Here is a 72,089-nt window from a genome sequence, read left to right as displayed (position 1 = left end):
CACCAGTAAATCCATTCTGTTTTGGATCCTGTAAGTTGTTTGATTTAAGATATTCCGCAACTCTTTATTTTAATAGTTTTTCCATTACTTTCCCTACTACTGATGTAAGGCTTACTGGTCTGTAGTTACTTGCTTCTTCATTGCTTCCACTTGCAGTGGAACTACATTTGCTCTTTTCCAGTCCTCTGGAATAGCACCTGTATTTAGTGACTGGTTAAATAATTCTGTTAAAGGTATAACCAGCACATCTTTTAGCTCTTTGAGTATCCTTGGGTGTATCCCATCTGGTCCCATTGATTTATCCACTTTTAATTTTGAAAGTTCTGTTAGGACCTTCTCCTCTGTAAATGTACTTTCATCTACCTTATTGTTATGAATGTCCTTGCAACTTAACTGTGGTCCCATCCTTTCTTTTGTAGTAAATACTGAGCAAAAATAATTACTTAGGTGATCTGTTATTGCCTTGTCTCCCTCCACCAAATGCTCACTCTCTGTCTTAAGTCTTATTATTCCTCCATTTGATTTTCTCCTTTCACTTATATACTTTGAAAAAGTTTTACCCCCTTTATCTACTGACTGGGCCATTTTCTCTTCAGCTTCTGCCTTTGCATGTCTAATCACTTTCTTAGCATCCTTCCGTCTGTCAAGATGCACCTCTTTGTCGTTATTATTTTGAGTCTGTTTGTATTTCCTTAAAGCCATCTTTTTTTGCTTTCACACTAGCTGATACTTCTTTTGTGAACCACACTGGCTTCCTTTTCCTGGTGCTTTTCCTAACCCTTTTGATACAAAGGTCAGTTGCACTTAGTATTGCACTTTTCAGTTTTTCTCACCTCTCCTGCACTTCTTCCAAGTTCCTCCAGTCCACCAAAGAATCACTTAAACATCTCCCCATTTTTTCAAAGTCAGCATTTCTAAAATCCAACACCTTTGTTTTTGTGTGACAGGAGTTGGATCCTGTCTTTATACTAAACCATACTCACTGGATCCCAGGTGCTCACCCACATATATGTCGGATATCCTATCACCATTTGTAAGAATTAAATCTAATATTGAGTCTTTGCGAGTGGGCTCCCTCACCAATTGCTTGAGAGATGCTCCCTGTAAGGAATGTAGAAAATTTGGCACCCCTCCCAACTTACATCAGGTAAATTAAAGTCTCCCATGATTATGACTTCTCCCTTTAAAGCCATTTTAGTGATGTCCAACAAAGGTTCCTGTCCAAATCCTGCCCCTGGCCTGGTGGTCTATAGATCACCCCAATTCAAATAATGTCCTTCTCCCTGGTTTCTATGGTGACCCAAAGGGCCTCAGTTTTGTCTTCAATATTTTGTATTAAAGTAGCATTTATGCTTTTTTTTCACATACATTGCTACCCCTCCTCCGATTCTTCCTATTCTATCCTTTCTAAATAAATTGTATCCTGGTATAGTTATGTCCCAGTCATGATTCTCATTGCACCATGACTCCATAATTGCCACAAAATCCAGGTTATCCCTTGTCATTATCACAATTAGCTCTGGAATTTTGTCTCCTAAGCTCCTAGCATTTGCACACATAGCTTTAAGAATTTTGTCTGTGCATTTGTTATTAGTAGCCATGTCTAGACCGTACAACATAAATGACAAGTTTAAAGTTGAAATTACCTGTTTGGGGATGTTGCTCAGTGTTTTTTTTACTAATCAGGAATCACACTCTGCCCTCTACAACACGAATACACCTCACTAACTGTAAAGATATAGTACACCTGACCACAATGGCCAAATGATCAAAGGAGGTAAACACCAGAGAGCATGCAATAATAAACTATGTTTCACTGTGCAACTTCCCCACACATGCAATGCCAATTACAAGCCAATCATGACATCAAAAAGCATACATGAGTTTGCATAAGAGAGAGCTGTAGTGAGCAGATTGGGGATGTCTTTTCATAGTTTAAATAGACAGATAATATTGGTGTAGGTGAGAATTCAGATGTTTTTGGTAAGCTATAGACAAAATTTTGAGTAGTTGGGGATGAAGTGGAAAGGTCTTGCAGCGTTCCTATCACAGATTTAAATTATAAGTGTATGGGTTACTCAGCCTGGAGTAGTTTGATATGTAGAGGAATTGGACTCACATTTGTTTGAAAGCTGTCCATTAGTGGTCCTGATTGTGGATTGATTGTTGTCCTTCTGTTTTCCTTCAGTTTAACGTCGGTGTAACGTCAAAATTATGTTTAAACTTGTAGTTATCCTTTGAATAATCTCCTTTGAAGTAATGGCCAACAAGCCTACGGCCCAAGCCTCCTTAATGCTCTTTAAGTAATGGACCAAGCATGTGAATACACTGATTACACCCAACTCCAATGATCCCTCCCCCAGCAATGGCTAGTAATAAAACAGTTTAAAGAAAATAAACTAACATACCAACCACTGAGATTTATCAGAGTCATGCCCTCATGCCTATACTCAGGAGATAACATTCCAAATTATCAATAGCAACCCATCATGTACATAAGCAATCTAATAAAAAAGCAGATTCCTTATGCCTATAGCAATGCTATCATTCTTAACACCCAATTTGCTAATTAGTAATTCAGTGCAATCAGTAGTGATAATCTGCAGCTCTCATTGTCAATAGACCTAGATAAGTATATAGTCACAAGCAGTCATTTGTGTAACCTGTGCTGAGCGCATGTCGACCTTATCCAAGTCGACCTAATGACCGTGTTGACCTATTGCATGTGTCGACTTAGTCACTGTCGACCAATAGTGGTCGACCTAATGACTGTCGACTTAGTTACTGTCGACCCAACGATCAACGCCCATGTGAGAGGATGATAGGGGAGGTTGGATCATCCATGTGGCCAGTGCCGTTTCTTGCGGCGGGCAAGCCGTGCAACCGCACGGGGCGCCTGCTGCGGCACTTTGCTGGTCCCTGTTTCCCCCTCCTCCCTCTTCCTGAGTACTCCTGCTCGGGGGGCGGAGTTTCAGGGAATGACACGGTTGAGTCATGACATCACTACGCAATTGCGTCACTCCGCGAAACTCTGCCCCCCGAGCAGGAGTACTCGGGAAGAGGAGGGGGAGCCAAGCTGGAAGGAGGAGGCGGCCGGCGCGAGGAAGGAGAGGCGGCCCGACCCGAAGAGCGGGAATAACATCTTCAAATGTAAGTTGTCTCTCTCTCCCCCACTCCCTCTCCCTTCCTTCCCCCCCACCACTTGACACTTGCCTGCTGTACTGTGTAAATTGGGGACACTTGCCTGCCGTACTGTGTAAAATGGGGACATGTGCCTGCCGTACTGTGTAAAATGGGGACATAGGCATGCGCAGCACATTTTATTAGGGGGTGCACTGTTGCAGGGGTGTGTCTAGCATCGCCTTTGGACGTTTCTAGCACCATCTATTGACGGTCAATGCAATATAAAATATCCACCCTTGTACCAATCCTAATAATGCAGATGCATTGTCAGATGTTGTGGTGTGCACCAAACAAACACTGCTGATGGCACTCACTGCAATTACACTACTCCTCCTCAGCCTGGTCTGGCTCCCCCTCTCTTTCCCCTGCAAGCTGACACTGACAGTCGCAGACAAGTACTGCTGATGCTGGAGAAACGCATGACATGTCAATGCTGTTGCCGACCGCCTGCCAGTATTGAACGCTGGCTGCATGCTGTTCCTCATCAGTGGCTGGCATTGGCATAGAATAGAAGGAGAGAGGTGGGCGTGTGGCGGGTGTGACGGGTGGGCATGCGAGCAGCATGACATCATCACGTCACATCACGCTGTTTTTGTACATGGAGGTGGAGCCGGGAGTTTGAAAGCCGGTGGCAGTAGCACCCTTGATTAACCCAGCCATCCGGTCAGTAATGCATTCCTGACAGGGTGCCTGCTCAGTGATCGCTGCATCAGGCATGTGAGATCGGGGTGCCGGACATTAGGGGGTGCCTGGGCGCACCAGGCACCCCCCCTGTGCACGCCTATGAATGGGGACACGTGTTTGCTGCAATGTGTAAAATGGGGACACGTGCCTGCCGTACTGTGTAAAATGGGGACACTTGCCTGCCATACTGTGTAAAATGGGGATACTTGCCTGCCGTACTGTGTAAAATGGGGACTTTCTTTTTTCCCTGTGGTGGCCGTGATCATGTTATCAGATGAGGCCACACCCATTTTAATGAGACCACGCCCATTTAAATGAGGCCACGCTTCCTTGTCGGGAGCGCGCGCCTGTTTTTTTTTTAAATATGTGGGGGCGCGCATTTTTTTTATGTCAATGGGGGGGGGCGCATTTTGAAATCTCGCACTGGGAGCCAAATTGGCTAGAAACAGCCCTGCATGTGGCACCTGTTGAACGCTTAGCGGCTGGAGACGGGCTCATCTTGATCACTGGTCTTAATAAGTGCACTACCGACAGCAACGGCTGCAACACTAATCCTAAATGTCTTGCTTATAGTCAGAATTATAGAGCTAAAAGTATACAGACGGGCCTAGTCCAGTGCAAGTCAGCCGCACTTAGCGTCTTTTTCACTGTAAATGTGACTAATTTGCATAATTATAACAAATAGAAGCAACAAAGCTGCATTGCTAGTGTACAACGACAACTGTGCTTGTGGCATTTGTACAACAGTGTGCTACTGAGTCTGAATCTCATAAAAGTGTCCGTAGCTTTTCCTCTCGCCAAGTTCCGCTGTTAATGCCCTTTTCTACCACTCCCAAACCCATACACCTGCACCTTCTACTTCACTGACAAACATGCAGCAGCATAGAGAGCCATGTGATGAATGGGTGGGTGGCCTATAAAGTGACGTGCCCACGTACCCTATAAATAATAACATTTTAGATTTCATTTCGGGGCCGCTTTGCGCTCCACTTGGGTGCCATTCTAATCCAGGCGAAACAGGGAAAGGGGGGTTTTGGGGGAGGGCACCTGCATCCTACATTGCTTGTAGGAAGTTGGGCCCACCTCCTCAGCCAGCGCCATCTTCCCAGTGATTTTTGGGAAGATGGTGCATGTGCACTAGAGAGCAAAGACTCTGGCACAGTGCCAGAGTCTTTGCCTTCAACGTGCAGGCACCATTTTCCTGAAGATACTACTGGGAAGATGGTTCAGGCCTTAAGTATAGATATACTTGCGGGTGGGTCAGTGGACCCGGGTTCCCACTGTGCCCTTCCAGCCACCCCCGGGCCTGGGAAATTAGTGACCGCTCCCCCTCTGTCAGCACCACAGCCAACTTGCTATTTGAGCTTAACCTCCTTTGTCATTTATGCTACTGATTTGTGGTGGGCAAGAGTGGCAGGGGCTCTCATGGGCCAACCCCGTGTGGGTAAGGATACATCAGATCTCTGTGGAAATTGTGGCTTGATCATGATGTAAGCACTGTAACCATAAACCATGAGTATAACCAGGGGCGGATTGGGAACAAAAAGCGGCCCTGGAAAAAATTGGTACTAGTGGCCCCACTTGGGCAGCACCAGAGGTGTAAGGTCTAGCCATGGGCCATGGCAGCAGCACCCTTCCCCGCAAGACTTTCCAGATAGTGGACATGTCCAGCATCAAGGGGAAGTTAAAAGGAAATAAAATTAAATGTTATGAGCACATTATATGATACACCTTTAGAATTTAGGAAACTATATAATTCTTTAGAAAGATATATTTTCTTGCTTATTACACCAACCGTATCCCAATCACTATTCACTCAATCTTATATGTCAGCCAAGCAGGCAGACAGAGCATACACTAGATCATCTGCAATCACAGGCTAAGTGGCAAAGTCATTTTCATATATGCAAATTGTTTGGCATCTTATTCATTATGTCTATAAATTAGGACCACATGTCCTCAAACAAAACAGGCCCCACGGGTGCGTCGGCCCACCGGGAATCTTCCCTGTAGACCCTATGGCCAATCCGCCTCTGAGTATAACTGTAATTCAGATTTCACATCCCAGGAACATACATGTCATGGGACTACTATTATTCAACAAAGCAATTATAATCTACAGCAAAACAAGGTAGAAAGGGAGCAAACTGCTAGAGTAGTTATAATTAACAGCAGGGGAGGATGTGACCAATACAGTTACTACAGCTGAAATTGTGGTAGAACCACTTTCCGTCACGTTTCATGTCCACTCTAGCCTGTATCTGCTATTGCAAGTACAAATTGCAAATATTCCTTTTTTTTTCAACTTCCATTGCCCATCGCGGCCAATTAAAATGACTGGTAAAGCTTCTTAGTAATAGTCAGCTGCTCTGTAGTATGTAATGTGAAAATCGTTCTGCTTGGCTAGAGTTGTTTTTAAGTACAGTAAATTCAGTGACCCAGTAAATACCTGTTTGTCACTAGATTGATCTTTTTACAGACACCTAGTAGCTGCACTTTCCAGCCATTCTTTACATTTAACACTCTTGTGGCTGAGGTATGCTGAAGACTCAGGAATTTCCCATAACCATGATTTTCCATTGAAAGTGAAGTATACTATAGATATAATAAAGGAACAGAGCTGTAACTAGACTTTTTGCTGCCCTGTGCCAGAGAGAGAATTGGCACCCCCCCCCCCCTTAATTTTTCCAACAGGGACATAAGGCGCATGCCTTGTGGGCAAGGGGCATGGCAAGATTGATCCCAGACAAAGCCCATGCTATGATGCCCCTTCCCACATTTTATATATTATAAATGTGGTCTATAAATTTCTTCATACATTTATAGACCACAGCAAGAAAATGGATTTGGACACACATCCTTTTATCCCACATTCATGCACTTAACTTGCGAGCTTATTGTTATTCAGTTACAATGCCCTTTATTAAATAACATATTTCAATATACTGCCATGCACAGGATTCAAACCTATAACCTGTTGAATTCTAATCAAACACCCTACTCATTGATCTATTTGATCCTGCATAAAAACTATGAACAGTATATGAAGCTACTGGTACTTTGTAAAAAAAATAATCAGCATTGCAGTTGAGCAGATCTACAGTATGTAATGTGCAGCCACACATCAAATCCCTTACAGTCACACACCACATAGATCTGCTCAGCTGCAATGCTGATCATTTTTTCACAAAGTACAAGGTAAGCTTCAAATAGATAGAATTCTCTATCTTAGAATTATCTACCTTTCTAGGCAAGGGCAGATACAGTAGCTCAATGAATAGATGATCTGACTGCAATGCCACAGGCAATGGGTTGAATCCTGGGTATGTCAGCATCTTGAAATGTAATAAAGGACAGTGTGACTGAATAACAAAGAGCTCTCAAGTTGAGTTCATGAATGTTAAATAGGTATTAGTGACAGAAGGGTTCAGGGTAGGAGACAGCAGCAGTCAGGAGATACTGGGCTTCAAAAAGGGGGGAAGCTGCAAGTGAAAGTAATTAAAACAGATAATTGATAAGTGCTGCCAACAGCGCCCCCTACCCTGCAGCGCTATGTGCGGTGCCCCTTCCGCACACACCTAGTTATGGCCCTGCTGTGGGGCACTGTATCTGGCACTGTGGGGCACTGTGGGACTATGTATCTGTCACTGTGGATCTGACACTGTGGGGCAATATGTATCTGGCACTGTGGGGTAATGTGTATCTGGCACTGTGGGGCAATTGTGTATCTGGCACTGTGGGGCAATTGTGTATCTGGCACTGTGGATCTGACACTGAGGCAATATGTATCTGGCACTGTGGAGCACTGTATCTGTCACTGTGGATCTGGCACTGTGGGGCAATATGTATCTGGCACTGTGTAAAAAGGGGACTCTGCATGTGTACTGTGCAAAAATTTAATGAAGGTGTGCTGAGAGGCTACACAGGGGGTAGGTAATAGTCATGTTGGCACGCCCCATTTTCAGTGGCCACACCCCTTCTGGTGCATGGCAACGCCCATTTTTTTTGTACATACTTCTTTTTGTGTGTGTGTTTGTTTTTGTTTTTTTTTGGGGCGGGGGGGGGGTTTCCACTCTTCACTCTTCATCTTGCCCTGGGCTCCAAAAACCCTAGTTACGCCTCTGCCCCACAGTGCCAGATACAGTGCCCCACAGTGCCAGATACACAGTGTCCCACAGACAGATACAAGATCAATGTTGTTTAAAAAAAAAACCACAGGAGGAGATATACTGTACTAAGCATTGGAGAAAGATAAAGAGGAAAGAGATAAAGAACCAGCCAATTAGCTCTTGTCATGTTGCAGGCTGTATTTGAAAAATGACAGGAGCTGGTTGGTTGGTACTTTGGGGTCTATTTACGAAGCCTCGGGTGGAGATAAAGTGGATGGAGATAAAGTGCCAGCCAATTGGCTCCTAACTGTCATTTTTCAAACCCAGCCTATAACATGACAGTTCGGAGATGATTGGATGATACTTTATCTCCGTCCACTTTATCTCCATCTAAGGCTTAGTAAATAGATCCCAAAGTATTTCTCTCCACTTTATCACTTTTCAAGGCTTAGTACATCTGCTTCACAGTCTCCAGTCTTAAAAAATATTCCCTCAGAAACCTATTCTGTCCCATTTATATTTCACAACACTTTTAGGTGCAAATATATTCATTTCACAATACTAGCAACATGGTTTTATGAAAGAAAAAAAAAATCTGAACACCTGGCCCATCTAGGAGTGGCACTGCAGTGTCAGGCAGGATGGCACTTCAAAAAATAGTTCCCAAACAGCACATGATGAAAAGAAAAAAAGAGGCGCACCAAGGTCGCTGGATGGCTAAGCTAAGCGACCCAAGTGGCCGACACAAACTCCTGGCCCATCTAGGAGTGGCACTGCAGTGTCAGGCAGGATGGCACTTCAAAAAATAGTCCCCAAACAGCACATGATGCAAAGAAAAAAAGAGGTGCACCAAGGTCGCTGGATGGCTAAGCTAAGCGACCCAAGTGGCCGACACAAACACCTGGCCCATCTAGGAGTGGCACTGCAGTGTCAGACAGGATGGCACTTCAAAAACTAGTCCCCAAACAGCACATGATGCAAAGAAAAAAAGAGGTGCACCAAGGTCGCTGGATGGCTAAGCTAAGCGACCCAAGTGGCCGACACAAACACCTGGCCCATCTAGGAGTGGCACTGCAGTGTCAGACAGGATGGCACTTCAAAAAATAGTCCCCAAGCAGCACATGATGCAAAGAAAAAAGAGGTGCACCAAGGTCGCTGGATGGCTAAGCTAAGCGACCCAAGTGGCCGACACAAACACCTGGCCCATCTAGGAGTGGCACTGCAGTGTCAGACAGGATGGCACTTGAAGAAATAGTCCCCAAACAGCACATGATGCAAAGAGAAATGAAAGAAAAAAGAGGTGCAAGATGGAATTATCCTTGGGCCCTCCTACCCACCCTAATGTTGCATAAACAGGACATGCACACTTTAACAAACCCATCATTTCAGCGACAGGGTCTGCCACACGACTGCGACTGAAATGACTGGTTGGTTTGGGCCCCCACCAAAAAAGAAGCACTCAATCTCTCCTTGCACAAACTGGCTCTACAGAGGCAAGATGTCCACCTCCTCCTCATCGTCTGATTCCTCACCCCTTTCACTGTGTACATCCCCCTCCTCACAGATTATTAATTCGTCCCCACTGGAATCCACCATCTCAGGTCCCTGTGTACTTTCTGGAGGCAATTGCTGGTGAATGCCTCCACGGAGGAATTGATTATAATTCATTTTGATGAACATCATCTTCTACACATTTTCTGGAAGTAACCTCGTACGCCGATTGCTGACAAGGTGAGCGGCTGCACTAAACACTCTTTCGGAGAACACACTCGAGGGGGGGCAACTTAGGTAGAACAAAGCCAGTTTCTGCAAGGGCCTCCAAATTGCCTCTTTTTCCTGCCAGTATACGTACGGACTGTCTGACGTGCCTACTTGGATGCAGTCACTCATATAATCCTCCACCATTCTTTCAATGGTGACAGAATCATATGCAGTGACAGTAGACGACATGTCAGTAATCGTTGGCAGGTCCTTCAGTCCGGACCAGATGTCAGCACTCGCTCCAGACTGCCCTGCATCACCGCCAGCGGATGGGCTCAGAATTCTTAGCCTTTTCCTCGCAGCCCCAGTTGCGGGAGAATGTGAAGGAGGAGCTGTTGACGGGTCACGTTCCGCTTGACTTGACAAGTGTCTCACCAGCAGGTCTTTGAACCTTTGCAAACTTGTGTCTGTCGGAAAGAGAGATCCAATGTAGGCTTTAAACCTAGGATCGAGCACGGTGGCCAAAATGTAGTGCTCTGATTTCAACAGATTGACCACCCGTGAATCCTGGTTAAACGAATTAAGGGCTCCATCCACAAGTCCCACATGCCTAGCGGAATCGCACCGTTTTAGCTCCTCCTTCAATCCCTCCAGCTTCTTCTGCAAAAGCCTGATGAGGGGAATGACCTGACTCAGGCTGGCAGTGTCTGAACTGACTTCACGTTTGGCAAGTTCAAAGGGTTGCAGAACCTTGCACAACATTGAAATCATTCTCCACTGCACTTGAGTCAGGTGCATTCCCCCTCCTTTGCCTATATCGTAGGTAGCTGTATAGGCTTGAATGGCCTTTTGCTGCTCCTCCATCCTCTGAAGCATATAGAGGGTTGAATTCCACCTTGTTACCACCTCTTGCTTCAGATGATGGCGGGGCAGGTTCAGGAGTGTTTGCTGGTACTCCAGTCTTCGTCACGCGGTGTCTGAATGCCGAAAGTGGCCCGCAATTCTTCGGGCCATCCACAGCATCTCTTGCACGCCCCTGTCATTTTTTAAATAATTCTGCACCACCAATTTCAATGTATGTGCAAAACATGGAACGTGCTGGAATTTGCCCACATGTAATGCACGCACAATTTTGGTGGCGTTGTCCGATGTCACAAATCCCCAGGAGAGTCCAATTGGGGTAAGCCATTCTGCGATGATGTTCCTCAGTTTCCGTAAGAGGTTGTCAGCTGTGTGCCTCTTCTGAAAAGCGGTGATACAAAGCGTAGCCTGCCTAGAAAACGAGTTGGCGTTTGCGAGATGCTATTACTGGTGCTGCCGCTGCTGTTCTTGCAGCGGGAGGCAATACATCTACCCAGTGGGCTGTCACAGTCATATAGTCCTGAGTCTGCCCTGGTCCACTGTCCACTTGTCCGTGGTTAAGTGGACATTTGGTACAACTGCATTTTTTAGGACACTGGTGACTCTTTTTCTGAGGTCTGTGTACATTCTCGGTATCGCCTGCCTAGAGAAGTGGAACCTAGATGGTATTTGGTACCGGGAACACAGTACCTCAAGCAATACTCTAGTTCCCTGTGAATTAACGGTGGATACCGGAAACTCGTATAACACCGCCAAGGCTGCCAAGGCCTGAGTTATCCGCTTTGCAGCAGGATGACTGCTGTGATATTTCATCTTCCTCGCAAAGGACTGTTGGACAGTCAATTGCTTACTGGAAGTAGTACAGGTGGTCTTCCTACTTCCCCTCTGGGATGATGATCGACTCCAAGCTGCAACAACAGCAGCGCCAACAGCAGTAGGCATTACACTTAAGGATGCATAGGAGGAATCCCAGGCAGGAGAGGACTCGTCAGACTTGACAGTGACATGGCCTGCAGGACTATTGGCGTTCCTGTCTAAGGAGGAAATTGACACTGAGGGAGTTGGTGGTGTGGTTTGCAGGAGCTTGGTTACAAGAGGAAGGGATTTAGTTGTCAGTGGACTGCTTCCGCTGTCACCCAAAGTTTTTGAACTTGTCAATGACTTCTGATAAATGCGCTCCTGGTGACGTATAAAGGAGGATGTTCCTATGTGGTTAACGTCCTTACCCCTACTTATTACAGCTTGACAAAGGCAACACATGGTTTGACAAATGTTGTCCGCATTTCTGTTAAAATAATTACACACCGACAAGGTGATTTTTTTTCTAATTTGACCAGGCATGTCAATGGCCATATTCGTCCCACGGACAACAAGTGTCTCCCCGGGTGCCTGACTTAAACAAACCACCTCACCATCAGAATCCTCCTTGTCAATTTCCTCCTCAGCGCTAGCAACACCCATATCCTCATCCTTGTGTACTTCAACAGTGACAACTTCAATTTGACTATCAGAAACTGGACTGCGGGTGCTCCTTCCAGCACTTGAAGGGGGCGTGCAAATGGCGGAAGGCGCCACCTCTTCCCGTCCAGTGTTGGGAAGGTTAGGCATTGCAACCGACACAATTGGACTCTCCTTGGGGATTTGTGATTTAGAAGAACGCACAGTTCTTTGCTGTGCTTTTGCCAGCTTAAGTCTTTTCATTTTTCTAGTGGGAGGATGAGTGCTTCCATCCTCATGTGAAGCTGACCCACTAGTCATGAGTAACATAGGAGAGGGCCTCAGACGTTCCTTGCCACTCCGTGCCGTAAATGGCATATTGGCAAGTTTACGCTTCTCCTCAGACGCTTTTAATTTTGATTTTTGGGTCATTTTAATGATCTTTTGTTTTTTGGATTTTACATGCTCTCTACTATGACATTGGGCATCGGCCTTGGCAGACGACGTTGATGGCATTTCATCGTCTCTGCCATGACTAGTGGCAGCAGCTTCAGCACGAGGTGGAAGTGGATCTTGATCTTTCCCTATTTTACCCTCCACATTTTTATTCTCCATTTTTTAATGTGTGGAATTATATGCCAGTAATATATCAATAGCAATGGCCTACTGTACTGTACTGCTATATATTATATACTGGTTGTCAGCAAAATTATGCACTGTCCTCCTACTATATATACTGCGCACAACAACTAAAATGCACCACAGGTATGGATGGATAGTACACTTGACGACACAGAGGTAGGTAGAGCAGTGGCCTATTGTTCCGTACTGCTATACATTATATACTGGTGGTCAGAAAAATTCTGCACTGTCCTTCTACTATATATTCTGCACACAACAACTAAAATGCACTACAGGTATGGATGGATAGTATACTTGACGACACAGAGGTAGGTAGAGCAGTGGCCTACTGTACCGTACTGCTATATATTATATACTGGTGGTCAGCAAAATTATGCACTGTCCTCCTACTATATATACTGTGCACAACAACTAAAATGCACCACAGGTATGGATGGATAGTATACTTGACGACACAGAGGTAGGTAGAGCAGTGGCCTACTGTACCGTACTGCTATATATTATATACTGGTGGTCAGCAAAATTATGCACTGTCCTCCTACTATATATACTGCGCACAACAACTAAAATGCACCACAGGTATGGATGGATAGTATACTTGACGACACAGAGGTAGGTAGAGCAGTGGCCTACTGTACCGTACTGCTATATATTATATACTGGTGGTCAGCAAAATTATGCACTGTCCTCCTACTGTATATACTGCGCACAACAACTAAAATGCACCACAGGTATGGATGGATAGTATACTTGACGACACAGAGGTAGGTAGAGTAGTGGCCTACTGTACCATACTGCTATATATTATATACTGGTGGTCAGCAAAATTATGCACTGTCCTCCTACTATATATACTGCGCAAAGCAACTAAAATACACCACAGGTATGGATGGAAAGTATACTTGACGACACAGAGGTAGGTAGAGCAGTGGACTACTGTACCGTACTGATATGGTACTGGTGGTCACTGGTCAGCAAAATTCTGCACTGTCCTCCTACTATATACTACAATGCAGCACAGATATGGAGCGTTTTTCAGGCAGAGAACGTATAATACTGGTGGTCACTGGTCAGCAAAACTCTGCACTGTCCTCCTACTATATAATACTGGTGGTCCCCAGTCCCCACAATAAAGCACACTGAGCACAGATATTTGCAGCACACTGAGCACAGATATGGAGCGTTTTTCAGGCAGAGAACGTAGATATTTTCAGCACACTGAGCACAGATATTTGCAAGCACACTGAGCACAGATATTTGCAGCACACTGAGCACAGATATTTTCAGCACACTGAACACAACTGAGAGAACGCTGCACGTCCTCTCCCTATCATCTCCAATGCACGAGTGAAAATGGCGGCGACGCGCGGCTCCTTATATAGAATACGAATCTCGCGAGAATACGACAGCGGGATGATGACGTTCGGGCGCACTCGGGTTAACCGAGCAAGGCGGGAGGATCCGAGTCTGCCTCGGAAACGTGTAAAATGGGTGAAGTTCGGTGGGGTTCGGATTCCGAGGAACCGAACCCGCTCATCACTACTAAATATACATTTTGCAATATCTTTTATTTCTGATATTTATATAATGGCATGTTTAAATTACTAAGTCCCCATTATGACAGCTGTCTTTTACTAACACAATAATAAATGATAGTACATGTATATAAATAATACCTTACTATTCAAAATGATAAGCTTCAAAATATATTTTCCGGTTCAGGTAATGATATTTATAATACTCCCACCATTAAGTGGTGTCAGAAGCCACCATTACACTAATCTTTTATGAAAGTGTCTCATTGATGTTCACTACTGGCATTTAGCTGTTCATGAAATGCAATCCAATATATCTCCTAGACTGGTTTATAATTTGCCTAGTCTACCAGAAGAAAACCTTTTGGATGCTTGTCATTTTCTCTTTCAGACGATATTAATGTTAAACTATCACAAAGTTAAACATTTCTTCACAGATAGTATAATAAGTGGTATGATAAAGCAGGTGTTGTGTTCAAAGACAAGACCATGGGAATTTTGGATGTGTATAAACTCACTTCCAGACACTGTTGAAATACCATATCTGCAAACACAGTATTTATCAGGTGCATGAAATGAAGAGACACAGCAAACAGAAAACAGAATGTGTGTGTGTGTGTGTGTGTGTGTGTGTGTGTGTGTGTGTGTGTGTGTGTGTGTGTGTGTGTGTGTGGTGGGGGGGTGGGGGGGGGGTGCTTCCCCCCACCCCGAAATCCCCCTGCACACTAGATAGTACTTGCAACAATACTTAAAATCTGTATAGTAATAGAAATTGAGAGATATTTGTTGCATATATTTGCAAATACATGTTAAGCTGCTGAGCCCCTTCACGGCTTTTATGATTATCACCAGTACCTACACTACATGATAACAGTACCCACTTGCGGCCATGTAAGTGTCTATTGTAAGAGCCTCATGATAAAGGCCCATACAGAAATACATCTAAATTGAGGGTTAGCTTACCTAGGAGCCACCCCCGGGATTCTCCAAGTAGCACTACAGGAACCATGATGCCTTCCAAATGCTGATCCCCTACAGTACCTCACACAGCTGCAAAAACATTGATACAGTAGCTGCTCAATCAGTCTGGCAGCACTTATCTGGTGCATGGAAGGGAGAGGTCACAGCAAACAGAAAACAAAAATGGGGGTGCCTTTCACCCCTGGTACTCCCCTGCATACTAAATAGTACAGGTACTTCAAACAATACTTGAAAACTATATGGTAGTTATTTGTTGCATGTATTTGCAAATACATGATAAGTTGCCAAGCTCCTTCATGGCTTCTCTGATTATAGGCAGTACCTACACTGCATTATAACAGTACAGTACCCACTTGGGGCCATGTCTATTGTAAGGCCTCATGATAAAGGCGATAGATAGATAGATAGATAGATAGATAGATAGATAGATAGATAGATAGATAGATAGATAGATAGATAGATAGATAAAAACTGGCTTTCACGCAGCTTCCTGCCACACAACCACAAGATAACCCTGTGTAACCATTGCACATCTTTCCTTTGTTTCATAAAAAAAATGTAAACAATTAAAATCTAGTTCTGAAAAAAAAAGCATTATTTACTACTATGGTAATTTAAGGACTAAAATATTTAAATTCATTGTCATAAGACTATTGCTCACGTAACTTAATAAATAGCGCATTCACTACCAAGGCCATAGCTACGTGTGTGCAAGGTGGGCTTGGCACACAGCGCAGTTGCCCTGAGGGCGCAACATCCAGCGGCATGTAATGAGTCAAAGTGACTCATTACATGCCGCCTCTGGCTGCTGTGTGCGCCGTGCGCCGCGCTGGAGGGAGAAGAGACCAGCGCCGGGCAGCGTTCAAGGAGGAGGAGGGAGGGGGAGCAGGGAGCCGCAGCAGCGCTATTTGATTAGTAGTAAGTGCCGCTGCAGCATCCCCCTCTCCTTCTGTATTGGCTGCCCGGCGCTGCTATGGATGCTGGGATGCGGTTCCTTCATCCCAGCATCCACAGCAGCGCCAGGCAACCAATACGGAAGGAGAGGGGGATGCTGCAGCGGCGCTTACTACCAATCAAATAGCGCTGCTGCGGCTCCCTGCTCCCCCTCCCTCCTCCTCCTTCTCACCTCACTGCCTGCACCGAGAGGGAGATGACAGCATGAGGAGCCTGTCAGCGGGGAGAAGGTGAGTATATCCCTCTCTCTCTCTCTCTCTCTCTCTCAGGGGGACACCGTCTGCCGCAATGTGTAAAAAGGGGGCCTGGCTGCCGCAATGTGTAAAAAGGGGTCTGGATGCCGCAATGTATAAAAAGTAGTGATGTGCACCGGAAATTTTTCGGGTTTTGTGTTTTGGTTTTGGGTTCGGTTCCGCGGCCGTGTTTTGGGTTCGAACGCGTTTTGGCAAAACCTCACCGAATTTTTTTTGTCGGATTCGGTTGTGTTTTGGATTCGGGTGTTTTTTTCAAAAAACCCTAAAAAAACAGCCTAAATCATAGAATATGGGGGTCATTTTGATCCCATAGTATTATTAACCTCAATAACCATAATTTACACTCATTTCCAGTCTATTCTGAACACCTCACACCTCACAATATTATTTTTAGTCCTAAAATTTGCACCGAGGTCGCTGGATGGCTAAGCTAAGCGACACAAGTGGCCGACACAAACACCTGGCCCATCTAGGAGTGGCACTGCGGTGTCACGCAGGATGGCCCTTCAAAAAAATACTCCCCAAACAGCACATGACGCAAAGAAAAAAAGAGGCGCAATGAGGTAGCTGTGTGACGACTAAGCTAAGCGACCCTAGTGGCCGACACAAACACCTGGCCCATCTAGGAGTGGCACTGCAGTGTCACGCAGGATGGCCCTTCCAAAAAATACTCCCCAAACAGCACATGACGCAAAGAAAAAAAGAGGCGCAATGAGGTAGCTGTGTGACGACTAAGCTAAGCGACCCTAGTGGCCGACACAAACACCTGGCCCATCTAGGAGTGGCACTGCAGTGTCAGGCAGGATGGCCCTTCCAAAAAATACTCCCCAAACAGCACATGACGCAAAGAAAAATGAAAGAAAAAAGAGGAGCAAGTGTACTTTCTGGAGGCAATTGCTGCTGGTGAATGTCTCCATGGAGGAATTGTTTATAATTCATTTTAATGAACATCATCTTCTCCACATTTTCTGGAAGTAACCTCGTACGCCGATTGCTGACAAGGTGAGCGGCGGCACTAAACACTCTTTCGGAGTACACACTGGAGGGAGGGCAACTTAGGTAGAATAAAGCCAGTTTGTGCAAGGGCCTCCAAATTGCCTCTTTTTCCTGCCAGTATACGTACGGACAGTCTGACGTGCCTACTTGGATGCGGTCACTCATATAATCCTCCACCATTCTTTCAATGGTGAGAGAATCATATGCAGTGACAGTAGACGACATGTCCGTAATCGTTGGCAGGTCCTTCAGTCCGGACCAGATGTCAGCATCAGCAGTCGCTCCAGACTGCCCTGCATCACCGCCAGCGGGTGGGCTCGGAATTCGTAGCCTTTTCCTCGCACCCCCAGTTGCGGGAGAATGTGAAGGAGGAGATGTTGACGGGTCGCGTTCCGCTTGACTTGACAATTTTCTCACCAGCAGTTCTTTGAACCTCTGCAGACTTGTGCCTGCCAGAAAGAGAGATCCAACGTAGGTTTTAAATCTAGGATCGAGCACGGTGGCCAAAATGTAGTGCTCTGATTTCAACAGATTGACCACACGTGAATCCTGGTTAAGCGAATGAAGGGCTCCATCCACAAGTCCCACATGCCTAGCGGAATCGCTCTGTTTTAGCTCCTCCTTCAATGCCTCCAGCTTCTTCTGCAAAAGCCTGATGAGGGGAATGACCTGACTCAGGCTGGCAGTGTCTGAACTGACTTCACGTGTTGCAAGTTCAAAAGGTTGCAGAACCTTGCACAACGTTGAAATAATTCTCCACTGCGCTTGAGACAGGTGCATTCCACCTCCGTTGCCTATATCGTGGCCAGATGTATAGGCTTGAATGGCCTTTTGCTGCTCCTCCATCCTCTGAAGCATATAGAGGGTTAAATTCCACCTCGTTACCACCTCTTGCTTCAGATGATGGCAGGGCAGGTACAGGTGTTTTTGGTGGTGCTCCAGTCTTCTGTACGCGGTGCCTGTACGCTGAAAGTGGCCCGCAATTCTTCTGGCCACCGACAGCATCTCTTGCACGCCCCTGTCGTTTTTTAAATAATTCTGCACCACCAAATTCAAGGTATGTGCAAAACATGGGACGTGCTGGAATTTGCCCACATGTAATGCACACACAATATTGCTGGCGTTGTCCAATGCCACAAATCCCCAGGAGAGTCCAATTGGGGTAAGCCATTCTGCGATGATCTTCCTCAGTTGCCGTAAGAGGTTTTCAGCTGTGTGCGTATTCTGGAAAGCGGTGATACAAAGCGTAGCCTGCCTAGGAACGAGTTGGCGTTTGCGAGATGCTGCTACTGGTGCCGCTGCTGCTGTTCTTGCAGCGGGAGGCAATACATCTACCCAGTGGGCTGTCACAGTCATGTAGTCCTGAGTCTGCCCTGCTCCACTTGTCCACATGTCTGTGGTTAAGTGGACATTGGGTACAACTGCATTTTTTAGGACACTGGTGAGTCTTTTTCTGATGTCCGTGTACATTCTCGGTATCGCCTGCCTAGAGAAGTGGAACCTACATGGTATTTGGTAACGGGGGCACACTACCTCAAGCAATTGTCTAGTTCCCTGTGAACTAACGGCGGAAACTGGACGCACCTCTAATACCAACATAGTTGTCAAGGCCTCAGTTATCCACTTTGCAACAGGATGACTGCTGTGATATTTCATCTTCCTCGCAAAGGACTGTTGGACAGTCAATTGCTTACTGGAAGTAGTACAAGTGGTCTTCCGACTTCCCTTCTGGGATGCCGATCAACTCCCAGCAGCAACAACAGCAGCGCCAGCAGTAGTAGGCGTTACACTCAAGGATGCATCGGAGGAATCCCAGGCAGGAGAGGACTCGTCAGACTTGCCAGTGACATGGCCTGCAGGACTATTGGCTTTCCTGGGAAAGGAGGAAATTGACACTGAGGGAGTTGGTGGTGTGGTTTGCGCGAGCTTGGTTACAAGAGGAAGGGATTTACTGGTCAGTGGACTGCTTCCGCTGTCGCCCAAAGTTTTTGAACTTGTCACTGACTTATTATGAATGCGCTGCAGGTGACGTATAATGGAGGATGTTCCGAGGTGGTTAACGTCCTTACCCCTACTTATTACAGCTTGACAAAGGCAACACACGGCTTGACACCAGTTGTCCGCATTTCTGTTGAAATAATTCCACACTGAAGAGCTGATTTTTTTTGTATTTTGACCGGGCATGTCAATGGCCATATTCGTCCCACGGACAACAGGTGTCTCCCCGGGTGCCTGACTTAAACAAACCACCTCACCATCAGAATCCTCCTTGTCAATTTCCTCCCCAGCGCCAGCAACACCCATATCCTCATCCTGGTGTACTTCAACACTGACATCTTCAATCTGACTATCAGGAACTGGACTGCGGGTGCTCCTTCCAGCACTTGCAGGGGGCGTGCAAATGGTGGAAGGCGCAAGCTCTTCCCGTCCAGTGTTGGGAAGGTCAGGCATCGCAACCGACACAATTGGACTCTCCTTTGGGATTTGGGATTTCGAAGAACGCACAGTTCTTTGCTGTGCTTTTGCCGCAAGCAGAGCCGGCCCTAACCAATATGATGCCCTAGGCAAGATTTTGGCTGGTGCCCCCTAGCACCACCGCTAGTTCCGCCTCTGACCCTGCACCCCTTTCCCAGCACCATCACCCCCCACCCATAGCAGTCCTTTTTTTTGTTTTCCTACCCCCTGTAATTTAAATAAGAACAGTGTGCACATTTGTCCTTACACATATGCCGCACATTATTAGTGCCCTTATACACATAATGACACACATAGTGCCCCTTACACATATGTTACACATTATTAATGCCCTTATACACATAATGACACATGTAGTTCCCAGCGTGAGTCAACTGGCAGCTCTGCTAACGTCGGGTGCCTATTTTTTATGAAAATGCATCTTATTTGCATTGCTATGTGGCTAGGATACACAAGCAGCTTCTGCTGATTAAAATGATATGTGGCATGCCTATATACTGTGTGCGACTGTGGCTGTATCTGCGTACAAAATGCTACACACAGAATATAGGCATGCCGCATATCATTTTAATCAGCAGAAGCTGCTGATGCCCCTAGGCATACCAGATGCCCCAGGCAATTGCCTAGTTTGCCTATACCTAGGGCCGGCTCTGGCCGCAAGTCTTTTCTTTTTTCTAGCGAGAGGATGAGTGCTTCCATCCTCATGTGAAGCTGAACCACTAGCCATGAACATAGGCATGGGCCTCAGCCGTTCCTTGCCACTCCGTGTCGTAAATGGCATATTGGCAAGTTTACGCTTCTCCTCAGACGCTTTTAATTTTGATTTTTGGGTCATTTTTTTACTGATCTTTTGTGTTTTGGATTTTACATGCTCTGTACTATGACATTGGGCATCGGCCTTGGCAGACGACGTTGATGGCATTTCATCGTCTCGGCCATGACTAGTGGCAGCAGCTTCAGCACGAGGTGGAAGTGGATCTTGATCTTTCCCTATTTTTTTAACCTCCACATTTTTGTTCTCCATATTTTGCGCACAACTAAAAGCCACCACAGGTATACAATGTAGATGGATGAATAGTATAGTATTATATTACTTATGGACGACGAGTGTACTGACGACACAGAGGTAGGTACAGCCGTGGCCTACCGTACTGCTTATATATATATAATATACTGTATATAACAGACCTGGTGGACACTGTCAGCAGACTGCTAAACTAGTATGAAGAAAAAAAAACCACCACAGGTATACAATGTAGATGGATGGATAGTATAGTATTATATTACTTATGGACGACGAGTGCACTGATGACACAGAGGTAGGTACAGCCGTGGCCTACCGTACTGCTTATATATATATATATATATATATATATAATAAACTGTATATAACGGACCTGGTGGACATTGTCAGCAGACTGCTAAACTAGTATGAAGGAAAAAAAAAGCCACCACAGGTATACAATGTAGATGTATGGATAGTATAGTATTATATTACTTATGGACGACGAGTGCACTGACGACACAGAGGTAGGTACAGCCGTGGCCTACCGTACTGCTTATATATATAATATACTGTATATAACAGACCTGGTGGACACTGTCAGCAGACTGCTAAACTAGTATGAAGAAAAAAAAACCACCACAGGTATACAATGTAGATGGATGGATAGTATAGTATTATATTACTTATGGACGAAGAGTGCACTGATGACACAGAGGTAGGTACAGCCGTGGCCTACCGTACTGCTTATATATATATATATATATATATAAAATAAACTGTATATAACGGACCTGGTGGACATTGTCAGCAGACTGCTAAACTAGTATGAAGAAAAAAAAAAGCCACCACAGGTATACAATGTAGATGTATGGATAGTATAGTATTATATTACTTATGGACGACGAGTGCACTGACGACACAGAGGTAGGTACAGCCGTGGCCTACCGTACTGTTTATATATATAATATACTGTATATAACGGACCTGGTGGACACTGTCAGCAGACTGCTAAACTAGTATGAAAAAAAAAAAGCCACCACAGGTATACAATGTAGATGGATGGATAGTATAGTATTATATTACTTATGGACGACGAGAGCACTGACGACACAGAGGTAGGTACAGCCGTGGCCTACCGTACTGCTTATATATATAATATACTGTATATAACGGACCTGGTGGACACTGTCAGCAGATTGCTAAACTAGTATGAAGAAAAAAAAAAGCCACCACAGGTATACAATGTAGATGGATGGATAGTATAGTATTATATTACTTATGGACGACGAGTGCACTGACGACACAGAGGTAGGTACAGCCGTGGCCTACCGTACTGTTTATATATATATAATATACTGTATATAACGGACCTGGTGGACACTGTCAGCAGACTGCTAAACTAGTATGAAAAAAAAAAAACACCACAGGTATACAATGTAGATGGATGGATAGTATAGTATTATATTACTTATGGACGACGAGTGCACTGACGACACAGAGGTAGGTACAGCCGTGGCCTACCGTACTGCTTATATATATAATATACTGTATATAACGGACCTGGTGGACACTGTCAGCAGATTGCTAAACTAGTATGAAGAAAAAAAAAAGCCACCACAGGTATACAATGTAGATGGATGGATAGTATAGTATTATAATACTTATGGACGACGAGTGCACTGATGACACAGAGGTAGGTACAGCTGTGTCCTACCGTACTGCTTATATATATATATAATATACTGTATATAACGGACCTGGTGGACACTGTCAGCAGACTGCTAAACTAGTATGGAAAAAAAAAAAACACCACAGGTATACAATGTAGATGGATGGATAGTATAGTATTATATTACTTATGGACGACGAGTGCACTGACGACACAGAGGTAGGTACAGCCGTGGCCTACCGTACTGCTTATATATATATATATATAATATACTGTATATAACGGACCTGGTGGACACTGTCAGCAGACTGCTAAACTAGTATGAAGAAAAAAAAAAGCCACCACAGGTATACAATGTAGATGGATGGATAGTATAGTATTATATTACTTATGGACGACGAGTGCACTGACGACACAGAGGTAGGTACAGCCGTGGCCTACCGTACTGTTTATATATATAATATACTGTATATAACGGACCTGGTGGACACTGTCAGCAGACTGCTAAACTAGTATGAAAAAAAAACAAAACACCACAGGTATACAATGTAGATGGATGGATAGTATAGTATTATATTACTTATGGACGACGAGTGCACTGACGACACAGAGGTAGGTACAGCCGTGGCCTACCGTACTGCTTATATATATAATATACTGTATATAACGGACCTGGTGGACACTGTCAGCAGACTGCTAAACTAGCATGAAGAAAAAAAAAAAGCCACCACAGGTATACAATGTAGATGGATGGATAGTATAGTATTATATTACTTATGGACGACGAGTGCACTGACGACACAAAGGTAGGTACAGCCGTGGCCTACCGTACTGTTTATATATATAATATACTGTATATAACGGACCTGGTGGACACTGTCAGCAGACTGCTAAACTAGTATGAAAAAAAAAAAAAAACACCACAGGTATACAATGTAGATGGGTGGATAGTATAGTATTATATTACTTATGGACGACGAGTGCACTGACGACACAGAGGTAGGTACAGCCGTGGCCTACCGTACTGCTTATATATATAATATACTGTATATAACGGACCTGGTGGACACTGTCAGCAGATTGCTAAACTAGTATGAAGAAAAAAAAAAGCCACCACAGGTATACAATGTAGATGGATGGATAGTATAGTATTATATTACTTATGGACGACGAGTGCACTGACGACACAGAGGTAGGTACAGCCGTGGCCTACCGTACTGCTTATATATATATAATATACTGTATATAACGGACCTGGTGGACACTGTCAGCAGACTGCTAAACTAGTATGAAGAAAAAAAAAAGCCACCACAGGTATACAATGTAGATGGATGGATAGCATAGTATTATATTACTTATGGACGACTAGTGCACTGACGACACAGAGGTAGGTACAGCCGTGACCTACCGTACTGCTTATATATATAATATACTGTATATAACGGACCTGGTGGACACTGTCAGCAGACTGCTAAACTAGTATGAAGAAAAAAAAAAGCCACCACAGGTGTACAATGTAGATGGATGGATAGTATAGTATTATATTACTTATGGACGATGAGTGCACTGACGACACAGAGGTAGGTACAGCCGTGACCTACCGTACTGCTTATATATATATATAATATACTGTATATAACGGACCTGGTGGACACTGTCAGCAGACTGCTAAACTAGTATGAAGAAAAAAAACCCACCACAGGTATACAATGTAGATGGATGGATAGTATAGTATTATATTACTTATGGATGACGAGTGCACTGACGACACAGAGGTAGGTACAGCCGTGGCCTACCGTACTGCTTATGTATATAATATACTGTATATGACGGACCTGGTGGACACTGGCAGCAGACTGCTAAACTAGTATGAAGAAAAAAAAACCACCACAGGTATACAATGTAGATGGATGGATAGTATAGTATTATAATACTTATGGACGACGAGTGCACTGATGACACAGAGGTAGGTACAGCTGTGGCCTACCGTACTGCTTATATATATATATATAATATACTGTATATAACGGACCTGGTGGACACTGTCAGCAGACTGCTAAACTAGTATGAAAAAAAAAACACCACAGGTATACAATGTAGATGGATGGATAGTATAGTATTATATTACTTATGGACGACGAGTGCACTGACGACACAGAGGTAGGTACAGCCGTGACCTACCGTACTGCTTATAAATAATATACTGTATATAACGGACCTGGTGGACACTGTCAGCAGACTGCTAAACTAGTATGAAGAAAAAAAAAGCCACCACAGGTATACAGTGTAGATGGATGGATAGTATAGTATTATATTACTTATGGACGACGATTGCACTGACGACACAGAGGTAGGTACAGCCGTGGCCTACCGTACTGCTTATATATATAATATACTGTATATAACTGACCTGGTGGACACTGTCAGCAGACTTCTAAACTAGTATGAAGAAAAAAAACCCACCATAGGTATACAATGTAGATGGATGGATAGTATAGTATTAAAATACTTATGGACGACGAGTGCACTGACGACACAGAGGTAAGTACAGCCGTGGCCTACCGTACTGCTTATATATATATATATATATATAATATACTGTATATAACGGACCTGGTGGACACTGTCAGCAGACTGCTAAACTAGTATGAAGAAAAAAAAAACCCACAGGTATACAATGTAGATGGATGGATAGTATAGTATTATATTACTTATGGACGACGAGTGCACTGACGACACAGAGGTAGGTACAGCCGTGGCCTACCGTACTGTTTATATATATAATATACTGTATATGACAGACCTGGTGGACACTGTCAGCAGACTGCTAAACTAGTATGAAAAAAAAAAAAACACCACAGGTATACAATGTAGATGGATGGATAGTATAGTATTATATTACTTATGGACGACGAGTGCACTGACGACACAGAGGTAGGTACAGCCGTGGCCTACCGTACTGCTTATATATATATATATAATATACTGTATATAACGGACCTGGTGGACACTGTCAGCAGACTGCTAAACTAGTATGAAAAAAAAAAACACCACAGGTATACAATGTAGATGGATGGATAGTATAGTATTATAATACTTATGGACGACGAGTGCACTGATGACACAGAGGTAGGTACAGCTGTGTCCTACCGTACTGCTTATATATATATATAATATACTGTATATAACGGACCTGGTGGACACTGTCAGCAGACTGCTAAACTAGTATGAAAAAAAAAAAAAAAAACACCACAGGTATACAATGTAGATGGATGGATAGTATAGTATTATATTACTTATGGACGACGAGTGCACTGACGACACAGAGGTAGGTACAGCCGTGGCCTACCGTACTGCTTATATATATATATATATATATAATATACTGTATATAACGGACCTGGTGGACACTGTCAGCAGACTGCTAAACTAGTATGAAGAAAAAAAAAAGCCACCACAGGTATACAATGTAGATGGATGGATAGTATAGTATTATATTACTTATGGACGACGAGTGCACTGACGACACAAAGGTAGGTACAGCCGTGGCCTACCGTACTGTTTATATATATAATATACTGTATATAACGGACCTGGTGGACACTGTCAGCAGACTGCTAAACTAGTATGAAAAAAAAAAAAAAAAACACCACAGGTATACAATGTAGATGGGTGGATAGTATAGTATTATATTACTTATGGACGACGAGTGCACTGACGACACAGAGGTAGGTACAGCCGTGGCCTACCGTACTGCTTATATATATAATATACTGTATATAACGGACCTGGTGGACACTGTCAGCAGATTGCTAAACTAGTATGAAGAAAAAAAAAAGCCACCACAGGTATACAATGTAGATGGATGGATAGTATAGTATTATATTACTTATGGACGACGAGTGCACTGACGACACAGAGGTAGGTACAGCCGTGGCCTACCGTACTGTTTATATATATATAATATACTGTATATAACGGACCTGGTGGACACTGTCAGCAGACTGCTAAACTAGTATGAAAAAAAAAAAACACCACAGGTATACAATGTAGATGGATGGATAGTATAGTATTATATTACTTATGGACGACGAGTGCACTGACGACACAGAGGTAGGTACAGCCGTGGCCTACCGTACTGCTTATATATATAATATACTGTATATAACGGACCTGGTGGACACTGTCAGCAGATTGCTAAACTAGTATGAAGAAAAAAAAAAGCCACCACAGGTATACAATGTAGATGGATGGATAGTATAGTATTATAATACTTATGGACGACGAGTGCACTGATGACACAGAGGTAGGTACAGCTGTGTCCTACCGTACTGCTTATATATATATATAATATACTGTATATAACGGACCTGGTGGACACTGTCAGCAGACTGCTAAACTAGTATGGAAAAAAAAAAAAAAAAACACCACAGGTATACAATGTAGATGGATGGATAGTATAGTATTATATTACTTATGGACGACGAGTGCACTGACGACACAGAGGTAGGTACAGCCGTGGCCTACCGTACTGCTTATATATATATATATATAATATACTGTATATAACGGACCTGGTGGACACTGTCAGCAGACTGCTAAACTAGTATGAAGAAAAAAAAAAGCCACCACAGGTATACAATGTAGATGGATGGATAGTATAGTATTATATTACTTATGGACGACGAGTGCACTGACGACACAGAGGTAGGTACAGCCGTGGCCTACCGTACTGTTTATATATATAATATACTGTATATAACGGACCTGGTGGACACTGTCAGCAGACTGCTAAACTAGTATGAAAAAAAAAACAAAACACCACAGGTATACAATGTAGATGGATGGATAGTATAGTATTATATTACTTATGGACGACGAGTGCACTGACGACACAGAGGTAGGTACAGCCGTGGCCTACCGTACTGCTTATATATATAATATACTGTATATAACGGACCTGGTGGACACTGTCAGCAGACTGCTAAACTAGCATGAAGAAAAAAAAAAAGCCACCACAGGTATACAATGTAGATGGATGGATAGTATAGTATTATATTACTTATGGACGACGAGTGCACTGACGACACAAAGGTAGGTACAGCCGTGGCCTACCGTACTGTTTATATATATAATATACTGTATATAACGGACCTGGTGGACACTGTCAGCAGACTGCTAAACTAGTATGAAAAAAAAAAAAAAAACACCACAGGTATACAATGTAGATGGGTGGATAGTATAGTATTATATTACTTATGGACGACGAGTGCACTGACGACACAGAGGTAGGTACAGCCGTGGCCTACCGTACTGCTTATATATATAATATACTGTATATAACGGACCTGGTGGACACTGTCAGCAGATTGCTAAACTAGTATGAAGAAAAAAAAAAGCCACCACAGGTATACAATGTAGATGGATGGATAGTATAGTATTATAATACTTATGGACGACGAGTGCACTGACGACACAGAGGTAGGTACAGCCGTGGCCTACCGTACTGTTTATATATATATAATATACTGTATATAACGGACCTGGTGGACACTGTCAGCAGACTGCTAAACTAGTATGAAAAAAAAAAAAACACCACAGGTATACAATGTAGATGGATGGATAGTATAGTATTATATTACTTATGGACGACGAGTGCACTGACGACACAGAGGTAGGTACAGCCGTGGCCTACCGTACTGCTTATATATATAATATACTGTATATAACGGACCTGGTGGACACTGTCAGCAGATTGCTAAACTAGTATGAAGAAAAAAAAAAGCCACCACAGGTATACAATGTAGATGGATGGATAGTATAGTATTATATTACTTATGGACGACGAGTGCACTGACGACACAGAGGTAGGTACAGCCGTGGCCTACCGTACTGTTTATATATATAATATACTGTATATAACGGACCTGGTGGACACTGTCAGCAGACTGCTAAACTAGTATGAAAAAAAAAAAAACACCACAGGTATACAATGTAGATGGATGGATAGTATAGTATTATATTACTTATGGACGACGAGTGCACTGACGACACAGAGGTAGGTACAGCCGTGGCCTACCGTACTGCTTATATATATAATATACTGTATATAACGGACCTGGTGGACACTGTCAGCAGACTGCTAAACTAGTATGAAGGAAAAAAAAAGCCACCACAGGTATACAATGTAGATGGATGGATAGTATAGTATTATATTACTTAAGGACGACGAGTGCACTGACGACACAGAGGTAGGTACAGCCGTGGCCTACCGTACTGTTTATATATATAATATACTGTATATAACGGACCTGGTGGACACTGTCAGCAGACTGCTAAACTAGTATGAAGAAAAAAAACCCACCACAGGTATACAATGTAGATGGATGGATAGTATAGTATTATATTACTTATGGACGACGAGTGCACTGACGACACAGAGGTAGGTACAGCCGTGGCCTACCGTACTGCTTATATATATATAATATACTGTATATAACGGACCTGGTGGACACTGTCAGCAGACTGCTAAACTAGTATGAAGAAAAAAAAAAGCCACCACAGGTATACAATGTAGATGGATGGATAGTATAGTATTATATTACTTATGGACGACGAGTGCACTGACGACACAGAGGTAGGTACAGCCGTGGCCTACCGTACTGTTTATATATATAATATACTGTATATGACGGACCTGGTGGACACTGTCAGCAGACTGCTAAACTAGTATGAAAAAAAAAAAAACACCACAGGTATACAATGTAGATGGATGGATAGTATAGTATTATATTACTTATGGACGACGAGTGCACTGACGACACAGAGGTAGGTACAGCCGTGGCCTACCGTACTGCTTATATATATAATATACTGTATATAACGGACCTGGTGGACACTGTCAGCAGACTGCTAAACTAGTATGAAGAAAAAAAAAGCCACCACAGGTATACAATGTAGATGGATGGATAGTATAGTATTATATTACTTATGGACGACGAGTGCACTGACGACACAAAGGTAGGTACAGCCGTTGCCTACCGTACTGTTTATATATATAATATACTGTATATAACGGACCTGGTGGACACTGTCAGCAGACTGCTAAACTAGTATGAAAAAAAAAAACACCACAGGTATACAATGTAGATGGATGGATAGTATAGTATTATATTACTTATGGACGACGAGTGCACTGACGACACAGAGGTAGGTACAGCCGTGGCCTACCGTACTGCTTATATATATAATATACTGTATATAACGGACCTGGTGGACACTGTCAGCAGACTGCTAAACTAGTATGAAGGAAAAAAAAAGCCACCACAGGTATACAATGTAGATGGATGGATAGTATAGTATTATATTACTTATGGACGACGAGTGCACTGACGACACAAAGGTAGGTACAGCCGTGGCCTACCGTACTGTTTATATATATAATATACTGTATATAACGGACCTGGTGGACACTGTCAGCAGACTGCTAAACTAGTATGAAAAAAAAAAATCACCTAAGGTATACAATGTAGATGGATGGATAGTATAGTATTATATTACTTATGGACGACGAGTGCACTGACGACACAGAGGTAGGTACAGCCGTGGCCTACCGTACTGCTTATATATATAATATACTGTATATAACGGACCTGGTGGACACTGTCAGCAGACTGCTAAACTAGTATGAAGGAAAAAAAAGCCACCACAGGTATACAATGTAGATGGATGGATAGTATAGTATTATATTACTTATGGACGACGAGTGCACTGACGACACAGAGGTAGATACAGCCGTGGCCTACCGTACTGTTTACATATATAATATACTGTATATAACGGACCTGGTGGACACTGTCAGCAGACTGCTAAACTAATATGAAAAAAAAAAAAAAACACCACAGGTATACAATGTAGATGGATGGATAGTATAGTATTATATTACTTATGGACGACAAGTGCACTGACGACACAGAGGTAGGTACAGCCGTGGCCTACTGTACTGCTTATATATATATAATATACTGTATATAACGGACCTGGTGGACACTGTCAGCAGACTGCTAAACTAGTATGAAAAAAAAAACAAACACCACAGGTTTACAATGTAGATGGATGGATAGTATAGTATTATATTACTTATGGACGACGAGTGCACTGACGACACAGAGGTAGGTACAGCCGTGGCCTACCGTACTGTTTATATATATAATATACTGTATATGACGGACCTGGTGGACACTGTCAGCAGACTGCTAAACTAGTATGAAAAAAAAACAAAACACCACAGGTATACATTGTAGATGGATGGATAGTATAGTATTATATTACTTATGGACGACGAGTGCACTGACGACACAGAGGTAGGTACAGCCGTGGCCTACCGTACTGCTTATATATATAATATACTGTATATAACGGACCTGGTGGACACTGTCAGCAGACTGCAAAACTAGTATGAAGAAAAAAAAAAAAGCCACCACAGGTATACAATGTAGATGGATGGATAGTATAGTATTATATTACTTATGGATGACGAGTGCACTGACGACACAAAGGTAGGTACAGCCGTGGCCTACCGTACTGTTTATATATATAATATACTGTATATAACGGACCTGGTGGACACTGTCAGCAGACTGCTAAACTAGTATGAAAAAAAAAAAAAACACCACAGGTATACAATGTAGATGGATGGATAGTATAGTATTATATTACTTATGGACGACGAGTGCACTGACGACACAGAGTTAGGTACAGCCGTGGCCTACCGTACTGCTTATATATATAATATACTGTATATAACGGACCTGGTGGACACTGTCAGCAGACTGCTAAACTAGTATGAAGAAAAAAAAAAGCCACCACAGGTATACAATGTAGATGGATGGATAGTATAGTATTATATTACTTATGGACGACGAGTGCACTGACGACACAGAGGTAGGTACAGCCGTGGCCTACCGTACTGTTTATATATATATAATATACTGTATATAACGGACCTGGTGGACACTGTCAGCAGACTGCTAAACTAGTATGAAAAAAAAAAACACCACAGGTATACAATGTAGATGGATGGATAGTATAGTATTATATTACTTATGGACGACGAGTGCACTGACGACACAGAGGTAGGTACAGCCGTGGCCTACCGTACTGCTTATATATATAATATACTGTATATAACGGACCTGGTGGACACTGTCAGCAGATTGCTAAACTAGTATGAAGAAAAAAAAAAGCCACCACAGGTATACAATGTAGATGGATGGATAGTATAGTATTATATTACTTATGGACGACGAGTGCACTGACGACACAGAGGTAGGTACAGCCGTGGCCTACCGTACTGTTTATATATATAATATACTGTATATAACGGACCTGGTGGACACTGTCAGCAGACTGCTAAACTAGTATGAAAAAAAAAACACCACAGGTATACAATGTAGATGGATGGATAGTATAGTATTATATTACTTATGGACGACGAGTGCACTGACGACACAGAGGTAGGTACAGCCGTGGCCTACCGTACTGCTTATATATATAATATACTGTATATAATGGACCTGGTGGACACTGTCAGCAGACTGCTAAAATAGTATGAAGGAAAAAAAAAGCCACCACAGGTATACAATGTAGATGGATGGATAGTATAGTATTATATTACTTAAGGACGACGAGTGCACTGACGACACAGAGGTAGGTACAGCCGTGGCCTACCGTTCTGTTTATATATATAATATACTGTATATAACGGACCTGGTGGACACTGTCAGCAGACTGCTAAACTAGTATGAAAAAAAAAAAACACCGCAGGTATACAATGTAGATGGATGGATAGTATAGTATTATATTACTTATGGACGACGAGTGCACTGACGACACAGAGGTAGGTACAGCCGTGGCCTACCGTACTGCTTATATATATATAATATACTGTATATAACGGACCTGGTGGACACTGTCAGCAGACTGCTAAACTAGTATGAAGAAAAAAAAACCACCACAGGTATACAATGTAGATGGATGGATAGTATAGTATTATATTACTTATGGACGACGAGTGCACTGACGACACAGAGGTAGGTACAGCCGTGGCCTACCGTACTGCTTATATATATATATAATATACTGTATATAACGGACCTGGTGGACACTGTCAGCAGACTGCTAAACTAGTATGAAGAAAAAAAAAAGCCACCACAGGTATACAATGTAGATGGATGGATAGTATAGTATTATATTACTTATGGACGACGAGTGCACTGACGACACAGAGGTAGGTACAGCCGTGGCCTACCGTACTGTTTATATATATAATATACTGTATATGACGGACCTGGTGGACACTGTCAGCAGACTGCTAAACTAGTATGAAAAAAAAAAAAAAACACCACAGGTATACAATGTAGATGGATGGATAGTATAGTATTATATTACTTATGGACGACGAGTGCACTGACGACACAGAGGTAGGTACAGCCGTGGCCTACCATACTGCTTATATATATAATATACTGTATATAACGGACCTGGTGGACACTGTCAGCAGACTGCTAAACTAGTATGAAGGAAAAAAAAAGCCACCACAGGTATACAATGTAGATGGATGGATAGTATAGTATTATATTACTTATGGACGACGAGTGCACTGACGACACAAAGGTAGGTACAGCCGTGGCCTACCGTACTGTTTATATATATAATATACTGTATATAACGGACCTGGTGGACACTGTCAGCAGACTGCTAAACTAATATGAAAAAAAAACAAAACACCACAGGTATACAATGTAGATGGATGGATAGTATAGTATTATATTACTTATGGACGACGAGTGCACTGACGACACAGAGGTAGATACAGCCGTGGCCTACCGTACTGTTTATATATATAATATACTGTATATAACGGACCTGGTGGACACTGTCAGCAGACTGCTAAACTAATATGAAAAAAAAAACAAAACACCACAGGTATACAATGTAGATGGATGGATAGTATAGTATTATATTACTTATGGACGACGAGTGCACTGACGACACAGAGGTAGGTACAGCCGTGGCCTACCGTACTGCTTATATATATATAATATACTGTATATAACGGACCTGGTGGACACTGTCAGCAGACTGCTAAACTAGTATGAAGAAAAAAAAAAGCCACCACAGGTATACAATGTAGATGGATGGATAGTATAGTATTATATTACTTATGGACGACAAGTGCACTGACGACACAGAGGTAGGTACAGCCGTGGCCTACCGTACTGCTTATATATATATAATAAACTGTATATAACGGACCTGGTGGACACTGTCAGCAGACTGCTAAACTAGTATGAAGAAAAAAAAACCACCACAGGTATACAATGTAGATGGATGTATAGTATAGTATTATATTACTTATGGACGACGAGTGCACTGACGACACAGAGGTAGGTACAGCCGTGGCCTACCGTACTGCTTATATATATATAATATACTGTATATAACGGACCTGGTGGACACTGTCAGCAGACTGCTAAACTAGTATGAAGAAAAAAAAAAGACACCACAGGTATACAATGTAGATGGATGGATAGTATAGTATTATATTACTTATGGACGACGAGTGCACTGACGACACAGAGGTAGGTACAGCCGTGGCCTACCGTACTGCTTATATATATATAATATACTGTATATAACGGACCTGGTGGACACTGTCAGCAGACTGCTAAACTAGTATGAAGAAAAAAAAAAGCCACCACAGGTATACAATGTAGATGGATGGATAGTATAGTATTATATTACTTATGGACGACAAGTGCACTGACGACACAGAGGTAGGTACAGCCGTGGCCTACCGTACTGCTTATATATATATAATATACTGTATATAACGGACCTGGTGGACACTGTCAGCAGACTGCTAAACTAGTATGAAGAAAAAAAACCCACCACAGGTATACAATGTAGATGGATGGATAGTATAGTATTATATTACTTATGGACGACGAGTGCACTGACGACACAGAGGTAGGTACAGCCGTGGCCTACCGTACTGCTTATATATATATAATATACTGTATATAACGGACCTGGTGGACACTGTCAGCAGACTGCTAAACTAGTATGAAGAAAAAAAAAAGCCACCACAGGTATACAATGTAGATGGATGGATAGTATAGTATTATATTACTTATGGACGACGAGTGCACTGACGACACAGAGGTAGGTACAGCCGTGGCCTACCGTACTGTTTATATATATATATAATATACTGTATATAACGCACCTGGTGGACACTGTCAGCAGACTGCTAAACTAGTATGAAAAAAAAAAAAAACACCACAGGTATACAATGTAGATGGATGGATAGTATAGTATTATATTACTTATGGACGACGAGTGCACTGATGACACAGAGGTAGGTACAGCCGTGGCCTACCGTACTGCTTATATATATAATATACTGTATATAACGGACCTGGTGGACACTGTCAGCAGACTGCTAAACTAGTATGAAGAAAAATAAAAAAAAACCACAGGTATACAATGTAGATGGATGGATAGTATAGTATTATATTACTTATGGACGACGAGTGCACTGACGACACAGAGGTAGGTACAGCCGTGGCCTACCGTACTGTTTATATATATAATATACTGTATATGACGGACCTGGTGGACACTGTCAGCAGACTGCTAAACTAGTATGAAAAAAAAAACACCACAGGTATACAATGTAGATGGATGGATAGTATAGTATTATATTACTTATGGACGACGAGTGCACTGACGACACAGAGGTAGGTACAGCCGTGGCCTACCGTACTGTTTATATATATAATATACTGTATATAACGGACCTGGTGGACACTGTCAGCAGACTGCTAAACTAGTATGAAAAAAAAAAAAAACATCACAGGTATACAATGTAGATGGATGGATAGTATAGTATTATATTACTTATGGACGACGAGTGCACTGACGACACAGAGGTAGGGACAGCCGTGGCCTACCGTACTGCTTATATATATAATATACTGTATATAACGGACCTGGTGGACACTGTCAGCAGACTGCTAAACTAGTATGAAGGAAAAAAAAAGCCACCACAGGTATACAATGTAGATGGATGGATAGTATAGTATTATATTACTTATGGACGACGAGTGCACTGACGACACAGAGTTAGGTACAGCCGTGGCCTACCGTACTGTTTATATATATAATATACTGTATATAACGGACCTGGTGGACACTGTCAGCAGACTGCTAAACTAGTATGAAAAAAAAAAAAACACCACAGGTATACAATGTAGATGGATGGATAGTATAGTATTATATTACTTATGGACGACAAGTGCACTGACGACACAGAGGTAGGTACAGCCGTGGCCTACCGTACTGCTTATATATATAATATACTGTATATAACGGACCTGGTGGACACTGTCAGCAGATTGCTAAACTAGTATGAAGAAAAAAAAAGCCACCACAGGTATACAATGTAGATGGATGGATAGTATAGTATTATATTACTTATGGACGACGAGTGCACTGACGACACAGAGGTAGGTACAGCCGTGGCCTACCGTACTGTTTATATATATAATATACTGTATATAACGGACCTGGTGGACACTGTCAGCAGACTGCTAAACTAGTATGAAAAAAAAAAAAAACACCACAGGTATACAATGTAGATGGATGGATAGTATAGTATTATATTACTTATGGACGACGAGTGCACTGACGACACAGAGGTAGGTACAGCCGTGGCCTACCGTACTGCTTATATATATAATATACTGTATATAACGGACCTGGTGGACACTGTCAGCAGACTGCTAAACTAGTATGAAAAAAAAAAAAAACACCACAGGTATACAATGTAGATGGATGGATAGTATAGTATTATACAGGGACGTGCAGTCAGGGGAGGCAGGGGAGGCAGTGCCTCCCCTGTCATTAATGATTCAAATAATACAAAGAAGATACTTATGACACAGATTTTGTGTCATAAGTATATTTGTATTATTTTAATCATTTCGATCTTTGCAAAAGTACATATTAAAAGTGTTTAGGAGGCACCGCTGTCGGTGCCTCCTGCTGGCTATGTTAAAGTGCCGGAAGCGGTGGGCGGGGCCAAGCAGCAGGGAGTAAAATCCCATTGAAAAAAAGCCCTGCAAGCGGCACTGGTATAAGTGCCGCTGTGACAGGGGCGTGCTTTCAGCCCATATGAAAGCACGTCCCTGTCACTGAGAAGGAGGTAATTGGGCAGTGGTGGATTCGGGGGTGTGTGCAGCGGTAAGCTGAGCTCCCGGTCCCAGTGCAGATAACAAGCTCCGTCTGAGCGCCTTCTCTGACTGCACATGGCGCTGGGGCACTGGGAGCTAAGCTCCCGGACCTCAGCACCCTGCACTGCTCAGGGAGCTGGCTAGCTCGGTCTCCCTGTGTGCGCACAGTCACTCGGATGCAGCGGGTCCGTCCTCCGCAGGCCGTCTACTCTCATTTCAAAGGCAAAGGTCAGTAATATATGTAAGCACTGCCAGCGCCAGCGCCGCTTAGTTGCAGCACTTCAGCGCCTTCTCCTGCACTTTCACAGGTGAAGCTGTTGTTCTCCCACCCACGCTCTTCGAAGTCTGACTGCATCTGTCCTGTGTGCTGTGGCCGCCCGTCCGCGCTATCTGGCTATGATGATGAGGAGCGGAGGAGAAGGCGAAGCTGCTGTCCTCCTACCTGCCCGTGGTGGAAGGAAATAAAGGCAGGTATGCAACAGTTTGATCTACTGTGCTTCACTACTGGTTAATGCAACTCGGCTGTTTGTGTGCAGCTTCAGTGTTAGAAGTGTGTATGGCAAAGCTGTGCTGTTGCGCTTCCTTACTGTGCTCCAATGTCACTCACTTTTAGTTTATAAGTTAAAAGTGAGTGTCATTGGAGCGCAGTAAGGAAGCGCAACAGCGCAGCTCTGCCATACACACTTCAAGCAATTGCTTACCTGCTTTTATTTCATTCCTAAAGGTACAGGGAAGGTAATCCAATGTAAGTGTATTTCCCTGCACAGAACAAATAAAGAAAAATAGGCTAATAGTCACTTATTGAACAGCATTGAGCACATACCCCGCTGGAGGATTGGATGAGAACATTGTTTATATGTTGTGTCCAGCTGTCTATTGTCTCATATTCCTTCATGTTATTCTGTACCTAAGTATACCGGCAGCAGGCCAACACTCCGCTGCTACTAATCCTAGATGTACATACAGTATTAAGCTGTTGTTGTTGAGCACAATGTATGTCTGCTAGCCTGCTATGTGGCCTACCTCGCCAATTCTTAGTTCAAGATGATGGTGTGCTGAGAGATGACACAAGGAGTTAGGTGATGGCATGCTGAGAGATGACACGAGGGAGGAGGTGATGGCGTGCTGAGAGATAACACGAGGGGGGAGATGATGGCGCGCTGAGAGATGACACGAGGGGGGAAATGATGGCGTGCTGATAGATGACACGAGGGGGGAGATGATGGCGTGCTGAGAGATGACACGAGGGGGGAGGTGATGGCGTGCTAAGAGATGACACGAGGGGGGAGGTGATGGCGTGCTGAGAGATGACACGAGGGGAGAGGTGATGGCGTGCTGAGAGATGACACGAGGGGGGAGGTGATGTGATTGAGTGAAAGTGTGTGTGTATGTATGTATGTGTATGTGTGTAATGTATGTACAGTATGTATCTGTGTGTGTGTGACTGCGGCATATCGTGTGTAAGCATCACTGCTAGAGGGAGCGTTGCGTGTGTAAGCGTCACTGCTACAGGGGGCGTTACGTGTGTAAGCGTCACTGGTACAGGGGGCGTTACGTGTGAAAGCGTCACTGGTACAGGGGGCGATACGTGTGTAAGCGACACTGGTACAGGGGGTGTTACTTGTGTAAGCGTCACTGGTACAGGGGGCGTTATGTGTGTAAGCGTCACTGGTATAGGGGGCGTTACGTGTGAAAGCATCACTGGTACAGGGGGCGATACGTGTGTAAGCGTCACTGGTACAGGGGGTGTTACTTGTGTAAGCGTCACTGGTACAGGGGGCGTTATGTGTGTAAGCGTCACTAATACAGGGGGCGTTACGTGTGAAAGCGTCACTGGTACAGGGGGCGATACGTGTGTAAGCGTCACTGGCACAGGGGGTGTTACTTGTGTAAGCGTCACTGGTACAGGGGGGCGTTACATGTGTAAGTGTCACTGGTACAGGGGGCGTTACATGTGTAAGCGTCACTGGCACAGGGGGCGTTATGTGTGTAAGCGTCACTGGTACAGGGGGCGTTACGTGTGAAAGCGTCTCTGGTACAGGGAGCGTTATGTGTGTAAGCATCACTGGCACAGGGGGCGTTATGTGTGTAAGCGTCACTGGTACAGGGGGCGTTACGTGTGAAAGCGTCACTGGTACAGGGAGCATTACGTGTGTAAGCGGCACTGCTGCAGGTAGCATTATGTGTATACATGTCACTGCTTTGTATGGGAGGGCGCAAATTTATAGTATGCAGGAGGGCACCGAACACCCTAGCACCGGCCCTGTGTGCCACAAACGGACTTAAAGGAACACAAACATAGACACATACGGACATACAGGAGCAAATACAGACATAGGCACATATGGACATACATGAGCACATACGGACATACAGGAGCACATATGGACATAGGCACATACGGACATACAGGAGCACATACAGACATATCATTCCACATAGGGACATAGAGGAGCACAAACATAGGCACATACGGACATACAGGAGCACATACTGACATAGGCACATACAGACATAGAGCAGCACATACAGACATAGGCAAATACAAACATAGCGTGCCACCCTCTCCCTGGCGTCACCCACTCCCTGTCACCCAGTGCTGTCAACCTCTCTTTGGCGTCACCCTCTCCCTGTCACCCACTGCTGGCTATTTTGTTGTCCAGGACTTCCATTAACTTAATAGCGCCACACCCACGGTGCTATTAAGTTAATGGAAGCCCTGGACAACAAAATTGCATTCATGTTCTCCTCCCACTCTCCCCCAGTCCCAAACACTATTTTTTTCTTCTATAAAAATGTACAATATATTAGCCGCCTGCTCATCACATGTTTGATAAGCAGGCAGGCTCCGGGCAATGGTGGCGGCATCGTACTGAGATGCAAATTAGTTTTGGAGGGTCGGGGCAGATGATGGAGGGCGATTTTGTAAGCCATTGGCGGTGGCAGGGGTAGCGGGCATCGGCTCAGGGGCAGTAGTGGGCTTTGGCTCAGCGTTGGTAGGGGTCATCGGCGGGATTCGGCGGACTTTATGGCTGCAGTGCCTCACCAGCCACTGACCTCACCGCACGCCACTGGTATTATATTACTTATGGACGACGAGTGCACTGACGACACAGAGGTAGGTACAGCCGTGGCCTACCGTACTGCTTATATATATAATATACTGTATATAACGGACCTGGTGGACACTGTCAGCAGATTGCTAAACTAGTATGAAGAAAAAAAAAGCCACCACAGGTATACAATGTAGATGGATGGATAGTATAGTATTATATTACTTATGGACGACGAGTGCACTGACGACACAGAGGTAGATACAGCCGTGGCCTACCGTACTGTTTACATATATAATATACTGTATATAACGGACCTGGTGGACACTGTCAGCAGACTGCTAAACTAATATGAAAAAAAAAAAAAACACCACAGGTATACAATGTAGATGGATGGATAGTATAGTATTATATTACTTATGGACGACAAGTGCACTGACGACACAGAGGTAGGTACAGCCGTGGCCTACTGTACTGCTTATATATATATAATATACTGTATATAACGGACCTGGTGGACACTGTCAGCAGACTGCTAAACTAGTATGAAAAAAAAAAAAAACACCACAGGTTTACAATGTAGATGGATGGATAGTATAGTATTATATTACTTATGGACGACGAGTGCACTGACGACACAGAGGTAGGTACAGCCGTGGCCTACCGTACTGTTTATATATATAATATACTGTATATGACGGACCTGGTGGACACTGTCAGCAGACTGCAAAACTAGTATGAAGAAAAAAAAAAAAGCCACCACAGGTATACAATGTAGATGGATGGATAGTATAGTATTATATTACTTATGGATGACGAGTGCACTGACGACACAAAGGTAGGTACAGCCGTGGCCTACCGTACTGTTTATATATATAATATACTGTATATAACGGACCTGGTGGACACTGTCAGCAGACTGCTAAACTAGTATGAAAAAAAAAAAAAAACACCACAGGTATACAATGTAGATGGATGGATAGTATAGTATTATATTACTTATGGACGACGAGTGCACTGACGACACAGAGGTAGGTACAGCCGTGGCCTACCGTACTGCTTATATATATAATATACTGTATATAACGGACCTGGTGGACACTGTCAGCAGACTGCTAAACTAGTATGAAGGAAAAAAAAAGCCACCACAGGTATACAATGTAGATGGATGGATAGTATAGTATTATATTACTTAAGGACGACGAGTGCACTGACGACACAGAGGTAGGTACAGCCGTGGCCTACCGTACTGTTTATATATATAATATACTGTATATAACGGACCTGGTGGACACTGTCAGCAGACTGCTAAACTAGTATGAAAAAAAAAAAAAACACCACAGGTATACAATGTAGATGGATGGATAGTATAGTATTATATTACTTATGGACGACGAGTGCACTGACGACACAGAGGTAGGTACAGCCGTGGCCTACCGTACTGCTTATATATATATAATGTACTGTATATAACGGACCTGGTGGACACTGTCAGCAGACTGCTAAACTAGTATGAAGGAAAAAAAAAGCCACCACAGGTATACAATGTAGATGGATGGATAGTATAGTATTATATTACTTATGGACGACGAGTGCACTGACGACACAGAGGTAGGTACAGCCGTGGCCTACAGTACTGCTTATATATATATAATATACTGTATATAACGGACCTGGTGGACACTGTCAGCAGACTGCTAAACTAGTATGAAGAAAAAAAAAAGACACCACAGGTAAACAATGTAGATGGATGGATAGTATAGTATTATATTACTTATGGACGACGAGTGCACTGACGACACAGAGGTAGGTACAGCCGTGGCCTACCGTACTGCTTATATATATATAATATACTGTATATAACGGACCTGGTGGACACTGTCAGCAGACTGCTAAACTAGTATGAAGAAAAAAAAAAGCCACCACAGGTATACAATGTAGATGGATGGATAGTATAGTATTATATTACTTATGGACGACAAGTGCACTGACGACACAGAGGTAGGTACAGCCGTGGCCTACCGTACTGCTTATATATATATAATATACTGTATATAACGGACCTGGTGGACACTGTCAGCAGACTGCTAAACTAGTATGAAGAAAAAAAAACCACCACAGGTATACAATGTAGATGGATGGATAGTATAGTATTATATTACTTATGGACGACGAGTGCACTGACGACACAGAGGTAGGTACAGCCGTGGCCTACCGTACTGCTTATATATATATAATATACTGTATATAACGGACCTGGTGGACACTGTCAGCAGACTGCTAAACTAGTATGAAGAAAAAAAAAAGCCACCACAGGTATACAATGTAGATGGATGGATAGTATAGTATTATATTACTTATGGACGACGAGTGCACTGACGACACAGAGGTAGGTACAGCCGTGGCCTACCGTACTGTTTATATATATAATATACTGTATATAACGGACCTGGTGGACACTGTCAGCAGACTGCTAAACTAGTATGAAAAAAAAAAAAAAACACCACAGGTATACAATGTAGATGGATGGATAGTATAGTATTATATTACTTATGGACGACGAGTGCACTGATGACACAGAGGTAGGTACAGCCGTGGCCTACCGTACTGCTTATATATATAATATACTGTATATAACGGACCTGGTGGACACTGTCAGCAGACTGCTAAACTAGTATGAAGAAAAATAAAAAAAAACCACAGGTATACAATGTAGATGGATGGATAGTATAGTATTATATTACTTATGGACGACGAGTGCACTGACGACACAGAGGTAGGTACAGCCGTGGCCTACCGTACTGTTTATATATATAATATACTGTATATGACGGACCTGGTGGACACTGTCAGCAGACTGCTAAACTAGTATGAAAAAAAAAAACACCACAGGTATACAATGTAGATGGATGGATAGTATAGTATTATATTACTTATGGACGACGAGTGCACTGACGACACAGAGGTAGGTACAGCCGTGGCCTACCGTACTGTTTATATATATAATATACTGTATATAACGGACCTGGTGGACACTGTCAGCAGACTGCTAAACTAGTATGAAAAAAAAAAAAACATCACAGGTATACAATGTAGATGGATGGATAGTATAGTATTATATTACTTATGGACGACGAGTGCACTGACGACACAGAGGTAGGGACAGCCGTGGCCTACCGTACTGCTTATATATATAATATACTGTATATAACGGACCTGGTGGACACTGTCAGCAGACTGCTAAACTAGTATGAAGAAGAAAAAAAGCCACCACAGGTATACAATGTAGATGGATGGATAGTATAGTATTATATTACTTATGGATGACGAGTGCACTGACGACACAGAGTTAGGTACAGCCGTGGCCTACCGTACTGTTTATATATATAATATACTGTATATAACGGACCTGGTGGACACTGTCAGCAGACTGCTAAACTAGTATGAAAAAAAAAAAAACACCACAGGTATACAATGTAGATGGATGGATAGTATAGTATTATATTACTTATGGACGACGAGTGCACTGACGACACAGAGGTAGGTACAGCCGTGGCCTACCGTACTGCTTATATATATAATATACTGTATATAACGGACCTGGTGGACACTGTCAGCAGATTGCTAAACTAGTATGAAGAAAAAAAAAGCCACCACAGGTATACAATGTAGATGGATGGATAGTATAGTATTATATTACTTATGGACGACGAGTGCACTGACGACACAGAGGTAGGTACAGCCGTGGCCTACCGTACTGTTTATATATATAATATACTGTATATAACGGACCTGGTGGACACTGTCAGCAGACTGCTAAACTAGTATGAAAAAAAAAAAAACACCACAGGTATACAATGTAGATGGATGGATAGTATAGTATTATATTACTTATGGACGACGAGTGCACTGACGACACAGAGGTAGGTACAGCCGTGGCCTACCGTACTGCTTATATATATAATATACTGTATATAACGGACCTGGTGGACACTGTCAGCAGACTGCTAAACTAGTATGAAAAAAAAAAAAAACACCACAGGTATACAATGTAGATGGATGGATAGTATAGTATTATATTACTTATGGACGACGAGTGCACTGACGACACAGAGGTAGGTACAGCCGTGGCCTACCGTACTGCTTATATATATAATATACTGTATATAACGGACCTGGTGGACACTGTCAGCAGATTGCTAAACTAGTATGAAGAAAAAAAAAGCCACCACAGGTATACAATGTAGATGGATGGATAGTATAGTATTATATTACTTATGGACGACGAGTGCACTGACGACACAGAGGTAGGTACAGCCGTGGCCTACCGTACTGTTTATATATATAATATACTGTATATGACGGACCTGGTGGACACTGTCAGCAGACTGCTAAACTAGTATGAAAAAAAAAAACACCACAGGTATACAATGTAGATGGATGGATAGTATAGTATTATATTACTTATGGACGACGAGTGCACTGACGACACAGAGGTAGGTACAGCCGTGGCCTACCGTACTGTTTATATATATAATATACTGTATATAACGGACCTGGTGGACACTGTCAGCAGACTGCTAAACTAGTATGAAAAAAAAAAAACATCACAGGTATACAATGTAGATGGATGGATAGTATAGTATTATATTACTTATGGACGACGAGTGCACTGACGACACAGAGGTAGGGACAGCCGTGGCCTACCGTACTGCTTATATATATAATATACTGTATATAACGGACCTGGTGGACACTGTCAGCAGACTGCTAAACTAGTATGAAGAAGAAAAAAAGCCACCACAGGTATACAATGTAGATGGATGGATAGTATAGTATTATATTACTTATGGATGACGAGTGCACTGACGACACAGAGTTAGGTACAGCCGTGGCCTACCGTACTGTTTATATATATAATATACTGTATATAACGGACCTGGTGGACACTGTCAGCAGACTGCTAAACTAGTATGAAAAAAAAAAAACACCACAGGTATACAATGTAGATGGATGGATAGTATAGTATTATATTACTTATGGACGACGAGTGCACTGACGACACAGAGGTAGGTACAGCCGTGGCCTACCGTACTGCTTATATATATAATATACTGTATATAACGGACCTGGTGAACACTGTCAGCAGATTGCTAAACTAGTATGAAGAAAAAAAAAATCCACCACAGGTATACAATGTAGATGGATGGATAGTATAGTATTATATTACTTATGGACGACGAGTGCACTGACGACACAGAGGTAGGTACAGCCGTGGCCTACCGTACTGTTTATATATATAATATACTGTATATAACGGACCTGGTGGACACTGTCAGCAGACTGCTAAACTAGTATGAAAAAAAAAAAAACACCACAGGTATACAATGTAGATGGATGGATAGTATAGTATTATATTACTTATGGACGACGAGTGCACTGACGACACAGAGGTAGGTACAGCCGTGGCCTACCGTACTGCTTATATATATAATATACTGTATATAACGGACCTGGTGGACACTGTCAGCAGACTGCTAAACTAGTATGAAAAAAAAAAAAAACACCACAGGTATACAATGTAGATGGATGGATAGTATAGTATTATATTACTTATGGACGACGAGTGCACTGACGACACAGAGGTAGGTACAGCCGTGGCCTACCGTACTGCTTATATATATAATATACTGTATATAACGGACCTGGTGGACACTGTCAGCAGATTGCTAAACTAGTATGAAGAAAAAAAAAGCCACCACAGGTATACAATGTAGATGGATGGATAGTATAGTATTATATTACTTATGGACGACGAGTGCACTGACGACACAGAGGTAGGTACAGCCGTGGCCTACCGTACTGTTTATATATATAATATACTGTATATAACGGACCTGGTGGACACTGTCAGCAGACTGCTAAACTAGTATGAAAAAAAAAAAAAACACCACAGGTATACAATGTAGATGGATGGATAGTATAGTATTATATTACTTATGGACGACGAGTGCACTGACGACACAGAGGTAGGTACAGCCGTGGCCTACCGTACTGCTTATATATATAATATACTGTATATAACGGACCTGGTGGACACTGTCAGCAGACTGCTAAACTAGTATGAAGGAAAAAAAAAGCCACCACAGGTATACAATGTAGATGGATGGATAGTATAGTATTATATTACTTAAGGACGACGAGTGCACTGACGACACAGAGGTAGGTACAGCCGTGGCCTACCGTACTGTTTATATATATAATATACTGTATATAACGGACCTGGTGGACACTGTCAGCAGACTGCTAAACTAGTATGAAAAAAAAAAAAACACCACAGGTATACAATGTAGATGGATGGATAGTATAGTATTATATTACTTATGGACGACGAGTGCACTGACGACACAGAGGTAGGTACAGCCGTGGCCTACCGTACTGCTTATATATATATAATATACTGTATATAACGGACCTGGTGGACACTGTCAGCAGACTGCTAAACTAGTATGAAGAAAAAAAAAAGCCACCACAGGTATACAATGTAGATGGATGGATAGTATAGTATTATATTACTTATGGACGACGAGTGCACTGACGACACAGAGGTAGGTACAGCCGTGGCCTACCGTACTGCTTATATATATATAATATACTGTATATAACGGACCTGGTGGACACTGTCAGCAGACTGCTAAACTAGTATGAAGAAAAAAAAACCACCACAGGTATACAATGTAGATGGATGGATAGTATAGTATTATATTACTTATGGACGACGAGTGCACTGACGACACAGAGGTAGGTACAGCCGTGGCCTACCGTACTGCTTATATATATATAATATACTGTATATAACGGACCTGGTGGACACTGTCAGCAGACTGCTAAACTAGTATGAAGAAAAAAAAAAGCCACCACAGGTATACAATGTAGATGGATGGATAGTATAGTATTATATTACTTATGGACGACGAGTGCACTGACGACACAGAGGTAGGTACAGCCGTGGCCTACCGTACTGTTTATATATATAATATACTGTATATGACGGACCTGGTGGACACTGTCAGCAGACTGCTAAACTAGTATGAAAAAAAAAAAACCACCACAGGTATACAATGTAGATGGATGGATAGTTTAGTATTATATTACTTATGGACGACGAGTGCACTGACGACACAGAGGTAGGTACAGCCGTGGCCTACCGTACTGCTTATATATATAATATACTGTATATAACGGACCTGGTGGACACTGTCAGCAGACTGCTAAACTAGTATGAAGAAAAAAAAAAGCCACCACAGGTATACAATGTAGATGGATGGATAGTATAGTATTATATTACTTATGGACGACGAGTGCACTGACGACACAAAGGTAGGTACAGCCGTGGCCTACCGTACTGTTTACATATATAATATACTGTATATAACGGACCTGGTGGACACTGTCAGCAGACTGCTAAACTAGTATGAAAAAAACAAAACACCACAGGTATACAATGTAGATGGATGGATAGTATAGTATTATATTACTTATGGACGACGAGTGCACTGACGACACAGAGGTAGGTACAGCCGTGGCCTACCGTACTGCTTATATATATAATATACTGTATATAACGGACCTGGTGGACACTGTCAGCAGATTGCTAAACTAGTATGAAGAAAAAAAAAAGCCACCACAGGTATACAATGTAGATGGATGGATAGTATAGTATTATATTACTTATGGACGACGAGTGCACTGACGACACAGAGGTAGGTACAGCCGTGGCCTACCGTACTGTTTATATATATAATATACTGTATATAACGGACCTGGTGGACACTGTCAGCAGACTGCTAAACTAGTATGAAGAAAAAAAAAACACCACAGGTATACAATGTAGATGGATGGATAGTATAGTATTATATTACTTATGGACGACGAGTGCACTGACGACACAGAGGTAGGTACAGCCGTGGCCTACCGTACTGCTTATATATATAATATACTGTATATAACGGACCTGGTGGACACTGTCAGCAGACTGCTAAACTAGTATGAAGGGAAAAAAAAGCCACCACAGGTATACAATGTAGATGGATGGATAGTATAGTATTATATTACTTAAGGACGACGAGTGCACTGACGACACAGAGGTAGGTACAGCCGTGGCCTACCGTACTGTTTATATATATAATATACTGTATATAACGGACCTGGTGGACACTGTCAGCAGACTGCTAAACTAGTATGAAAAAAAAAAAAACACCACAGGTATACAATGTAGATGGATGGATAGTATAGTATTATATTACTTATGGACGACGAGTGCACTGACGACACAGAGGTAGGTACAGCCGTGGCCTACCGTACTGCTTATATATATAATATACTGTATATAACGGACCTGGTGGACACTGTCAGCAGACTGCTAAACTAGTATGAAGGAAAAAAAAAGCCACCACAGGTATACAATGTAGATGGATGGATAGTATAGTATTATATTACTTAAGGACGACGAGTGCACTGACGACACAGAGGTAGGTACAGCCGTGGCCTACCGTACTGTTTATATATATAATATACTGTATATAACGGACCTGGTGGACACTGTCAGCAGACTGCTAAACTAGTATGAAAAATAAAAAAACACCACAGGTATACAATGTAGATGGATGGATAGTATAGTATTATATTACTTATGGACGACGAGTGCACTGACGACACAGAGGTAGGTACAGCCGTGGCCTACCGTACTGCTTATATATATATAATATACTGTATATAACGGACCTGGTGGACACTGTCAGCAGACTGCTAAACTAGTATGAAGAAAAAAAAAAGCCACCACAGGTATACAATGTAGATGGATGGATAGTATAGTATTATATTACTTATGGACGACGAGTGCACTGACGACACAGAGGTAGGTACAGCCGTGGCCTACCGTACTGCTAATATATATATAATATACTGTATATAACGGACCTGGTGGACACTGTCAGCAGACTGCTAAACTAGTATGAAGAAAAAAAAACCACCACAGGTATACAATGTAGATGGATGGATAGTATAGTATTATATTACTTATGGACGACGAGTGCACTGACGACACAGAGGTAGGTACAGCCGTGGCCTACCGTACTGCTTATATATATATAATATACTGTATATAACGGACCTGGTGGACACTGTCAGCAGACTGCTAAACTAGTATGAAGAAAAAAAAAGCCACCACAGGTATACAATGTAGATGGATGGATAGTATAGTATTATATTACTTATGGACGACGAGTGCACTGACGACACAGAGGTAGGTACAGCCGTGGCCTACCGTACTGTTTATATATATAATATACTGTATATGACGGACCTGGTGGACACTGTCAGCAGACTGCTAAACTAGTATGAAAAAAAAAAACCCACCACAGGTATACAATGTAGATGGATGGATAGTTTAGTATTATATTACTTATGGACGACGAGTGCACTGACGACACAGAGGTAGGTACAGCCGTGGCCTACCGTACTGCTTATATATATAATATACTGTATATAACGGACCTGGTGGACACTGTCAGCAGACTGCTAAACTAGTATGAAGGAAAAAAAAAGCCACCACAGGTATACAATGTAGATGGATGGATAGTATAGTATTATATTACTTATGGACGACGAGTGCACTGACGACACAAAGGTAGGTACAGCCGTGGCCTACCGTACTGTTTACATATATAATATACTGTATATAACGGACCTGGTGGACACTGTCAGCAGACTGCTAAACTAGTATGAAAAAAAAAAAAACACCACAGGTATACAATGTAGATGGATGGATAGTATAGTATTATATTACTTATGGACGACGAGTGCACTGACGACACAGAGGTAGGTACAGCCGTGGCCTACCGTACTGCTTATATATATAATATACTGTATATAACGGACCTGGTGGACACTGTCAGCAGATTGCTAAACTAGTATGAAGAAAAAAAAAAGCCACCACAGGTATACAATGTAGATGGATGGATAGTATAGTATTATATTACTTATGGACGACGAGTGCACTGACGACACAGAGGTAGGTACAGCCGTGGCCTACCGTACTGTTTATATATATAATATACTGTATATAACGGACCTGGTGGACACTGTCAGCAGACTGCTAAACTAGTATGAAGAAAAAAAAAAGCCACCACAGGTATACAATGTAGATGGATGGATAGTATAGTATTATATTACTTATGGACGACGAGTGCACTGACGACACAGAGGTAGGTACAGCCGTGGCCTACCGTACTGCTTATATATATATAATATACTGTATATAACGGACCTGGTGGACACTGTCAGCAGACTGCTAAACTAGTATGAAGAAAAAAAAACCACCACAGGTATACAATGTAGATGGATGGATAGTATAGTATTATATTACTTATGGACGACGAGTGCACTGACGACACAGAGGTAGGTACAGCCGTGGCCTACCGTACTGCTTATATATATATAATATACTGTATATAACGGACCTGGTGGACACTGTCAGCAGACTGCTAAACTAGTATGAAGAAAAAAAAAAGCCACCACAGGTATACAATGTAGATGGATGGATAGTATAGTATTATATTACTTATGGACGACGAGTGCACTGACGACACAGAGGTAGGTACAGCCGTGGCCTACCGTACTGTTTATATATATAATATACTGTATATGACGGACCTGGTGGACACTGTCAGCAGACTGCTAAACTAGTATGAAAAAAAACAAAACACCACAGGTATACAATGTAGATGGATGGATAGTATAGTATTATATTACTTATGGACGACGAGTGCACTGACGACACAGAGGTAGGTACAGCCGTGGCCTACCGTACTGCTTATATATATAATATACTGTATATAACGGACCTGGTGGACACTGTCAGCAGACTGCTAAACTAGTATGAAGAAAAAAAAAAGCCACCACAGGTATACAATGTAGATGGATGGATAGTATAGTATTATATTACTTATGGACGACGAGTGCACTGACGACACAAAGGTAGGTACAGCCGTAGCCTACCGTACTGTTTATATATATAATATACTGTATATAACGGACCTGGTGGACACTGTCAGCAGACTGCTAAACTAGTATGAAGAAAAAAAAAGACACCACAGGTATACAATGTAGATGGATGGATAGTATAGTATTATATTACTTATGGACGACGAGTGCACTGACGACACAGAGGTAGGTACAGCCGTGGCCTACCGTACTGCTTATATATATATATAATATACTGTATATAACGGACCTGGTGGACACTGTCAGCAGACTGCTAAACTAGTATGAAGAAAAAAAAAAGCCACCACAGGTATACAATGTAGATGGATGGATAGTATAGTATTATATTACTTATGGACGACAAGTGCACTGACGACACAGAGGTAGGTACAGCCGTGGCCTACCGTACTGCTTATATATATATATATAATATACTGTATATAACGGACCTGGTGGACACTGTCAGCAGACTGCTAAACTAGTATGAAGAAAAAAAACCCACCACAGGTATACAATGTAGATGGATGGATAGTATAGTATTATATTACTTATGGACGACGAGTGCACTGACGACACAGAGGTAGGTACAGCCGTGGCCTACCGTACTGCTTATATATATATAATATACTGTATATAACGGACCTGGTGGACACTGTCAGCAGACTGCTAAACTAGTATGAAGAAAAAAAAAGCCACCACAGGTATACAATGTAGATGGATGGATAGTATAGTATTATATTACTTATGGACGACGAGTGCACTGACGACACAGAGGTAGGTACAGCCGTGGCCTACCGTACTGTTTATATATATAATATACTGTATATAACGGACCTGGTGGACACTGTCAGCAGACTGCTAAACTAGTATGAAAAAAAAAAAAACACCACAGGTATACAATGTAGATGGATGGATAGTATAGTATTATATTACTTATGGACGACGAGTGCACTGACGACACAGAGGTAGGTACAGCCGTGGCCTACCGTACTGCTTATATATATAATATACTGTATATAACGGACCTGGTGGACACTGTCAGCAGACTGCTAAACTAGTATGAAGAAAAATAAAAAAAACCCACAGGTATACAATGTAGATGGATGGATAGTATAGTATTATATTACTTATGGACGACGAGTGCACTGACGACACAGAGGTAGGTACAGCCGTGGCCTACCGTACTGTTTATATATATAATATACTGTATATAACGGACCTGGTGGACACTGTCAGCAGACTGCTAAACTAGTATGAAAAAAAAAAAAACACCACAGGTATACAATGTAGATGGATGGATAGTATAGTATTATATTACTTATGGACGACGAGTGCACTGACGACACAGAGGTAGGGACAGCCGTGGCCTACCGTACTGCTTATATATATAATATACTGTATATAACGGACCTGGTGGACACTGTCAGCAGACTGCTAAACTAGTATGAAGAAAAAAAAAAGCCACCACAGGTATACAATGTAGATGGATGGATAGTATAGTATTATATTACTTATGGACGACGAGTGCACTGACGACACAGAGGTAGGTACAGCCGAGGCCTACCGTACTGTTTATATATATAATATACTGTATATAACGGACCTGGTGGACACTGTCAGCAGACTGCTAAACTAGTATGAAAAAAAAAAACACCACAGGTATACAATGTAGATGGATGGATAGTATAGTATTATATTACTTATGGACGACGAGTGCACTGACGACACAGAGGTAGGTACAGCCGTGGCCTACCGTACTGCTTATATATATAATATACTGTATTTAACGGACCTGGTGGACACTGTCAGCAGACTGCTAAACTAGTATGAAGAAAAATAAAAAAAACCCACAGGTATACAATGTAGATGGATGGACAGTATAGTATTATATTACTTATGGACGACGAGTGCACTGATGACACAGAGGTAGGTACAGCCGTGGCCTACCGTACTGCTTATATATATAATATACTGTATATAACGGACCTGGTGGACACTGTCAGCAGACTGCTAAACTAGTATGAAGAAAAATAAAAAAAAACCACAGGTATACAATGTAGATGGATGGATAGTATAGTATTATATTACTTATGGACGACGAGTGCACTGACGACACAGAGGTAGGTACAGCCGTGGCCTACCGTACTGTTTATATATATAATATACTGTATATGACGGACCTGGTGGACACTGTCAGCAGACTGCTAAACTAGTATGAAAAAAAAAAACACCACAGGTATACAATGTAGATGGATGGATAGTATAGTATTATATTACTTATGGACGACGAGTGCACTGACGACACAGAGGTAGGTACAGCCGTGGCCTACCGTACTGTTTATATATATAATATACTGTATATAACGGACCTGGTGGACACTGTCAGCAGACTGCTAAACTAGTATGAAAAAAAAAAAAAACATCACAGGTATACAATGTAGATGGATGGATAGTATAGTATTATATTACTTATGGACGACGAGTGCACTGACGACACAGAGGTAGGGACAGCCGTGGCCTACCGTACTGCTTATATATATAATATACTGTATATAACGGACCTGGTGGACACTGTCAGCAGACTGCTAAACTAGTATGAAGAAAAATAAAAAAAAACCACAGGTATACAATGTAGATGGATGGATAGTATAGTATTATATTACTTATGGACGACGAGTGCACTGACGACACAGAGGTAGGTACAGCCGTGGCCTACCGTACTGTTTATATATATAATATACTGTATATGACGGACCTGGTGGACACTGTCAGCAGACTGCTAAACTAGTATGAAAAAAAAAAACACCACAGGTATACAATGTAGATGGATGGATAGTATAGTATTATATTACTTATGGACGACGAGTGCACTGACGACACAGAGGTAGGTACAGCCGTGGCCTACCGTACTGTTTATATATATAATATACTGTATATAACGGACCTGGTGGACACTGTCAGCAGACTGCTAAACTAGTATGAAAAAAAAAAAAACATCACAGGTATACAATGTAGATGGATGGATAGTATAGTATTATATTACTTATGGACGACGAGTGCACTGACGACACAGAGGTAGGGACAGCCGTGGCCTACCGTACTGCTTATATATATAATATACTGTATATAACGGACCTGGTGGACACTGTCAGCAGACTGCTAAACTAGTATGAAGAAAAAAAAAAGCCACCACAGGTATACAATGTAGATGGATGGATAGTATAGTATTATATTACTTATGGACGACGAGTGCACTGACGACACAGAGTTAGGTACAGCCGTGGCCTACCGTACTGTTTATATATATAATATACTGTATATAACGGACCTGGTGGACACTGTCAGCAGACTGCTAAACTAGTATGAAAAAAAAAAAAACACCACAGGTATACAATGTAGATGGATGGATAGTATAGTATTATATTACTTATGGACGACGAGTGCACTGACGACACAGAGGTAGGTACAGCCGTGGCCTACCGTACTGCTTATATATATAATATACTGTATATAACGGACCTGGTGGACACTGTCAGCAGATTGCTAAACTAGTATGAAGAAAAAAAAAGCCACCACAGGTATACAATGTAGATGGATGGATAGTATAGTATTATATTACTTATGGACGACGAGTGCACTGACGACACAGAGGTAGGTACAGCCGTGGCCTACCGTACTGTTTATATATATAATATACTGTATATAACGGACCTGGTGGACACTGTCAGCAGACTGCTAAACTAGTATGAAAAAAAAAAAAACACCACAGGTATACAATGTAGATGGATGGATAGTATAGTATTATATTACTTATGGACGACGAGTGCACTGACGACACAGAGGTAGGTACAGCCGTGGCCTACCGTACTGCTTATATATATCATATACTGTATATAACGGACCTGGTGGACACTGTCAGCAGACTGCTAAACTAGTATGAAGAAAAATAAAAAAAACCCACAGGTATACAATGTAGATGGATGGATAGTATAGTATTATATTACTTATGGACGACGAGTGCACTGACGACACAGAGGTAGGTACAGCCGTGGCCTACCGTACTGTTTATATATATAATATACTGTATATAACGGACCTGGTGGACACTGTCAGCAGACTGCTAAACTAGTATGAAAAAAAAAAAACACCACAGGTATACAATGTAGATGGATGGATAGTATAGTATTATATTACTTATGGACGACGAGTGCACTGACGACACAGAGGTAGGGACAGCCGTGGCCTACCGTACTGCTTATATATATAATATACTGTATATAACGGACCTGGTGGACACTGTCAGCAGACTGCTAAACTAGTATGAAGAAAAAAAAAAGCCACCACAGGTATACAATGTAGATGGATGGATAGTATAGTATTATATTACTTATGGACGACGAGTGCACTGACGACACAGAGGTAGGTACAGCCGAGGCCTACCGTACTGTTTATATATATAATATACTGTATATAACGGACCTGGTGGACACTGTCAGCAGACTGCTAAACTAGTATGAAAAAAAAAACACCACAGGTATACAATGTAGATGGATGGATAGTATAGTATTATATTACTTATGGACGACGAGTGCACTGACGACACAGAGGTAGGTACAGCCGTGGCCTACCGTACTGCTTATATATATAATATACTGTATATAACGGACCTGGTGGACACTGTCAGCAGACTGCTAAACTAGTATGAAGAAAAATAAAAAAAACCCACAGGTATACAATGTAGATGGATGGATAGTATAGTATTATATTACTTATGGACGACGAGTGCACTGATGACACAGAGGTAGGTACAGCCGTGGCCTACCGTACTGCTTATATATATAATATACTGTATATAACGGACCTGGTGGACACTGTCAGCAGACTGCTAAACTAGTATGAAGAAAAATAAAAAAAAACCACAGGTATACAATGTAGATGGATGGATAGTATAGTATTATATTACTTATGGACGACGAGTGCACTGACGACACAGAGGTAGGTACAGCCGTGGCCTACCGTACTGTTTATATATATAATATACTGTATATGACGGACCTGGTGGACACTGTCAGCAGACTGCTAAACTAGTATGAAAAAAAAAAACACCACAGGTATACAATGTAGATGGATGGATAGTATAGTATTATATTACTTATGGACGACGAGTGCACTGACGACACAGAGGTAGGTACAGCCGTGGCCTACCGTACTGTTTATATATATAATATACTGTATATAACGGACCTGGTGGACACTGTCAGCAGACTGCTAAACTAGTATGAAAAAAAAAAAAACATCACAGGTATACAATGTAGATGGATGGATAGTATAGTATTATATTACTTATGGACGACGAGTGCACTGACGACACAGAGGTAGGGACAGCCGTGGCCTACCGTACTGTTTATATATATAATATACTGTATATAACGGACCTGGTGGACACTGTCAGCAGACTGCTAAACTAGTATGAAAAAAAAAAAAACACCACAGGTATACAATGTAGATGGATGGATAGTATAGTATTATATTACTTATGGACGACGAGTGCACTGACGACACAGAGGTAGGTACAGCCGTGGCCTACCGTACTGCTTATATATATAATATACTGTATATAACGGACCTGGTGGACACTGTCAGCAGATTGCTAAACTAGTATGAAGAAAAAAAAAGCCACCACAGGTATACAATGTAGATGGATGGATAGTATAGTATTATATTACTTATGGACGACGAGTGCACTGACGACACAGAGGTAGGTACAGCCGTGGCCTACCGTACTGTTTATATATATAATATACTGTATATAACGGACCTGGTGGACACTGTCAGCAGACTGCTAAACTAGTATGAAAAAAAAAAAAACACCACAGGTATACAATGTAGATGGATGGATAGTATAGTATTATATTACTTATGGACGACGAGTGCACTGACGACACAGAGGTAGGTACAGCCGTGGCCTACCGTACTGCTTATATATATAATATACTGTATATAACGGACCTGGTGGACACTGTCAGCAGACTGCTAAACTAGTATGAAAAAAAAAAAAACACCACAGGTATACAATGTAGATGGATGGATAGTATAGTATTATATTACTTATGGACGACGAGTGCACTGACGACACAGAGGTAGGTACAGCCGTGGCCTACCGTACTGCTTATATATATAATATACTGTATATAACGGACCTGGTGGACACTGTCAGCAGATTGCTAAACTAGTATGAAGAAAAAAAAAGCCACCACAGGTATACAATGTAGATGGATGGATAGTATAGTATTATATTACTTAAGGACGACGAGTGCACTGACGACACAGAGGTAGGTACAGCCGTGGCCTACCGTACTGTTTATATATATAATATACTGTATATAACGGACCTGGTGGACACTGTCAGCAGACTGCTAAACTAGTATGAAAAAAAAAAAAACACCACAGGTATACAATGTAGATGGATGGATAGTATAGTATTATATTACTTATGGACGACGAGTGCACTGACGACACAGAGGTAGGTACAGCCGTGGCCTACCGTACTGCTTATATATATAATATACTGTATATAACGGACCTGGTGGACACTGTCAGCAGACTGCTAAACTAGAATGAAGGAAAAAAAAAGCCACCACAGGTATACAATGTAGATGGATGGATAGTATAGTATTATATTACTTAAGGACGACGAGTGCACTGACGACACAGAGGTAGGTACAGCCGTGGCCTACCGTACTGTTTATATATATAATATACTGTATATAACGGACCTGGTGGACACTGTCAGCAGACTGCTAAACTAGTATGAAAAAAAAAAAACACCACAGGTATACAATGTAGATGGATGGATAGTATAGTATTATATTACTTATGGACGACGAGTGCACTGACGACACAGAGGTAGGTACAGCCGTGGCCTACCGTACTGCTTATATATATATAATATACTGTATATAACGGACCTGGTGGACACTGTCAGCAGACTGCTAAACTAGTATGAAGAAAAAAAACCCACCACAGGTATACAATGTAGATGGATTGATAGTATAGTATTATATTACTTATGGACGACGAGTGCACTGACGACACAGAGGTAGGTACAGCCGTGGCCTACCGTACTGCTTATATATATATAATATACTGTATATAACGGACCTGGTGGACACTGTCAGCAGACTGCTAAACTAGTATGAAGAAAAAAAAAAGCCACCACAGGTATACAATGTAGATGGATGGATAGTATAGTATTATATTACTTATGGACGACGAGTGCACTGACGACACAGAGGTAGGTACAGCCGTGGCCTACCGTACTGTTTATATATATAATATACTGTATATGACGGACCTGGTGGACACTGTTAGCAGACTTCTAAACTAGTATGAAAAAAAAAAAACCACCACAGGTATACAATGTAGATGGATGGATAGTTTAGTATTATATTACTTATGGACGATGAGTGCACTGACGACACAGAGGTAGGTACAGCCGTGGCCTACCGTACTGCTTATATATATAATATACTGTATATAACGGACCTGGTGGACACTGTCAGCAGACTGCTAAACTAGTATGAAGAAAAAAAAAAGCCACCACAGGTATACAATGTAGATGGATGGATAGTATAGTATTATATTACTTATGGACGACGAGTGCACTGACGACACAAAGGTAGGTACAGCCGTGGCCTACCGTACTGTTTACATATATAATATACTGTATATAACGGACCTGGTGGACACTGTCAGCAGACTGCTAAACTAGTATGAAAAAAAAAAACACCACAGGTATACAATGTAGATGGATGGATAGTATAGTATTATATTACTTATGGACGACGAGTGCACTGACGACACAGAGGTAGGTACAGCCGTGGCCTACCGTACTGCTTATATATATAATATACTGTATATAACGGACCTGGTGGACACTGTCAGCAGATTGCTAAACTAGTATGAAGAAAAAAAAAAGCCACCACAGGTATACAATGTAGATGGATGGATAGTATAGTATTATATTACTTATGGACGACGAGTGCACTGACGACACAGAGGTAGGTACAGCCGTGGCCTACCGTACTGTTTATATATATAATATACTGTATATAACGGACCTGGTGGACACTGTCAGCAGACTGCTAAACTAGTATGAAGAAAAAAAAAACACCACAGGTATACAATGTAGATGGATGGATAGTATAGTATTATATTACTTATGGACGACGAGTGCACTGACGACACAGAGGTAGGTACAGCCGTGGCCTACCGTACTGCTTATATATATAATATACTGTATATAACGGACCTGGTGGACACTGTCAGCAGACTGCTAAACTAGTATGAAGGAAAAAAAAAGCCACCACAGGTATACAATGTAGATGGATGGATAGTATAGTATTATATTACTTAAGGACGACGAGTGCACTGACGACACAGAGGTAGGTACAGCCGTGGCCTACCGTACTGTTTATATATATAATATACTGTATATAACGGACCTGGTGGACACTGTCAGCAGACTGCTAAACTAGTATGAAAAAAAAAAAAACACCACAGGTATACAATGTAGATGGATGGATAGTATAGTATTATATTACTTATGGACGACGAGTGCACTGACGACACAGAGGTAGGTACAGCCGTGGCCTACCGTACTGCTTATATATATATAATATACTGTATATAACGGACCTGGTGGACACTGTCAGCAGACTGCTAAACTAGTATGAAGAAAAAAAAAAGCCACCACAGGTATACAATGTAGATGGATGGATAGTATAGTATTATATTACTTATGGACGACGAGTGCACTGACGACACAGAGGTAGGTACAGCCGTGGCCTACCGTACTGCTTATATATATATAATATACTGTATATAATGGACCTGGTGGACACTGTCAGCAGACTGCTAAACTAGTATGAAGAAAAAAAAACCACCACAGGTATACAATGTAGATGGATGGATAGTATAGTATTATATTACTTATGGACGACGAGTGCACTGACGACACAGAGGTAGGTACAGCCGTGGCCTACCGTACTGCTTATATATATATAATATACTGTATATAACGGACCTGGTGGACACTGTCAGCAGACTGCTAAACTAGTATGAAGAAAAAAAAAAGCCACCACAGGTATACAATGTAGATGGATGGATAGTATAGTATTATATTACTTATGGACGACGAGTGCACTGACGACACAGAGGTAGGTACAGCCGTGGCCTACCGTACTGTTTATATATATAATATACTGTATATGACGGACCTGGTGGACACTGTCAGCAGACTGCTAAACTAGTATGAAAAAAAAAAACACCACAGGTATACAATGTAGATGGATGGATAGTATAGTATTATATTACTTATGGACGACGAGTGCACTGACGACACAGAGGTAGGTACAGCCGTGGCCTACCGTACTGCTTATATATATAATATACTGTATATAACGGACCTGGTGGACACTGTCAGCAGACTGCTAAACTAGTATGAAGAAAAAAAAAAGCCACCACAGGTATACAATGTAGATGGATGGATAGTATAGTATTATATTACTTATGGACGACGAGTGCACTGACGACACAAAGGTAGGTACAGCCGTGGCCTACCGTACTGTTTATATATATAATATACTGTATATAACGGACCTGGTGGACACTGTCAGCAGACTGCTAAACTAGTATGAAGAAAAAAAAAAGACACCACAGGTATACAATGTAGATGGATGGATAGTATAGTATTATATTACTTATGGACGACGAGTGCACTGACGACACAGAGGTAGGTACAGCCGTGGCCTACCGTACTGCTTATATATATATAATATACTGTATATAACGGACCTGGTGGACACTGTCAGCAGACTGCTAAACTAGTATGAAGAAAAAAAAAAGCCACCACAGGTATACAATGTAGATGGATGGATAGTATAGTATTATATTACTTATGGACGACAAGTGCACTGACGACACAGAGGTAGGTACAGCCGTGGCCTACCGTACTGCTTATATATATATATAATATACTGTATATAACGGACCTGGTGGACACTGTCAGCAGACTGCTAAACTAGTATGAAGAAAAAAAAACCACCACAGGTATACAATGTAGATGGATGGATAGTATAGTATTATATTACTTATGGACGACGAGTGCACTGACGACACAGAGGTAGGTACAGCCGTGGCCTACCGTACTGCTTATATATATATAATATACTGTATATAACGGACCTGGTGGACACTGTCAGCAGACTGCTAAACTAGTATGAAGAAAAAAAAAAGCCACCACAGGTATACAATGTAGATGGATGGATAGTATAGTATTATATTACTTATGGACGACGAGTGCACTGACGACACAGAGGTAGGTACAGCCGTGGCCTACCGTACTGTTTATATATATAATATACTGTATATAACGGACCTGGTGGACACTGTCAGCAGACTGCTAAACTAGTATGAAAAAAAAAAAAAACACCACAGGTATACAATGTAGATGGATGGATAGTATAGTATTATATTACTTATGGACGACGAGTGCACTGACGACACAGAGGTAGGTACAGCCGTGGCCTACCGTACTGCTTATATATATAATATACTGTATATAACGGACCTGGTGGACACTGTCAGCAGACTGCTAAACTAGTATGAAGAAAAATAAAAAAAACCCACAGGTATACAATGTAGATGGATGGATAGTATAGTATTATATTACTTATGGACGACGAGTGCACTGACGACACAGAGGTAGGTACAGCCGTGGCCTACCGTACTGTTTATATATATAATATACTGTATATAACGGACCTGGTGGACACTGTCAGCAGACTGCTAAACTAGTATGAAAAAAAAAAAACACCACAGGTATACAATGTAGATGGATGGATAGTATAGTATTATATTACTTATGGACGACGAGTGCACTGACGACACAGAGGTAGGGACAGCCGTGGCCTACCGTACTGCTTATATATAATATACTGTATATAACGGACCTGGTGGACACTGTCAGCAGACTGCTAAACTAGTATGAAGAAAAAAAAAAGCCACCACAGGTATACAATGTAGATGGATGGATAGTATAGTATTATATTACTTATGGACGACGAGTGCACTGACGACACAGAGGTAGGTACAGCCGAGGCCTACCGTACTGTTTATATATATAATATACTGTATATAACGGACCTGGTGGACACTGTCAGCAGACTGCTAAACTAGTATGAAAAAAAAAAACACCACAGGTATACAATGTAGATGGATGGATAGTATAGTATTATATTACTTATGGACGACGAGTGCACTGACGACACAGAGGTAGGTACAGCCGTGGCCTACCGTACTGCTTATATATATAATATACTGTATATAACGGACCTGGTGGACACTGTCAGCAGACTGCTAAACTAATATGAAAAAAAATAAAAACACCACAGGTATACAATGTAGATGGATGGATAATATAGTATTATATTACTTATGGACGACGAGTGCACTGACGACACAGAGGTAGGTACAGCCGTGGCCTACCGTACTGCTTATATATATAATATACTGTATATAACGGACCTGGTGGACACTGTCAGCAGATTGCTAAACTAGTATGAAGAAAAAAAAAGCCACCACAGGTATACAATGTAGATGGATGGATAGTATAGTATTATATTTCTTATGGACGACGAGTGCACTGACGACACAGAGGTAGGTACAGCCGTGGCCTACCGTACTGCTTATATATATAATATACTGTATATAACGGACCTGGTGGACACTGTCAGCAGACTGCTAAACTAGTATGAAAAAAAAAAAACACCACAGGTATACAATGTAGATGGATGGATAGTATAGTATTATATTACTTATGGACGACGAGTGCACTGACGACACAGAGGTAGGTACAGCCGTGGCCTACCGTACTGCTTATATATATAATATACTGTATATAACGGACCTGGTGGACACTGTCAGCAGACTGCTAAACTAGTATGAAGGAAAAAAAAGCCACAACAGGTATACAATGTAGATGGATGGATAGTATAGTATTATATTACTTAAGGACGACGAGTGCACTGACGACACAGAGGTAGGTACAGCCGTGGCCTACCGTACTGTTTATATATATAATATACTGTATATAACGGACCTGGTGGACACTGTCAGCAGACTGCTAAACTAGTATGAAAAAAAAAAAAACACCACAGGTATACAATGTAGATGGATGGATAGTATAGTATTATATTACTTATGGACGACGAGTGCACTGACGACACAGAGGTAGGTACAGCCGTGGCCTACCGTACTGATTATATATATATAATATACTGTATATAACGGACCTGGTGGACACTGTCAGCAGACTGCTAAACTAGTATGAAGAAAAAAAAAAGCCACCACAGGTATACAATGTAGATGGATGGATAGTATAGTATTATATTACTTATGGACGACGAGTGCACTGACGACACAGAGGTAGGTACAGCCGTGGCCTACCGTACTGCTTATATATATATAATATACTGTATATAACGGACCTGGTGGACACTGTCAGCAGACTGCTAAACTAGTATGAAGAAAAAAAAACCACCACAGGTATACAATGTAGATGGATGGATAGTATAGTATTATATTACTTATGGACGACGAGTGCACTGACGACACAGAGGTAGGTACAGCCGTGGCCTACCGTACTGCTTATATATATATAATATACTGTATATAACGGACCTGGTGGACACTGTCAGCAGACTGCTAAACTAGTATGAAGAAAAAAAAAAGCCACCACAGGTATACAATGTAGATGGATGGATAGTATAGTATTATATTACTTATGGACGACGAGTGCACTGACGACACAGAGGTAGGTACAGCCGTGGCCTACCGTACTGTTTATATATATAATATACTGTATATGACGGACCTGGTGGACACTGTCAGCAGACTGCTAAACTAGTATGAAAAAAAACAAAACACCACAGGTATACAATGTAGATGGATGGATAGTATAGTATTATATTACTTATGGACGACGAGTGCACTGACGACACAGAGGTAGGTACAGCCGTGGCCTACCGTACTGCTTATATATATAATATACTGTATATAACGGACCTGGTGGACACTGTCAGCAGACTGCTAAACTAGTATGAAGAAAAAAAAAAGCCACCACAGGTATACAATGTAGATGGATGGATAGTATAGTATTATATTACTTATGGACGACGAGTGCACTGACGACACAAAGGTAGGTACAGCCGTGGCCTACCGTACTGTTTATATATATAATATACTGTATATAACGGACCTGGTGGACACTGTCAGCAGACTGCTAAACTAGTATGAAAAAAAAAAAAAACCACCACAGGTATACAATGTAGATGGATGGATAGTATAGTATTATATTACTTATGGACGACGAGTGCACTGACGACACAGAGGTAGGTACAGCCGTGGCCTACCGTACTGCTTATATATATAATATACTGTATATAACGGACCTGGTGGACACTGTCAGCAGATTGCTAAACTAGTATGAAGAAAAAAAAAAGCCACCACAGGTATACAATGTAGATGGATGGATAGTATAGTATTATATTACTTATGGACGACGAGTGCACTGACGACACAGAGGTAGGTACAGCCGTGGCCTACCGTACTGTTTATATATATAATATACTGTATATAACGGACCTGGTGGACACTGTCAGCAGACTGCTAAACTAGTATGAAAAAAAAAAAAAAACACCACAGGTATACAATGTAGATGGATGGATAGTATAGTATTATATTACTTATGGACGACGAGTGCACTGACGACACAGAGGTAGGTACAGCCGTGGCCTACCGTACTGCTTATATATATAATATACTGTATATAACGGACCTGGTGGACACTGTCAGCAGACTGCTAAACTAGTATGAAGGAAAAAAAAAAGCCACCACAGGTATACAATGTAGATGGATGGATAGTATAGTATTATATTACTTAAGGACGACGAGTGCACTGACGACACAGAGGTAGGTACAGCCGTGGCCTACCGTACTGTTTATATATATAATATACTGTATATAACGGACCTGGTGGACACTGTCAGCAGACTGCTAAACTAGTATGAAAAAAAAAAAAAACACCACAGGTATACAATGTAGATGGATGGATAGTATAGTATTATATTACTTATGGACGACGAGTGCACTGACGACACAGAGGTAGGTACAGCCGTGGCCTACCGTACTGCTTATATATATATAATATACTGTATATAACGGACCTGGTGGACACTGTCAGCAGACTGCTAAACTAGTATGAAGAAAAAAAAAAGCCACCACAGGTATACAATGTAGATGGATGGATAGTATAGTATTATATTACTTATGGACGAAGAGTGCACTGACGACACAGAGGTAGGTACAGCCGTGGCCTACCGTACTGCTTATATATATAATATACTGTATATAACGGACCTGGTGGACACTGTCAGCAGACTGCTAAACTAGTATGAAGAAAAAAAAACCACCACAGGTATACAATGTAGATGGATGGATAGTATAGTATTATATTACTTATGGACGACGAGTGCACTGACGACACAGAGGTAGGTACAGCCGTGGCCTACCGTACTGCTTATATATATATAATATACTGTATATAACGGACCTGGTGGACACTGTCAGCAGACTGCTAAACTAGTATGAAGAAAAAAAAAAGCAACCACAGGTATACAATGTAGATGGATGGATAGTATAGTATTATATTACTTATGGACGACGAGTGCACTGACGACACAGAGGTAGGTACAGCCGTGGCCTACCGTACTGCTTATATATATAATATACTGTATATAACGGACCTGGTGGACACTGTCAGCAGACTGCTAAACTAGTATGAAGAAAAAAAAAAGCCACCACAGGTATACAATGTAGATGGATGGATAGTATAGTATTATATTACTTATGGACGACGAGTGCACTGACGACACAAAGGTAGGTACAGCCGTGGCCTACCGTACTGTTTATATATATAATATACTGTATATAACGGACCTGGTGGACACTGTCAGCAGACTGCTAAACTAGTATGAAAAAAAAAAACACCACAGGTATACAATGTAGATGGATGGATAGTATAGTATTATATTACTTATGGACGACGAGTGCACTGACGACACAGAGGTAGGTACAGCCGTGGCCTACCGTACTGCTTATATATATATATAATATACTGTATATAACGGACCTGGTGGACACTGTCAGCAGATTGCTAAACTAGTATGAAGAAAAAAAAAAGCCACCACAGGTATACAATGTAGATGGATGGATAGTATAGTATTATATTACTTATGGACGACGAGTGCACTGACGACACAGAGGTAGGTACAGCCGTGGCCTACCGTACTGTTTATATATATAATATACTGTATATAACGGACCTGGTGGACACTGTCAGCAGACTGCTAAACTAGTATGAAAAAAAAAACACACCACAGGTATACAATGTAGATGGATGGATAGTATAGTATTATATTACTTATGGACGACGAGTGCACTGACGACACAGAGGTAGGTACAGCCGTGGCCTACCGTACTGCTTATATATATAATATACTGTATATAACGGACCTGGTGGACACTGTCAGCAGACTGCTAAACTAGTATGAAGGGGGAAAAAAGCCACCACAGGTATACAATGTAGATGGATGGATAGTATAGTATTATATTACTTATGGACGACGAGTGCACTGACGACACAGAGGTAGATACAGCCGTGGCCTACCGTACTGTTTATATATATAATATACTGTATATAACGGACCTGGTGGACACTGTCAGCAGACTGCTAAACTAATATGAAAAAAAAAAAAAACACCACAGGTATACAATGTAGATGGATGGATAGTATAGTATTATATTACTTATGGACGACGAGTGCACTGACGACACAGAGGTAGGTACAGCCGTGGCCTACCGTACTGCTTATATATATAATATACTGTATATAACGGACCTGGTGGACACTGTCAGCAGACTGCTAAACTAGTATGAAGAAAAAAAAAAAGCCACCACAGGTATACAATGTAGATGGATGGATAGTATAGTATTATATTACTTATGGACGACGAGTGCACTGACGACACAGAGGTAGGTACAGCTGTGGCCTACCGTACTGCTTATATATATATAATATACTGTATATAACGGACCTGGTGGACACTGTCAGCAGACTGCTAAACTAGTATGAAGAAAAAAAAACCACCACAGGTATACAATGTAGATGGATGGATAGTATAGTATTATATTACTTATGGACGACGAGTGCACTGACGACACAGAGGTAGGTACAGCCGTGGCCTACCGTACTGCTTATATATATATATAATATACTGTATATAACGGACCTGGTGGACACTGTCAGCAGACTGCTAAACTAGTATGAAGAAAAAAAAAAAAGCCACCACAGGTATACAATGTAGATGGATGGATAGTATAGTATTATATTACTTATGGACGACGAGTGCACTGACGACACAGAGGTAGGTACAGCCGTGGCCTACCGAACTGTTTATATATATAATATACTGTATATAACGGACCTGGTGGACACTGTCAGCAGACTGCTAAACTAGTATGAAAAAAAAAAAAAAACACCACAGGTATACAATGTAGATGGATGGATAGTATAGTATTATATTACTTATGGACGACGAGTGCACTGACGACACAGAGGTAGGTACAGCCGTGGCCTACCGTACTGCTTATATATATAATATACTGTATATAACGGACCTGGTGGACACTGTCAGCAGACTGCTAAACTAGTATGAAGAAAAATAAAAAAAAACCACAGGTATACAATGTAGATGGATGGATATTATAGTATTATATTACTTATGGACGACAAGTGCACTGACGACACAGAGGTAGGTACAGCCGTGGCCTACCGTACTGTTTATATATAATATACTGTATATGACGGACCTGGTGGACACTGTCAGCAGACTGCTAAACTAGTATGAAAAAAAAAAAACACCACAGGTATACAATGTAGATGGATGGATAGTATAGTATTATATTACTTATGGACGACGAGTGCACTGACGACACAGAGGTAGGTACAGCCGTGGCCTACCGTACTGTTTATATATATAATATACTGTATATAACGGACCTGGTGGACACTGTCAGCAGACTGCTAAACTAGTATGAAAAAAAAAAAAAAACACCACAGGTATACAATGTAGATGGATGGATAGTATAGTATTATATTACTTATGGACGACGAGTGCACTGACGACACAGAGGTAGGGACAGCCGTGGCCTACCGTACTGCTTATATATATAATATACTGTATATAACGGACATGGTGGACACTGTCAGCAGACTGCTAAACTAGTATGAAGAAAAAAAAAAGCCACCACAGGTATACAATGTAGATGGTTGGATGGATAGTATAGTATTATATTACTTATGGACGACGAGTGCACTGACGACACAGAGGTAGGTACAGCCGTGGCCTACCGTACTGTTTATATATATAATATACTGTATATAACGGACCTGGTGGACACTGTCAGAAGACTGCTAAACTAGTATGAAAAAAAAAAAAAACACCACAGGTATACAATGTAGATGGATGGATAGTATAGTATTATATTACTTATGGATGACGAGTGCACTGACGACACAGAGGTAGGTACAGCCGTGGCCTACCGTACTGCTTATATATATATAATATACTGTATATAACGGACCTGGTGGACACTGTCAGCAGACTGCTAAACTAGTATGAAGAAAATAAAAAAGCCACCACAGGTATACAATGTAGATGGATGGATAGTATAGTATTATATTACTTATGGACAACGAGTGCACTGACGACACAGAGGTAGGTACAGCCGTGACCTACCGTACTGCTTATATATATAATATACTGTATATAACGGACCTGGTGGACACTGTCAGCAGACTGCTAAACTAGTATGAAGAAAAAAAAAGCCACCACAGGTATACAATGTAGATGGATGGATAGTATTGTATTATATTACTTATGGACGACGAGTGCACTGACAACACAGAGGTAGGTACAGCCGTGGCCTTCCGTACTGCTTATACATATAATATACTGTATATAACGGACCTGGTTGACACTGTCAGCAGACTGCTAAACTAGTATGAAGAAAAAAAAACCACCACAAGTATACAATGTAGATGGATGGATAGTATAGTATTATATTACTTATGGATGACGAGTGCACTGACGACACAGAGGTAGGTACAGCCGTGGCCTACCGTACTGCTTATATATATAATATACTGTATATGACGGACCTGGTGGACACTGTCAGCAGACTGCTAAACTAGTATGAAAAAAAAAAAAAAACACCACAGGTATACAATGTAGATGGATGGATAGTATAGTATTATATTACTTATGGACGACGAGTGCACTGACGACACAGAGGTAGGTACAGCCGTGGCCTACCGTACTGTTTATATATATAATATACTGTATATAACGGACCTGGTGGACACTGTCAGCAGACTGCTAAACTAGTATGAAAAAAAAAAAAACACCACAGGTATACAATGTAGATGGATGGATAGTATAGTATTATATTACTTATGGACGACGAGTGCACTGACGACACAGAGGTAGGGACAGCCGTGGCCTACCGTACTGCTTATATATATAATATACTGTATATAACGGACCTGGTGGACACTGTCAGCAGACTGCTAAACTAGTATGAAGAAAAAAAAAAGCCACCACAGGTATACAATGTAGATGGATGGATGGATAGTATAGTATTATATTACTTATGGACGACGAGTGCACTGACGACACAGAGGTAGGTACAGCCGTGGCCTACCATACTGTTTATATATATAATATACTGTATATAACGGACCTGGTGGACACTGTCAGAAGACTGCTAAACTAGTATGAAAAAAAAAAAAAACACCACAGGTATACAATGTAGATGGATGGATAGTATAGTATTATATTACTTATGGACGACGAGTGCACTGACGACACAGAGGTAGGTACAGCCGTGGCCTACCGTACTGCTTATATATATATATAATATACTGTATATAACGGACCTGGTGGACACTGTCAGCAGACTGCTAAACTAGTATGAAGAAAAAAAAAAAAGCCACCACAGGTATACAATGTAGATGGATGGATAGTATAGTATTATATTACTTATGGACAACGAGTGCACTGACGACACAGAGGGAGGTACAGCCGTGACCTACCGTACTGCTTATATATATAATATACTGTATATAACGGACCTGGTGGACACTGTTAGCAGACTGCTAAACTAGTATGAAGAAAAAAAAAGCCACCACAGGTATACAATGTAGATGGATGGATAGTATTGTATTATATTACTTATGGACGACGAGTGCACTGACAACACAGAGGTAGGTACAGCCGTGGCCTTCCGTACTGCTTATACATATAATATACTGTATATAACGGACCTGGTTGACACTGTCAGCAGACTGCTAAACTAGTATGAAGATAAAAAACCCACCACAAGTATACAATGTAGATGGATGGATAGTATAGTATTATATTACTTATGGACGACGAGTGCACTGACGACACAGAGGTAGGTACAGCCGTGGCCTACCGTACTGCTTATATATATAATATACTGTATATAACGGACCTGGTGGACACTGTCAGCAGACTGCTAAACTAGTATGAAGAAAAATAAAAAAAAAACACAGGTATACAATGTAGATGGATGGATAGTATAGTATTATATTACTTATGGACGATGAGTGCACTGACGACACAGAGGTAGGTACAGCCGTGGCCTACCGTACTGTTTATATATATAATATACTGTATATGACGGACCTGGTGGACACTGTCAGCAGACTGCTAAACTAGTATGAAAAAAAAAAAAACACCACAGTTATACAATGTAGATGGATGGATAGTATAGTATTATATTACTTATGGACGACGAGTGCACTGACGACTCAGAGGTAGGTACAGCCGTGGCCTACCGTACTGTTTATATATATAATATACTGTATATAACGGACCTGGTGGACACTGTCAGCAGACTGCTAAACTAGTATGAAAAAAAAACCCACCACAGGTATACAATGTAGATGGATGGATAGTATAGTATTATATTACTTATGGACGACGAGTGCACTGACGACACAGAGGTAGGGACAGCCGTGGCCTACCGTACTGCTTATATATATAATATACTGTATATAACGGACCTGGTGGACACTGTCAGCAGACTGCTAAACTAGTATGAAGAAAAAAAAAAGCCACCACAGGTATACAATGTAGATGGATGGATAGTATAGTATTATATTACTTATGGACAACGAGTGCACTGACGACACAGAGGTAGGTACAGCCGTGGCCTACCGTACTGCTTATATATATATATATATATAATATACTGTATATAACGGACCTGGTGGACACTGTCAGCAGACTGCTAAACTAGTATGAAGAAAAAAAAAAGCCACCACAGGTATACAATGTAGATGGATGGATAGTATAGTATTATATTACTTATGGACGACGAGTGCACTGACGACACAGAGGTAGGTACAGCCGTGACCTACCGTACTGCTTATATATATAATATACTGTATATAACGGACCTGGTGGACACTGTCAGCAGACTGTTAAACTAGTATGAAGAAAAAAAAAGCCACCACAGGTATACAATGTAGATGGATGGATAGTATTGTATTATATTACTTATGGACGACGAGTGCACTGACAACACAGAGGTAGGTACAGCCGTGGCCTTCCGTACTGCTTATACATATAATATACTGTATATAACGGACCTGGTTGACACTGTCAGCAGACTGCTAAACTAGTATGAAGAAAAAAAAACCACCACAGGTATACAATGTAGATGGATGGATAGTATAGTATTATATTACTTATGGACGACGAGTGCACTGACGACACAGAGGTAGGTACAGCCGTGGCCTACCGTACTGCTTATATATATATAATATACTGTATATAACGGACCTGGTGGACACTGTCAGCAGACTGCTAAACTAGTATGAAGAAAAAAAAAAGCCACCACAGGTATACAATGTAGATGGATGGATAGTATAGTATTATATTACTTATGGACGACGAGTGCACTGACGACACAGAGGTAGGTACAGCCGTGGCCTACCGTAC

The sequence above is a fragment of the Pseudophryne corroboree genome, chromosome 9, assembly GCF_028390025.1.
Source record: "Pseudophryne corroboree isolate aPseCor3 chromosome 9, aPseCor3.hap2, whole genome shotgun sequence".
NCBI lineage: Eukaryota > Metazoa > Chordata > Amphibia > Anura > Myobatrachidae > Pseudophryne > Pseudophryne corroboree.
Note: the sequence above shows the minus strand (reverse complement) of the source record.